This window comes from Pseudophryne corroboree, chromosome 6 (assembly GCF_028390025.1).
Source record: "Pseudophryne corroboree isolate aPseCor3 chromosome 6, aPseCor3.hap2, whole genome shotgun sequence".
In the NCBI taxonomy this organism is placed as follows: Eukaryota; Metazoa; Chordata; class Amphibia; order Anura; family Myobatrachidae; genus Pseudophryne; species Pseudophryne corroboree.
The window spans coordinates 136,655,910-136,727,998 of record NC_086449.1 but is presented as its reverse complement, the minus strand read 5'-3'; the positions used below and the strand labels follow the sequence as shown (position 1 = coordinate 136,727,998).

Genomic DNA, 72,089 nt, shown 5'->3' with positions numbered 1-72,089 from the left:
TACTTGGGGGCAAACTACAGGGGGGCTAAACTACTGGGGGCATAACTACAGGGGTTAAACTACTGGGGGCACTACTACTTGTGGGTATTACTACTGGGGGCTAAACTAAAAGGGGGCATAACTATAGGGGCTGAACTACAAGGGGGCAAACTACAGGGGGTCATTACGACTGGGGGCATTACTACTGGGTGCTAAACTACAAGTGGGCAAACTACTGGGGCTAAACTACATGGGGCATTACTAATGGCAAACTACATGAGGGCTAAATTACAGGGGCAAAACTACTGGGGTCATAACTGCAGGGGAATTACCACTGGGGGCATAACTACTGGGGCTAAACTACATGGGGCTAAAAGACTGGGGGCATTACTACAGGCAACATTACTACTGGGGGCAATACTACACAGGGGCATTACCATTAAGGGCATTACTACTGGGGGCACTACTAATGAGGGCATTGTAAAGGGGGCACTTCATAAGGGCATCACTCCTGGGGACATAAGGGGCACTGCTATTGCGGGCATTGCATAAGGGGCACCACTACTATGGGCTCTATATAAGGGGCACTACCACTGTGGGCACTACCAGTACAGTGGACATTACATAAGGAGCACTACTACTGTGGGCATTGTATAAGGGGCGCTACTGCTATGGGCATTATGTGTATTACGGGGTGCTGCTACTGTGGGTATTATTACTATTGTGGGATCATGCCCCATTTTTTAGATCACGCCCCTTTTCTGCAGCGCGCGCAATAACCCTATTACATGGGCACCTTGGGGAGGGGCGGTGAGTTCCACCACCTCTCTAGGACCACTTTAAGCACTGGTGCACGTTATGGAAAATGTCCTCAAACTGTTATTTTGATGGTATTACATTATAACATGACCCAACAACTTATATAGTGCCAGCAAACTACACTGTGCTTCCCAAATGGGAAAAAAAACAGTAATAAATGTAGATGTGGTAATAACATACAGAGCGGTCAGAAGGCCCTGCACGCAGTTTACAAGCGATAGGGTGATGGCTCAGCCCTAAGCTCCACCGTTTCCAAACAGATATCAGGAACTCAGTTGCTTCCTCAGTCTAAATTATTCTCCCATTTTTACCCAAGTTTTTTTTTCTCCTACCGATGGGGATGCCTGGCAGCCTTGGGCCAATCATCATCATCATCATCATCATATCAATCTGAACCGCCATACAGTGTTATGCCAGAGCCACCTGCCGTAGCAGCAGCTAGATCAAACATCTTGCTCCTTCGCTACTATCACTGTTATCCAGCATCTGACTTGTTTATAAAGTGGATGTCTAGCATTCCGCATAATTCATCCTATCTCCATCCAAGACCAAAGATCCATGAACGTCACATTGCATTTTAATTTCTCTTCATTATTGGCTCTTTTTTTTATATCTTCAGACTTACTTCACTTGGATCTTCCCTTCTCCCCCATTGACCCACTTTTTCTGAAGTGCAACCCTTTTCCAAGCGGAACACCACTCCAACACCCAGGCCTGGCTTTCCCACAAGGCAACCTAGGCACATGCCTAGGGCACAGCGGGTCCTAGGGTGCACATGGCGAGGCCCCACTAAATCCTGATCGTCCATGATCCATTACAAAGGCTAGCTTCTATTTATATGTTTTACAGAGGCGCAGTAATGGGGCTCAGACCAGTATTGATATCACCAATACTGGCACTGAGTTCCATTACTGTGCCTTACGTTCCCAGAGGAGCACTGCGCAACCACCGCATGACATCATGACACAGTGAGGTAACGCAGCTGGATGACATCAGGTAAATAAACTCTGCTCACATATGCCATTTTGAGAGTTTCAAGGACGGGCGTACCTAACGTATGGTCACTGACCTCTTGACCCGCATTGCCTGTGAGCTCAGTGTCTGGCTCCCCCAGAATGAGCATGAGGGGCTTTTACAAACTTCTCTCTTTGTGTCTGCTTTCCCACATTACCCCATAAGCTGTCAAACTGAATTACTCATGTTATTGAGATCTCTACCAATGTGCTGTAATGTGTTGGTTATCTCTGTTTGTATAATGTGATCCAAATCTATATAACATGATGAGTATCCTTCTATGATTAATTTTCATTAGGAACCACATTGACGTAAAATAATGGCCATCTTTGCTTCTATATTGCCAGTGGCAGTGCTGTTTTTAGGGCCGGGCCAGCCATGGTCTTAACGGCTGACCTTGAGAAAGAACCCTGTGAGGGCCGGAACGCGTGGGTGCCGGGCAGGTTTATCCGATGATCAGCAGGTTTGAATGGACATATCCAGGAAGCTGGGAGCTGCAGCTGGGGACTTTCCATTTGACACATGCTTATAAGAACTGTCCGTTGCCAGTTCTTCCAACTAACTGGTGATTATCCACTCTGTTGATTCAACAGGATACCTGCTCAGACGGGTGCCTGGTGAATCTATCCATATGATGTGTTCATGTGCTTTTAAGAACTGTTTAACACCAGTTCTAACATTTTATTGGTAATTGTGCACTTTTTATAAACCACAGAAAACTTTTGATTGACTATGTATAACTATTTACTTTCTTTATTTGTATGCGCTGGTGCAACTCGCCTTTTATCCTTTTTGGTGCAATTCTGTTTTGGTGGAGAGTAAGGAAAAACCCCACTTTGGAAGTGTCAGTATTATCAGCTGCGCACAGTGATTTGCCCGCGGCTTCTGTGTTCAGTATTCCGTGCAATCTGGATGGCCACATAGAATGCTGTTAAAATGTCCTTCCAAAATGGCCACCGCCTGAGAGAGAACAGTTTTGATGAATACTAGAGTTGGCAGGGACATTTAGACAGAGCCTGGAGAGAGGAGACAGCAGGCAAAGGCACAGAAGCGCCAGGAATGTGGCAGCGGCGGGGGCAGCAGTGGAGGGAGCACCCGGAGTCACAGCAGAGGGAGCACAGGAAGCGGGGACGGCATGGTACCAAAGGACTGGTGTATAGCGGATGTAGTCCCAATATTTTAAAAGGGTATTAAACTTCATCCTAGTAACTATAGACCGGTTAGTCTGACATCAATAGTGGGGAAACTATTGGAGAGTATATTAAGGGACAGCATACAGGACTACTTGAAGAACACCCATGCTATTAATAAGAAGAACCTGCATGGTTTTGTGAGAAATAGGTCATGCCAAACTAATTTGATTAGCTTTTATGAGATAGTAAGCGACAATCTAGACCAGGGCAATGCAATAGATGTGGTTTATCTGGATTTTGCAAAAGCTTTCAACACAGTACCTCACAGGAGACTGATTTTCAAATTAAGGGAGCTCAGAATAGGAGACAATGGTGGTCATTCCAAGTTGATGGCAGCCAGCAACTTTTAGCTGCTGCTGCGATCAATAGTCCATGCCTATGGGGGAGTGTATTTTAGCTTAGCAGGGCTGCGTTCGCTTGTGCAGCCCTGCTAAGCTAAAAAAATTCAAGCAGAAGTAGACTAGGACTGGACATACCCTGTGCGATGGATCCAGCGATGATGGGCCCGGCTTTGACGTCACACCTCCACTCTCCGTTGTCCTGGACACGCTTGCGTTTTATTCACCACTCCCCGAAAATGGTCTCCAACGGTCCGGATCCCCCCAGCCACGCCTCCTTCCTGTCAATCTTCTTAGCAGTCGCCTCTGCGAACGCTTCAGTCTGTAGCCGCACCCATTTGCACCGCAGCGAAAAACCGCTGCGTGTGAACGGGTCGGAATGACCCCCAATATTTGTACATGGGTGAGTAATTGGCTTGATAACAGGGAACAGTAAGTGGTGATTAATGGGATGTTTTCCACCTGGGCTAAAGTAAGTTCTGTGCTGGGGCCACTATTGTTTAATATATTTAGGAGTAGGACTAGAAAGCACGGTGTCAATTTTTGCAGATGATACTAAAATATGTAGGGTAATCAAGTCAGATGTGGATGTGGAGTCTCTTCAGAGTGATTTATGTAAACTGTAAGTTTGGGCAATGAAATGGTGTATGAGGTTTAATGTGGAAGAATGTAATGTTATGCCCTTTGGGACTAAGAATAAACAGGCAATTTACCAGGTTCTCATTGATAGTAGATTTAGCAGCAAAACACAATGTCAAAGTGCAGCAACAAAGGCAAATAAGGTGTTAGCATGCATTAAAAGGGGAATTGAGACAAGGGATGAGAGCGTAATCCTGCCACTGTACAGACCATTGGTACGGCCGCATCTTGAGTATTATGTACAGTTCTGGGCACTACACTAGAAAAGAGACATTAGAACTTAAAAAAGGTTCAGAGGCGAGCTGCCAAATTGATGAAGGGGTTGGAGACACTGGACTATGAGGAGAGGCTTTCTAGGTTAGATATGTTTACACTAGAAATGAGATGACTAAGAGGAGATATGATTACTATTTATAAATATAAAAAGGGGCAATATGCGGAGCTATCATGTGAGTTGTTTACTCATACCCCTTTCACATCGCACAAATAACCCGGTATCGACACGGCATATTGCCGTGTCGAAATGGGTCAGTGTGCGATGTGAAAGCACTTTGGCCGAATTAGCGGGTCGCCTGACTCGGTAATTCAACACGGTAAAAAAGAAGGGTTATTACCGGGTTGAATACCGGGTCAGGCGCAGTGTGAATGGGAGCCGTTTCGATGCGACATGGCTCCCATTCACAGCATAAAGAGAGGCGGCGCAGGAGATGAGCTAATCTCCCAGCGCCGCCTTCACCCCCACCCCAGCTGCTGCTGCGCCCCCCACCACCCCGCTGCTATGGCAACCAACCCGGTATATTGCCGGGTCGGAAAGCCACCAATGCAGAGCAAATGCCGGATCCCACCCGGTAAGGACACGTTTCTCTTACCGGGTGGGATCCGGCATTTGCGATCTGAAAGCGGTATAAGAGACCTCTACATAAAACGCGTGGACACCCACTAAGGCTTGAGTAGAGGAAATTTCGGACTTAACGCAGGAAGGGATTCTTCACTGTAAGAGCAATACGAATATGGAATACACTGCCAGAGAAGGTTGTAATGGCGGATTCAGTCAATGCGTTTAAAAATGGGTTAGACAAATTTCTAACGGAAAAAGATATACAAAGATATAGGGGTATATTCAATTGAAGTCGGATCCGTTCTGACATTCATTTGTCGGAATGGATCTGACAAGGGCTATTCAATGCCATCTCAATTCGACTTTTAAAAAAGTCGAATTGAGATGCGGGAGCTGAGCTGTAGCGCTGCTCTCCCCCGCCTGCCCGCGGCTCTCCCCCGTCTCCTCCTCTCGGCTCCCTCATCTCAATCCGACTGTTTTAAAGTCGGATTGAGGTGGTCGAAAAGGGGGCCAAAACCTGTCAGTTTTGGCCCCGTTTTTCGACAGAAGCATGCGGATCGGCAGCTATTCCGCCGATCCACGTGCTTTTCGACAAGTCAAATTCCTTGACTTGTCGAATAATTTGGGGTTATATTGAATAGGTCGGAACCTCTTCCGACCTAAAAAAGTCGAAAACTGCCGTCTTTTCGACAGACGGCAGCTTTCGACTTCAATTGAATATACCCCATAGCCTTTAACCTAAATAGATTAGGGAATGCAATATAATTCAGGTTGAACTCACCGACTATGTTACTATGTTACCTGGAGCAGGCCTGGCTAGCAGAAGCAGCATGAATCAACCACTAACAACGAGCAGGACCAGGTACAGTGCACATTTTAAGGGGCATTGGCCCTCATTCCGAGTTGATAGCACCAACCAACTTTTTGCTGCTGGTGCGATCAACTAATCTCCGCCTATGGGGGAGTGTATTTTAGCATAGCAGGGCTGCGAACGCTTGTGCAGCCCTGCTATACTAAAAAAGTTTCACACAAAACAAGACCAGGGTCAGACCTACTTACCCTGTGCAACGGATCCAGCAATGATGGTCACGGCTTTGACGTCAGACATCCGACCTCCGTTCGCCTGGACACGCCTGCGTTTTTCTTACCACTCCCTGAAAATGGCTTCAAACGGTCAGTTGACGCCCCGGCACGCCTTCCTGCTGTCAATCTTCTTGCGGTTGCTTCTGTGACCGCTTTCTTCGCTGTCAGCGTCATTGCCCGGCGACGGATGTCGCTGGGCAACGACGCGCAATGCGCACACCTCGCATGCGCATTCCAGACCCGATTGCACCGCTGCAAAAAAGTGCAGCGTGCGATCAGGTCGGAATGAGGACCAAAGTGATTATTGCTAAGTGAGGCATAGTGCATGGGGCACAACTGTGTGGGGCATTCTTTGGTGCAAGGGACAATACTGTGTGGGACATAACAAGGGGCATTACTGTGTGGGGCATACTTTGGTGCAAGGGGCATTACTGTGTGGGGCATAACAAGGGACAATACTGTGTGGGTCATACTTTGGTGCAAGGGGCATTACTGTGTGGGGCTCAATATGGCAGATTTTTTTTTTTTCTGTGGTGGCCAAGGTCTGTTGGTGTGGGATCAAAAACTGGGGTGTAAAGTAGTATTCTCGTGTGAGGCCACTCCCATTTTATAGAAACCACACCCATTTTTATGAGGTCACACCCACTTTTGGGGGCATGAAACATAGTATTTTTTTATACCTATGGTGGTGGTGGGGGGGGGGGGGGACAACACATTTTTTTAACTGTTCTCGCTGGTAGCCAAATTGGCTAGAAACAGCCCTTGCAAGTGGCACCACTACTGGTGTAATGTGAAGGAATACACAGCCAATATAATATGATGTGCTCCCCTCACAGTGTAACGTGATGGGCACCTTAACTGGTATTATATGAAGGTCATCACAGTAGCTGGTATAATATATAGGGTATTCAAGGTTTTTTTTTCCTGTCAGGAGACAGTGTTTTTTTCCCACTATTGGGGGCCAATGTGGTGTGTGTTTTTTTTCCTGTCTGGGGCCAATGTGATTTATTTATTCCTGCGGGAGCCATCGTGTACCTGTCAGGGACCAAAGTTTCTTTTTCATATTGAAGGCCACTGTGTTTTATTTTTTTCCTATTGATTTTTTGATCGTATTGTTTTTTGTAATATAAGGCAATCCTATCCACTCCCAACGTACCACAGAAAACAAATCCTATAATGTTTTTTTTTTTTTTTGGGGGGGGGGGGGGGGTGTTAAAGGAGGGGAGCAAACCGGTATCTTGCCTAGGGCCCCATGAGGTCTAAATCTGGCTCTGCCCCCACCGTGCATGGTAATGACTTGTGAACATCTACATTTTAAACTTTATAGACAACACTATGGTTTCCAGTACATGCTAACTTGTGGTACAAATCTACCTGATTATGTATGCATTTCATCTCTTCCATAAACAAAGGGGGTCATTCCGACCCGATCGCTCGCATGGCAGTCGTCACTGCCTAGCGATCGCCTCTGAGACAGAGGTGGTCGCTGGGCGGGACGGGGCTGAACGGCGGCGTTAAGCCACCGTTTAGTAGGCGCGGTCCGGCCAACACAGGCGTGGCCTGACCGTTGGGGGGGCGTAGCTATGCTAAATTTAGCACAGCTACGATCAACTCGGAATGACCCCCAAAGTCTTAAAAAACATGAACGCTAAATAAAAGTTGTTTCCTCATAAATTTATATTTTATTTTATTTTGCATGTAGAAATGTTAAACTATAAAACTATGGGGGTCATTCCGAACCGAGGTCGGATATGCGCAGGCGCCGCAGTGCGCCGGCGCATGCTGGGTGGCCGAAGGCCGTTGTATTGTAGCGATCGCCTCTGCCTGATTGACAGGCAGAGGTGGTCGCTGGGCAAGAGGGGGCATTAAGCCGCCGTTTAGGGGGGCGGGCCGCGGCGGCTGCGTGACGTCACACGCAGCCGCTGCGACCTGGGCAGTGAGGAGGTTCTCCCAGCCAGCCGCAGGAGCTGTGCTGGCCGGGAGTTACTCCTCAAATGCAAAAGCACTGACACTGACATGTGGGGCGGACTAGCCCTGTGCTGGGCGTCCCCCCACATGTCTGAGTGCCTGATCGTAGCTGTGCTACATTTAGCACAGCTACGATCAACTCGGAATGACCCCCTATGTCTCTACTTTCCATTGCAAACAGTAGCAGCAAACATTACAAAGCAGCATATAGTGGAATAGATACCAAAGGATGTCATATGGTATAACAAAGCCATATACACCGGAGTTTCCTATGCTGGTATACAACACTACTGTATATAACAGTGTTATATAAGAGAATAGAGTGCTCCTATCATTGCTGTAACAGTCAGTGGCAGAGTTAATTCTAGCATTATAATTAGCAGTGGAATGTGTAGGACTGACGTGGCTCACAGAGGAAGTATTCCCACCATCTCCCTCCTGCAGCGACACATCTGAGTTGTATTATTGTGTCCAGCAGCTATCCAACATCCTTCACAAGCCCTGCATACCTCACGCAAACTTTCTACAATCACCTAACATACAGCATCCTACACGTATCTCTTACCCAAATTCCTGTACCTACCTCTCACCATGCACCCCTCACCCAGCATTCTAAGACTGATCTTGAGACAGACATAAAGTGGCACTGTTTGGGTGAAGCCGGAAGCCAGATTTATTCTAATGTGAGATTCCATAGGGCTAATGCCAGGATCTGTTCGGCTTCAAGAAGAAGCCATTCCGCCTAACGCTTTATGTCCACAGCCGCAATTATCATCATTAATATTGGATTAAACGTGCACCAGCCTATTCACTGTTAGCATCACACTCCCATAAGACAGAACAGCTCTGTGCAATGTCATTGTCGCCACCTAGTTCCCACCAACTCTACCCAAAGCACAACATAGCTCATTATCTTCCGCCCTCCTAGTGTCACTACCTTTCCTCTAGTCTCCCCACAGATGGCAAATTCACACTCTACCTTGTTTTCCAAGCCCTCAACGTAGGTATAATCCTTCATACTTGCTTCATCCTCAGCTTCACTACACACATCCAGTCCCTATTTGGGGGCCTCCTCTCCTTCGCAACAATGACATCATATACCTCTTTCTCTCTCAGGACATCACCAAAAAACCCTCATTATCTCCCGTCTTGACTACTGCAAGAATGGACTATCTGGCCTTCTCCTCATTCGTTTTTCCTTTTACAATATGTACTAATGCGCTCCAAGCTTGACTCTCCTCTCTCGCCTCTTACAATCCAATGCCCACTCTGCAAATCTCTACATTGACCCCCATAGCTTACAGAATTCAATTCAAGCTACTCACACCTACCTCCAAAGCCCGCCGCAACTCCTCCAATTCATTCATCTATGATGTCATCCCAAGATACACTCCCTCTTGCCCTTTACTATCTGGATACACTACCTCTTGCCCTCTACTACTCCCTGGAAACACATCTCACCCCTTCCTCCTATTCTGCTCTCCACTGCTCCCCACTTATGGAATGACCATCCCCAAACTCTCCCACAACCTTGTTCTCTGAAACCCACCTTTTTCCCTATAGGTAATCCTGCCCCCACATAGCACTACTCCCTCTGCTTGTTCTTCCAGGTCCTGTACAATGTCCATTCCAAAACAATGTTTCCTCTGTGCACACTTAAGCACCTGGCGTTCCCTTACTGTGAGTTGGCAGGCCCACTGCTTCATATCCAAACTGCTGTTGCTCCTAGACTTTTCCAATCAATAATAATACCACTTACAGATAACCGGGGCAGCTCTTACATGGCAGAAACTCGATGAACTGACTTTATGGAAAAGTTACCTCCTATGAAAGAGCCACACTGAAAGTTACTGAGCTCCTCAGTATAACTCATTCTACTGCTAATGTATCACTATGGAGATTGCATTGCTTGCCTTATGCTTCATTTTATGCACCTGCTGGAATGGGTGTGGCTAAGATGACCAAACACACTCATTATAAGGGGAGTTCACATACTTTTGGCCATGGAGTGTACAGCGCTGATGGCAAGACACAGTGGCGAATGGAAGAAGGAACGTGTGGGGGTGGGTGATTTTAATGTACGTGTGTGTGGGTGATGGAATTCACCCACACAGTTTTCTGAGAGAACAGTTATCACACATACAACCTGCAGGCAGAACAGCTAATATTTCACATGCAGCCAGCAGACAGTTAGCATCAGACATACAGTCTTCGGAGAGAGCAGGAATTATCACACTTAGAGGTATATTCAATAAAAGTCGGATCCATTCCGACATGCAGTTGTCGGAAAGGATCCGACAACCCCTATTCCATGGACGGCCGCTGCTGTCAGCGGCAGCGGATGTGCTGACAGCAGCGGCCAGGAGTGCAGATGGCGGCGGGCGTGAGCAGGACGGCGGCGGGGGTAAGCTTGGCCGCGGTGGGAGCAGAGATCGATGGCCGGCGGGGGAAGCTAGCTGTGGGGGGACATGTCTGCGGCGGCGGGGGAAGGCGCTGCAGGGAGAGAGGTCTCCACGCAGCGCCTCCCCCTGCCGCCGCAGACATGTCCCCCCGCAGCCAGCTCCCCCCAACGGCCGACGATCTCTGCTCCCCCCGTGGCCCGCAGCACCGCTTGTCTCCTCACCTCAATCTGACTTGTTTTCAGGTCAGATTGAGTTTGTCGGAAAGGGGGCCAAAACCTGTCGGATTTGGCCCCATTTCCGACAGAAGCACGCAGATCGGCGGCTATTCCGCCGATCCACGTGTTTTCCGACTTGTCGGAATAAATCAGCCCCTATTGAATAGGTTGGAACCCCTTCCGACCTATTTCTGTTGGAAGGTGCCGTCTTTCAGACAAGACGGCAGCTTCCGACAGTTATTGAATACAGCCCATAGAGTAGGCACAGAGAAGAGCTAGCATCTCTCTCCTTTCCCTATGCCCCAAATCTCCTTGAATGGGTTGTGTACAACTTCTGCACTTACTTCTCCTCCATTCCCTCCTAGATCCTTTTAATTCAGCTTTCCGTATCATTCCACAGAGACTGCCAACACCAAGGTCACCGATGACCTCCTTATGGACAAATCCAAAGGCCATTTTGGCATTCTTGTACTTGTTGACCTCACTGCATCATTCCTCAATCTCCCTATGTCAGATTTTCAGGAACTTGTTTGGTTTGGAGAAATCTAGAGTCTAGTTCTGATGTCTGCTTTGCGTGCAGGAACTAGGCGGGCGAAGGTAATTCCTCCTCATAGAACACTGGAACTGGGAATGATGGCTGAGGGATACCTTGAACTTGATTCAGCTAGGTGAAATTATTACTTCAGAAGATTAAAGAATTGTCATGATACTAAGCACACGGCCAAGGCAGACTAGATCTGAAGCACAAGACAATAGTGATAAATGGAGGCCAATACTGGAACAACAAGATAATAGATCTAAACTGATCTGGAGTTACTTGGCACAATGAATTTGGACTTGGACTGGAGTAGGGTAACACACTGGATCTGGGCTTGAATGGAATATCTTGGTACAAGGGATCTGGGTTTGACTGGAATAGTTGGCACTATGGATCCGGGCATGAACTGGAATGGCTTGGCACAATGGGTACGGACTGGACTGGAATAGCTTGGCACTATGGATCCGGGCTAGAACCAGAATGGCTCGGCATAATAGATCCAGGCTTGAACCAGAATGACTTGGCACTATGAATAGTTTGGTACAATGGATCAGGGCTTGAACCGGAATGGCTTGGCACTATGAATAGCTTGGTACAACGGATCAGGGATGGAACCAGAATGGCTTGGCACTATGAATAGCTTGATACAATGGATCCAGGCTTGAACCGAATGGCTTGGCACTATGAATGGCTTGGTACAATGTATATCGGCTGGATTGGAATAGCCTGGCACAATGGATCCGGGCTTGAACCGGAATGGCTTGGCACTATGAATAGCTTGGTACATGGCACTATGGCTTGGCAGTATGAATAGCTTGGCTTGGCACTATGAATAGCTTGGCACAATGGATCCGGGCTTGAACCGGAATGGCTTGGCACTATGAATAGCTTGGTACTATGTATACGGACTGGATCAGAATAACTTGGCACAATGGATACGGCTTGAACCGGAATGGCTTGGCACAATGGATCCAGAATTCCTTGATATGCACAGCTGCAGTAGTGCGCTGACAATGATATGCAGATACACAGGGAGACCTGGTAACTGGAGTCACTGGACCCTGAAGACAAACATTGCACTGATGCCTTCTGAGCTTCAGAAGGTGCCTTTTATCCCCCTTGCTAGCGGCTCATTGGTGGACGTGGTCAGCTGGTCTGAGGCTGGCGCCCAATTGGTCCGTCCACGGTCAACTGACCGGGACCAAGATGGTAACATGCAGTGAATGGGGCTGGCGGGAGATGCCACGTGCCACACAGGAGTGCTTGTGATGACGTTAATACCCAGAGCCCAGCACCCATGACCAGCGAGCTGTTAAGTGCTTGGAACGCTGAATCCTGACAGTCTCACACATACAGAATACACAGCTAGCATCACACATACAACCTGCAGAGAGTAGCTAACATCACACAGATACAGCATCCAAACAGAGCAGTTATTGTTAGCATCACACATAAATTCGCAGCTATTCATTCCTGTGGACGTACGCTTGCGTACGCACACATGCGTTCTAGTCACGGTCATACTAGTCGCATCAGTTATGCCGCGATACATACACATCACGCGAAGATGAGCATGGCTACATCTGTATATCTGAAGGCTTTGGGCAATATGTAATAGCCTGCGAGATGCAGGCTATACAGGAATTTCTGCGAGTCTGCCAGTATTTTTAAAGCACCAATCATTTACAAGGCAAAACCAGGTCGGTTTTGCCTTGTAAATGATTGCCGCTTTAAAAATACCATGCTCATCTTCATGCGTTGCATATCGCGGCATAGCTGGCGCAACTAGTGTGACTGTGACTAGGTCGCATGTGTGCGAACGCAAGCGCCGTCCATATGAAGTAATGGAGGGATCACTGGCTGTGAACAGTCGTAGCCTGGCGCACCATGCAGCAAGCTGCGATGCCGCATCACAGCAAAGCTGAACATGGCTACATCTGTAGCAGCTATTATTGCACTTAACAGCTAGTATACACTCTCTGGCCAGATTAATTGTATCTTTCCCTTTAATTTAGAAGCAACAAACAATTCATAAAAGAGTCAAACTTGTTATTACAAAAGCTATAAAATCAATTTACATTACAAACACAAAAAAAAAAAAACATAAAAAATTAAAATAAAATAAAAAAACACCAAATGCATATCTTTCCTCTCTGTGACAGGTTTCTCACTTCATAAACAGGGTTAAAAATGCTGATTTAAAAGGGTCATAGCAGAAACGGATGAACAAATGCATTGTTACATAAGTAAGCTTGCGCTGAGCAGATTATTGCTGGGTAAGCATGCTTGCTGACACAGTGGCTAAACAAAAAAATATGGAGAATAGATGAGCACAATGCTGTCATTATGACTTCCTGAGCTAATCATGAGAATTCACAGAAGCAGCAGAATGCAATAAAACACTGGGATTGGGATGTGCTAACATTATGCAGATGTGTGAGGCATGCAAACATGGAACAATTGACAAGAAACATTTGTATCTTTGGTAAAACACAGCAACCAATCAGATGACTTATTTGTAATATCAGCCAAACAACTTGACACAATCGTTTTAATAAATCTCCTTTGCTCTCTAGTCCGAAACATACAGTACATGGAAAATATGTAGAGGGAAGACATTGGCGCTGCTATAGGGTTCCATGTCCCCTTCTCATATGCTGTGTGTGCAATGCTACAAAGAGATACGTAAAGAAAAGTCCTAGTGTGATTGAGGCCTAATAATAAGCAGAAAGTTATTGGTGGTATTTATTTATTAAACACTCAATTCTAAGTAATTATTTTGGTGAGTGATGCGCAGGGGTTAGTACAGGGTGTAGGGGGAAGTGTGCTACTACATAAATGATGGTGGGTGTTACTACAGGGGTGAGAAAGTTTTACTTATAATTACCTACTTTTGCACCTCCAATGGGTAAGTGATCCTGGTGCGGTAATGTAAGGTTACGGAGCATTATGGGGTAGGTCCAGGGTGACAGGATTTGCCTCATCTGGGAACATCCACCACTGAGCAATGGCATTAATTGCTTCCTCCTGAAGCAGGGGTGATGATGACAAAGGTGTCACAATGGCCCTACCCACTTCCCATAAAAGAGAAGTGGGATGAGGAACGGAGGACTATTGTCCTAAGGGGCTATAAGTAATCCCCACAATTCCAGAGTCTCCCTGATATTCTGGGAGAGTAGGAAGACAAAGCCAGTTAGAGGGGGTGGGCATGGCTCTTTAATAAGGAGCAGATGTACTAAGCCCTGACAGTCAATCAGCTCATAACTGTCATTTTTCAAACACAGCCTGTATCATGACAGTTGGGAGCTGATTGGTACTTTATCTCTCTCCACTTTATCTCTCTCCAAGGCTAATTACACCTGCCCCTTTAAAATGTAATGCCCATGCCCAGCTCTGTCCCCAGGGTAGGGCATAGCTGCGAAGCTGTTCAATTTTTCCTGTAGTGCAGTCTAAACATTTAGGTTTAGGCGAGTTAGGTTTTATTGCAGCCCTTCCAGATAAGAACTCTCTCACATTGCCGCCCTCAGACCAAACCAGGTTGTGTCCCCCTGATCAAAGCAAATCAAGCATCTACTACAGGAGTGTGCGTTCTATGTGGCAGCAGATTTGATTGGTCAAGGCTCTTGTCCAATCACTGCTATATAGAAAACATACATTGATCTGGACTGAAATCTGTTAGTGAGGCTACAGCAGCAGTGAGGTAGTGGACGTGGTAAACCCACCATAAAACTACAAGGGCGGAGGTGAGATGGCTAATTTGTGCCAAAGATGAAATCCCTTTAGTAAAAATGAAAGTCTGTTGAGTGCCTACTACAGGCACATAAACTTTTCTTCCATTAATACAGCTGCACGTATTACATTCCCCCACTCGAGTTCAAATGATGATACCAAAACTACAACAAAGTGCTTTTTGGTATTTGATAAATGCAAAGTGAAACATTCCGGTATGATGGAACAATTCCCCAGCTGTACTTCAATAATAGGAGTCAGCGTAAGTTCAAATTCACAAAAAAGTACCTTCCAACACTATTTACCCACCCTCTAAAGGTGACAATTATTAAAAACAGCGACACAAATGAATATAAGTATTTTATTGAAAAAGCCACAAAACAAAACAAAAATGAAAGCCCTATATTTTTTGACCATGTCACATATGTACGGTTTCTTCTATAAATATGGGATTGCCCTTACTCTTACAGACGCTCTTTGCATTGCACTTGTAGAATTTGTTGCTGGTGCAACTTTAGATATCTTTAACAATGTGGGGGAGATTTATCTGAGCTTGGAGAGATATAAAATAGATAAAGTACCAACCAATAAGCTCTTGTCAGCGGAGGAGGGGGCCCGTGTGCAGACTCCATATTGGCCCCCTCCTCTCTACGGTGCGGTAGAATCTGGCATCGCAGCGCTGACTCGGGACTCCAGAAAGGTAAATAATTAAACATGGGTGCAGTGTGTGCGATGTGGCCCCTGGACCCAAGGACCCATGTGCACTGCACACACTGCACCCATTATAGAAACGTCATTTAAAAAAAAAAAACCTGTACAATGACAGCTAGGAGCTGATTGGTTGGTACTTTATCCCTCTCCAAGCTTGGTAAATCTTCCCCTGCGCATTTTTTGAGACAGCCATAAGAAATGTTTCAGTATGTGCCATGTTATACTCCTATTTTTCTCCAATTCATTTCCAGTGGTAGTAATTAAACTTTCCTGGGATGAATTAAAGGGAGGCATCAAGCAAATATACTTTCCGTGAAAAGCGAAGATCTAATTAAACACTGAAATTGATTAGCTAATGTATGGACACATCAATTTTGATTACATTTAATTCCTTTACGCACAATCTAGTGCAGTACCATCTGTTAGCCTGCAGATGTCACTGTTGTAATTGTCGTCCATAGAATGCACTTGGCTGACCGGTAAATGTCTCCTTAAACAAACTGAGAAAGCAGTGACTCTTGCAGGTTACAAAATAAAAAATATTAAACTAATTGGTTGACAACTCTGTAATGACAGTGATTAGCGTTATGTCATATATTTTTTGTAAAACAGTCATGGCCACTTTAAATAGCTGATGTGAAAAAGCTGAAAGCTGCTTGTTTGAGTTACAGTTCTTCAGCACAGCCTAGGTAAATTGATTTGGAAAGTCAGTGGGAAAACTGGAAGCAGAAGTTTGTGTCCTGGGGAAATGGGTCCTGTTGCGAGGTATGGGATTACTGAATACAGTAGTTCATTTATTGCAGAGTGCTTGAAGCCCGGATATTACTAAACGATGAAATATGAAACTCTGCAATCTTGTTCTGTAATCACTGCTTCTGAATTACTAATAATTTTGTTTTATTAAAACAGAGACAGCATCTCAATAGCGTCTGGTGAAGCCTTTGCCTACTAACAAATACAAAGACCCTTTGTTTGTTCCTGAGGACTTTACCTTCCAGGACCCAAATCAGTTCTGTATATCAGTATTGTGGCCACTGTTCATTAATTCTGTATTTATTTCTATTACTTTTCTGTCGTCTACAAATATTATTGCTAAACCAATCAGGCTTGTCCAATTTTGGAAAATGCCCCCTTTATGTCTTTCCCCCATATGGGGCTCACTCTCTTGAATGAGGCCTGAAAAATTTGCCTAATATGGTGACTCCCCATCTAAATGCAACACGCGGAGTGTATAACTTATAATGGAGTTGGGGGTTAATTCTGTGAGCAATTCATTAAGGGGGAGATGTATAAAAACTTGGAGAGAGATAAAGTACCAGACAATCAGCTCCTAACTGCCATGTTACAGGTTATGTGGTACTTTATCTTCGTCCAAGGCTTAGTACATAGACCTCTTTGTAGCACTCCAAGGTTTGATACATCAAGTTTATGAGATTGCAAAAAAAAAAAAAATTCCCTGAATAATATGGTGATGATTTCTAGACGTAACCCATTGGGAAAGAACCCCAGATGTAGTCAGTAGCACTCTCACTGGTCACTGTATTTTACACATTATGACAGTGATGTAAACATTTTATTGTATTTGGTCCTGTGAGCAACCTGCAGTAGTGATCTGTGAATCCATCATGTAATTGGTTACAAAACCGCTTCCTGCATGAACGCTGCATGGGTCATTTCTCGCTGTAGATCTAGTTGTCCCTAAACTTTGGCCTATATGTAGTCACTAAAGAGCCAGAAATTATGGCAGCTGTGGGCAGTATTCATCAGATTGTTTGGAACGTCTTAAAATCCAGCCAGGTGATGACAAGGATCTACCAGCATGCCTCGTCACAGGCCAACTGTGCACACTGTACGGGTAGGATCCTGTGCACACTGGACGGGTAGGATCCTGTGCACACTGGACGGGTAGGATCCTGTGCACACTGGACGGGTAGGATCCTGTGCACACTGGACGGGTAGGATCCTGTGCACACTGGACGGGTAAGATCCTGTGCACACTGGACGGGTAAGATCCTGTGCACACTGGACGGGTAAGATCCTGTGCACAATGGACGGGTAGGATCCTGTGTACACTGGACGGGTAGGATCCTGTGCACATTGTACGGGTAGGATCCTGTGCACATTGTACGGGTAGGATCCTGTGCACATTGGACGGGTAGGATCCTATGTACTGGACGGGTAGGATCCTATGTACTGGAAGAGTTTTCGGTACATTGCATATTTTCACCAGGTCAAAGATCTGCACCACTGATTGTGGAGTCCTGCTGGGACTTGTACTTCCACAACAGCTGAGAACCACTGGTATCCTATCTCTGTTCTGAATGGTAGAGGACAGGGTCACCTGTGAAATTAGCCCTATCCGCTGTGCCGCATCGGCTTGTATGTACCTCACAAGTCTGCAGTCACTCCATATGTCATAAATAATAGGCAGTATGCTGACTGAGTGATGGAATGTTCATGTCTGCTGCATAGAAGCATTGACGGATAGGAAAAGGCATATTATATATGTTCACATTGCAGAAGAAAAAAAATTATAGAGTATTAAGTTGTAATTTAAACTTATGTTTAGATGATTATGTGAAGTTATATAGCAATTAGCAGTATGCCTGGCATTAAGTACATCTATATAACCAGACTAATGTACATGAATGAGTGAAAGCTGGCGCTAAGGAAAATAGTAGATTTGTAAATGAATGAATGACTATGCGCTATGTAGTTGTTGATGGATAACTCAATGAATGATCTAAAATGACACTGGATGAATGGCATTGTAGCTGGATTTCTAGGAGAAATCAGAATTCTGCTTTGTACAAGTGAATTACGTGGTTATTTTGTAGCATTTTTGTCCAGCTTTTCTGCAGTCCCAGAGTCCCTCAGTGGATGCCTCCCTCACCAGCGGCTGAGTGATGTAGAGATAGGCTGAAGTTAATGTTCCCCTGGACCCCACCTCACTGCTCTAATGCGCTTGAGAGTCCCAGCTTCAGCTGTAGCGACAGGCTGGGATGGGACAGGCCTCGCTTTGTCCATAGTAGGGAAACACCGTCACATGAATGCTGAGTGAGGTTTGGGACATTTGTTCTTTTTCACTTTGCGCATGAAACGGTTAAACTCCCGATTGGATTTATCCCACTTGTGAAGTGCTGTGAGGATGTGCTGGTTCTTCACTTTGCGCCCCAGGACCAGGAATTGTCCGCTCAGCTGCTCCAGCTGCGGACATGGACAATTAGCTCCGTTCTTCAGGTAGAGAACTAGGTCTCCCCATTCTTTCTTCTGGATAGGACCCTTCTTTAGTGCTTTCTTCTTACGTAGGGTCATCTTGCGGTCTCCGCCATCCTTCTTTACCTCCCGGACAGAAACCTTCAGTGCTACAACAGGGAGAATTTCAGATACACACAGGTTATTATTATGGTATATTTAGGTATATTTGTACAACAGTCTAAACCATTTTTGTATTTTCTTAAACCAGATCAGCTCTAGTTAATCAGAAAATTATACTGTAGTTGCTCGCTGTAATGTGCCATATTTGTCTGTATAACATCACTGACTAATCAATAAACTACACTGTATGTTCCGATATAGAATTTCTCTTAAACTCCTTGTTTAGATATCACACTTTAAAATCAGAGCAAAACATTTACATTCTTTTACACTTTTCTGATATTATTATGAAACCCTTTAGCCAACAAGATCTGTAGTTTTGGTGGTAGTTCATTCTGACACACCTCCATGAGAGAGCATTTCCAACTGATGTTGGGGAGCTTGCCAGACGGGCATGATGTTCCATGTGTGGTGGAGGTAACCCAATATTATAGGTTTTTATCATGTGGATCACAACCTCATCTTTCAGATAACGCTCTAATGTGCCTACTTACTCCACCAAATGAATTGCCCATTGGCCTTCATGTAGCTCTTCTGTTTCTACCCTTATCAGCAAAGTGTGGTCAGTTTTGAATCTATATCAGTATAATACTTAACAAATATCATAAACTTTGTAACTCTTTGGTACCCTTGGATAGACCACGTTGCCTCATCTCGATAAATCTACCTCAATATGTCAGGTTCGTCGCCCCTTACCCCCATCACCTCCACTCCATTACTGGCTTCTCCGCCTCTCCTCTCCTACCCTTTTTTTTTTTTTGCAAAACTCTTATTGCCAATCACGTTTCTGATTACTGATCACTGTCAGATATTCTTGGTGGTAGCAAATAATTTGGGGCTTTGTTACTGCCTCAATGGTTTTGCCCTAATGTTTTTCTTTTATAGGGGTCTATTCATGAAGCAGTGAAAAGTGTGGAGAAGTTGCCCATGGCAACCAATCAGCTGCTCCATACAAGTTTACATTATACAAATGATAAATGTTACTTCAATGCTGATTGGTTGCCATGGGCAACTTCTCCACTGGCTCACTTCTCCACACTTTTCACTGCTTCATGAATAGAAATCTCTGTGATGTGCTGCCCTCATCCCCCTTTCCTTTTTCTCCCGGAGGCGACAAGTATGCCTAATTGCACCTAGGAAGGTCAAGTCCGTCATTTACTTTGATTGCCAAAGTTGATGTTGATGCTACTGATATGATGTGCATATGATAAAATGTATATGTGGTGATGCATACCCTCCAACGTTTTACACTCAAAAACCGGTACAAATTAGGGAAAGGGGCATGGCCACTGGTAAAGGAGGCGTGGCCACGGCCCCTTTCCAATACTTTCAATGGAAATTTAGTGAGTCAAAAATCGGTACATAGCCCTTTTTGGCCGGTACAGACCATAAGAAAACGGTACTGTACCGGCCAAAAAGGTACAGTTGGAGGGTATGGGTGATGATAAAATTCACACTCCCTGAATCAAATGTTTTCACATGACCAGAAGACTGTACAGTAAAGCACTGTGGACTATGCTGGCGCTTTATAACCTACAATACCTGTTACATAAATATGGATGATTGATGGGAAGCAATGAGGTTTGAGTAGAAAGATAATGTGGCTGTTTGCTGCGGCTTCCACAGTGCTGCATTCCTGGTCAATATTGTAGCTGGGCTGGTGCTGCTGAGGTAAGGGCCCACAACACTACAGCTGAGGAGCATCCACAAATGATGGGGTCTGCTAGCTATTTTGAAGGAAAATCACAAAGTATCTCAGCAGTATCAATCCGGCCTGCAAACAGCTGGGACAGCAAAGAGCCAGGTGCTAGATGTTCTCACGCTGTTTGACTGAGGCTTAAAGGGACATAGCCCAGCCACATGAAGCAGGGACAAAACAGCCACCTTGCTGCTTTTGTGAGTGGAACTAATCCCTATTAAGGGGGGTATTTTTCAAAGGTTGGAGATAGACAAAGTAACAGCTCCTAACTGCCATGTTGCTGGCTGTGTTTGAAAAATGTCAGCTAGGACTTAGGAGCTGATTGGTTGGTACTTTCTCTCTCTCTCTGCGTCATCACTCTCCAAGCTTTGACTTATATACTCATAAATCAGAAGTTCCCAAACGCAATCTTCAAGACACCCTAACAGCCCAGGTTTATGTATATCCATGGCTCCGCACAGATGGTTAAATCAAACTGACTGAGGTACTAATTAAGTCACCTGTAGCCAAGCATGGATATACTTAAAACCTGGACCGTTAGGGAGCCTTGAGGACCACGTTTGGGAACCTCTGCCATAAATTTTAATTCTATGGTGTAAAAAAGTTTGTAAAAATCAATCCCCGCACCTCAACCTGAACTACCCGGGACACTGTCCCTATGTGATCACAGAACTTTTGAAGCTCTGATTAAACCTGGGCTCCAAACTCAAAAACAGAGTGCAGGGCAGGAAATAGTGAAATGCTATCTTGGAGCCCACCTCATTTACTATACCTGTGCTGTCATATTAATTAGGTTGTAAAGGCGTCCCAGATCGCCGGAGGTGTGGGGTGCCGGACGATCTTGGACGTTTAATTAAAGAGGCAATCACTTACAAGGCAGAACCATGTCTTGAAAGTGATTGCTCCTTTAAAAATAAATTAAAAAAAAGTCAGAGATCGGCTGGTATCCCGCACCTCCAGCAATCTCGGATGTCATTACATCCTTCCCATCACATTAAAACAGTCTAGAAAAGCTAGTGATGGTGGGCCTGAAATTACGCTCCACTGAGTCTTACTCGTCTTCCTTTTTTTTTATTTAGATTAGAGACATCCAGAGAACTGTGACAAGTTGAGAATTGCTTTTTAAGAAGATATCTTTGTTCCTACATTTAACTATGGTAGCCTCTTACACTCATTAACATGTAATGTTATTAGGTAAAGATTTTAGGTTCTGTATGATAACAGGAACAGGAGAATGCCTTAAGTCAATAGACACAGCTACTCACTGTTCTAATAAGGGTTACACCCACATGCTGTGGATTAAGATTAATTTCCTAAAGACTCTGGGTTTTCTTACCGAATTCACTGGCGCACATGTGTTCATAGAGAGAGTCGGCTTTTATCTCGCTGTCACACTGTGGGCACACCTCCGTTCCTGGTTAATACAGAAAGATATACAAGACATCAGGGACTTTCAGGTTTTAATTAACTACATCAGGGCTAACCAACTCGCAGACACAGATACGTACATTCTGATGACATAACAAATACAAACAAACTGCATTAGAACTTCATACATATATACAAGGAATTGTACAAATAGTCAATGCTGGGAGCAAATAAACACTTAGATTGAATCCAACCCTGAAATTTGTATTTACAGCATCTATTCATTGCATGTATCTATGCCATCAACCTAGACTGCAAAACACAATTAAGATTATATGCAGTATAACAAAAAGTCTCTGACCTGTAAATCATGGAATAGATGACATGTGGTGAGAGTATGAGCAACACCAAAGATAACCCTTCCAGTATACATTCCTTCCTAACATTCATGCCATACAGTACCTCGCTCTGTGTGACTACAGATAGATATCTCACCATATGACCAAAGCCTATAACTAAGTATATAACAGTACCAATAGCTTCTTCTACTACTCCACAGAATGGCCCTAATAATTCCTCCTATTGACATCCCAAATAACTCCTAATACTCCATGAAACACCATTAATTCATATAGCACTCCCAATAATTCTACTTCTCGTTGTGACCCTCCCAATATATCCACTCATTACTTCATTTAACACTCCCCTAGACTCCTCCCATTATTCATATAACGCTCCAAATAATTCTTCCCATTACTCAGTATAACAGTACCAATAATTCCTGCCATTGCTCCATTCAACACTCCTAGTATTATCTCCCATTGCATAATATTATAATTATAAAAATTACAATCAGCCTTCTCTCATTACACCATAAATATCTCAATAACTCCTCCTATTACTCCATATATCTCTTCCTAATACATCCTCCTATCACTCCATATATCTTCTCCCAATAACTCCTATTATTCCATAAATAATATCTCAATCACTTCTCCTATGACTCTATAAATCATCTCCCAATATCTCCTATTACACCACATATTATCTTCCAGTAACTCCTCCTATTACTCCATATATCTCTTCCTAATACATCCTCCTATCACTCCATATAGCATTTCCCAATAATTCCTATTATTCCATAAATAATATCTCAATAACTCCTCCTATTACTCCATAAATCATCTCCCAATATCTCCTATTACACCACATATATTACCTCCCAATAACTTCTATTACTCCATATATTGTCCTGATCCCTTCATCTATTACTCCATTTATCACTTCCCAATAACTCCAATTACACTAGATATCCCCTCCCAATAACTTCTGTTACTCCATATCTCACCTCCCGATACCGTCTCTTATTGCTCCATATATCACTTCCCAATAACTCCTATTACTCCATTTATCACCTTGCAGTAACTCCTAATAATCATATATCACATATCACTTCCAAATGTCCTAATAACTTCTGTTACACAATATGCAGATCCTCCAACATGACCCCTGCCATTGGGTACAAAATGGTTTGCTCTTTCTCCTCAATTTATTAATTTAATCACCTGTGTTGAATTAGTAAATTGATAAGAAAGATGTTTCAACACAGGTGAGTGCAGTCATAAATTGAGAGGGATGTCCAGAAGAATAGCATTTTGTACCTGATGGAAGGTGTCAAGTTGGTGGGTATGTATATATCACCTCCCATTAACTCCAAGTTTGGTGTGGTCAGTGCCGTTGCTCAAGACGTGATGCACTGGGAGTGACGCTGCTGTTCCAGTCCGCCCCACTATGCTAAGCACCCCCCCGCTATATTGGAGTTAGTATATTCTCCCTGTGCTTGCGTGGGTTTCCTCCGGGTACTCCGGCTTCTCCCAAACTCCCAAAAAATACTGGTAGGTTAATTGGATCTTGACAAAAATTAACCCTAGTCTGCCCTAAGTGTGTGTGTGTACATACTGTATAGGGCAGAATAACTGGGCCAAGTGGTTCTTATCTGCCGTCACATTCTATGTTTCAACCCACCATGCTTAATAAGTCACATTACCATGTGCCTGTCACTGTGATTAATATGCGAGTAGCGGGATTGACTGTCCCCGGCTCCACAGCCCTGTGTCGGCACTGGCTAGTGACATGCTGAGATGAACAAATTAATGAAACATGATCTATATTTTTGTATAGTATATATAGTAAAGCCATATCTCTGTTACCATCTGGGAGATAAGGGGGGGAGTGCTCTTTCTTGCCCAGGGCCATAGAATGTCCAGATGTGGCTCTGATTACCCCATATATCACTTCCCAATAACTACTAATACCCCATATATCACCTCCTGTTACTTCATACACCACCCAATATCTCCTATTGCTGCATATACTGTATCATCTTTCAGTAACTCCTATTTCTCCATATATGCCATAACTATGGCTCCTCCCGTTATGCTGCATAACTACATCTGTCCATCACAGCTGTACTTGATAGCTGCCAATCTCCATGTGTCAGAACTGAGGCTCACCTCTTGGAGTTTCTGGTGTAAGGAGCGACACTCACACGTCTGGTGACACATTTAGCTGAGCGGGTCTCTGTGACCTCTCTATCAGACTCTGATGTGTAAATGGATTGCAGTCTCGCTTCCTGCTCCATCTGACATATCTCTGCACAGCTGTGCTTCCCATGGGAACACCGAATGTGACCGCTGGCCCACCCAGTCATCCCTTTTATTATTCATAATTAGGTAAGACTGCAGGAGTCAGGCATTCTCCTATGGCACCCATTAGCTAAAGCCGGAGTAGTTACCCTTCTGTCTAACTGATTAGGATTGATTGCAAGCCTTTGGGACAAAGTAGATATCTTTATTGGTCACTCTGATTAGAGGCAGGTCTGGACGGCCCCTTGGTCTAATGGTCCAGTCTAGGTGGAAAAGTAGTAGGCCAAAAATATTTATGAAAGCCTTGTAAAGAATAAATGTCAATCAGTCAATCGCTGCCATGATGGAAGACAGCAATTAACAGACAATACACTTTTCTAAGCAACCCCGGGGCAGCTGCAACTTTATAGCATTGGCCTTTGTGACTGACAACTGCCCTTCCCTGGAGGCTCTAATCATTAAAGCATCAGCTGTCAGGGGTACAATTAGCCCCCTGCTATCCTGGTCAGTTATCCCCTGCTGATCAAGATCCCTCATGCCTGGTACATGTATATATATATATATATACATATATATATATATAAAACTAGATTATATATATGTATAGATCTAGATTATATATATATATATATATATATATATATATATATATTGGTGTTCTGTCTTCCCCACATCTATTGCAATGTGCTGCCCTTACCAGGTGTGGGTTGTAGCGTAGACTTATTTATACATCAGATTGACTACCCTATATTACCGCCCAGCTCCTGTTCCTCTTCTGTGCACCTTCTCTTCCTGCTGCTCTTATAGGGGGGTCATTCCGAGATGATCGTAGCTGTGCTAAATTTAGCACAGCTACGATCATTCACACTGACATGCGGGGGGACGCCCGCCACGCATGTCAGTGCCAGCCCCCCCCCCCCCCACAGAAGTGCAAAGGCATCGCATAGCGGCGATGCCTTTGCACTTCAAGAGTAGCTCCCGACCAGCGCAGCTTTAGCGTGCTGGCCGGAAGCTACTCATCGCTCCCTGGCCCGCAGCGGCTGCGTGTGATGTCACGCAGCCGCTGCGGCCCGCCCCCCGTTCGGTCCGGCTATGCCTGCGTTGGCCGGACAGGTCCCACGAAATGGCGGCCAAATGCCACCGTTCCGCCCAGCAACCGCCTCTGCCTGTCAATCAGGCAGAGCCGATCGCAGCCATGCTACGGCCTTTGGCCGCCTGGCATGCGCCGGCGCACTATGGCACCGGCGCATGCGCAGTAGAGACCCATTTGCTCGGCTGCGACAAAAAGCAGCGAGCGAATGGGTCAGAATGACCCCCATAAGCGCACAGACAATGGGGCAGATTGTGAAACACAAGGCAACCAATACATTGGGGGCAGTAGCGGATCTTGCCACGGGCAAGCAGGACTTTTGCCCGGGGCGCCGCCTTCCGGAGGGCGCTGGCGCCTTCCGGAGGGCGCCGCACCATGGCAAGATCCGCCACTGCTGTGCCCTCCGCTGCCTGCTGTGTCCCCCGTCTGTGCCTCCTGTGAAGGGAACTAGACGCGTAGCGTCTAGTTTCCCTTCGTGGAGAGTACCTTTGCTGAACGGTGCGCGATGACGTCATCGCGCACCGCTCAGCATTCAAGCGGCGCTACTAATGTACAGGGGGCGTAACTGACCACACCCCCTGTATTAAGCCACGCCCCCGTTTCCTGCCCGGGGCGCAGAGTGGGCTTGAACCGGCCCTGATTGGGGGAGATTCAAATGTTTGAAAAGTCAGTTGGGAATCTGTTTTTCCTATCTAATAGACAGGAAAAAACAGACACCTAACCGACTTTTCAAACATTTGAATCTCCCCCATTTACTTATCATATTGCACGTTATGACATTAAAACACCGGTGTAATTTGTTGATATAGTTTATGGCACATGTTCTTGTACCGTTCTAGCACTCGTTTTATGAAATGCTCCCTTTTTTCATACTAACAAAACTTATAGTACAAATACAAGTATACGTTTCACATGTAGGCCCTCATTCCGAGTTGTTCGCTCGGTATTTTTCATCGCATCGCAGTGAAAATCCGCTTAGTACGCATGCGCAATGTTCGCACTGCGACTGCGCCAAGTAACTTTACTATGAAGAAAGTATTTTTACTCACGGCTTTTTCTTCGCTCCGGCGATCGTAATGTGATTGACAGGAAATGGGTGTTACTGGGCGGAAACACGGCGTTTCAGGGGCGTGTGGCTGAAAACGCTACCGTTTCCGGAAAAAACGCAGGAGTGGCCGGAGAAACGGTGGGAGTGCCTGGGCGAACGCTGGGTGTGTTTGTGACGTCAACCAGGAACGACAAGCACTGAACTGATCGCACAGGCAGAGTAAGTCTGGAGCTACTCTGAAACTGCTAAGTAGTTAGTAATCGCAATATTGCGAATACATCGGTCGCAATTTTAAGAAGCTAAGATTCACTCCCAGTAGGCGGCGGCTTAGCGTGTGTAACTCTGCTAAATTCGCCTTGCGACCGATCAACTCGGAATGAGGGCCGTAAGACAAAAAGTAACACAAAACAAGAACAGATTGCAACTGTGTAAATTAAACTTGGCAGAATAACACTTTAGTAATATGGCATCAGCTACAGTATTACAAGTGGGGTTGGCAGAGAAAGAGCAGACATGATACGTAAGGTTGGATGGACACTAGTCATGAGAGAATACATTCCAGAGGGACAGGGTCTCTGTAGTCAAAAGGAGTAATGGAACACAGATATATACAATGCACTGCATTCCAAACTGTATAACAACCAATTCTGATTTATGTAGGGGTTAGGGAAACTCGCCAGCTGAAGTGCTGCAGGAACATCTGTAAGTCACTGTCAGCTGACCGCCGGTCCTGGAAGATACTGCAAGAGCTACCAGCCTGCTGAACCAGGTCACCACTAGACCACCAGGAACATTATATAGACCTTCTAATCATTTTGACATTTCATCAGTGACGACAAGCTTAATGTAGTTGTGGTCATCCATGTTGACAAGGTGAATGTCTACAAAATATGACGAACACTGTGCAAGTGGCAACTCCACTTTACAGGCCATTCCCAACATATACTTAAAACGCAGTTCAGCCCAAGCGCTCTAATTTTAACATGGGCCCCTGCTGGTAAAACTTTGCAGACAGCGCCCAGCCACACACTTATAGCTTTTCTTAATTTTAAAGTCACAGTACATGTATCTTCCTACACTGGGAAACACAATATGGGAGTGTCAGTGGAACTGTCCCCTGGAGGAAACTGGCTATGATGCAGGCCCTGAAGTGACACAGTGAGGGGGGCTAAGGGCCTAATTCTGAGCCACACAGATCTCTGTCCACGGACACGAATGGTGAGATCTTGCACACAGACCAGGGTTGTTTCTAGACAATTTGGCTCCCAGTGCGAGAATTAAAAATTCACCCTCCCATTGACATTCAAAAATGTGCGCCCCCCCCCCATAGATATAAAAAAAAACATATTCAATTTGGCTCCCAGTGCGAGATTTAAAAAATGCACCCCCCCCCCCACATAGATATAAAATAACACATATTTGTGCGCGCCTCCCAACAAGGCCTCACTAAAATGGGCATAGTCTCTCTAAAATGTCTGTGGCCTCGCAGGAAAAAGACTACTTTACACCCCAGTTTTTGACCCTGCACCAACAGACCTTGGCCACCACAGGGGAAAAAAATGAATTCCACCATATTACGCCCCACACAGTAATGCTCCTTGCACCACATTATGTCCCCTGCACCATATTATGCCACACACCACAATGCCCACACACCATTATGCACTACAGTAAAGCTTCTAATTACTTTTAAATTACCTGCTCGTTGCCAAGGGTATCATGGGCTGGGTGTCATTCTCTTTGCCAGGGGTTTCATGCGCTGGGTGTCATGTTCGTTGCCAGAGGTTTCATGCACTGGGTGTCATGCTCTTTGCCAGGGGTTTCATGGGCTAGGTGTCTTGCTCATTGCCATGGGTATCATGGGCTGTAATCCATGCTCGTTGCCAGGGGTTTCATGCTCTGGGACGGGTGTCATGCTCATTGCCAGGGGTGTGTAATGCTCGTTGCCAGGGGTAATGCTAGTTGCCAGGGGTGTGTACATCTAGCCACAGCCCGCCAGCTTTCCCTCCTCCCTGTACTTGTATAGTACTTCGCTCGAGGGGTGGAGTTTTGCAAAATGATGCCTTGCGTCCTGACTTCACGATACAAATGCGTCATTCCCCGAAACTTCATCCCCCGAGCGGAGTACTATGACAGGGAGGAGGGGGAGCAGTCTAGGGACAGTGGAAAGTACCATGGCAGGCGCCCCGTGCAGTCGCACGGCTCGTCTGCCACTAGAAACGGCATTGACACAGACCATGAGCATATGCAAATTTATCTCTGTACTAGTCAGAGTTGGATGAAACTTGGATGGATCTGTCTTTAAGGTCAGGTACTGGGTAGAGATGAGCGGGTTCGGTTTCTCTGAATCCGAACCCGCACGAACTTCATGTTTTTTTTCACGGGTCCGAGCGACTCGGATCTTCCCGCCTTGCTCGGTTAACCCGAGCGCGCCCGAACGTCATCATGACGCTGTCGGATTCTCGCGAGACTCGGATTCTATATAAGGAGCCGCGCGTCGCCGCCATTTTCACACGTGCATTGAGATTGATAGGGAGAGGACGTGGCTGGCGTCCTCTCCATTTAGATTAGAAGAGAGAGAGAGAGAGATTGACCTGATTTACTGGAGCTTAGGAGTACTGTAGAACTGTAGAGAGTGCAGAGTTTACTAGTGACTGACCACAGTGACCACCAGACAGTGCAGTTTTATTTAATATATCCGTTCTCTGCCTGAAAAAAACGATACACAGTGACTCAGTCACATACCATATCTGTGTGCACTGCTCAGCCCAGTGTGCTGCATCATCTATGTATATATCTGACTGTGCTCAGCTCACACATCTTATAATTGTGGGGGAGACTGGGGAGCACTGCAGTGCCAGTTATAGGTTATAGCAGGAGCCAGGAGTACATATTATTATTAAAATTAAACAGTGCACACTTTTGCTGCAGGAGTGCCACTGCCAGTGTGACTGACCAGTGACCTGACCACACTGACCACCAGTATAGTTAGTAGTATAGTATACTATATTGTGATTGCCTGAAAAAGTTAAACACTCGTATCTGACTGTGCTCAGCTCACACATCTTATAATTGTGGGGGAGACTGGGGAGCACAGCTCCTGCCAGTTATAGGTTATAGCAGGAGCCAGGAGTACATATTATTATTAAAATTAAACAGTGCACACTTTTGCTGCAGGAGTGCCACTGCCAGTGTGACTGACCAGTGACCACCTGACCACACTGACCACCAGTATAGTTAGTAGTATAGTATACTATATTGTGATTGCCTGAAAAAGTTAAACACTCGTCGTGTGACTTCACTTGTGTGGTGTTTTTTTTTTTATTCTATAAAAAACTCATTCTGCTGACAGACAGTGTCCAGCAGGTCCGTCATTATATAATATATACCTGTCCGGCTGCAGTAGTGATATATATATATTTTTTATATCATTATTTATCATCCAGTCGCAGCAGACACAGTACGGTAGTTCACGGCTGTAGCTACCTCTGTGTCGGCACTCGGCAGTCCGTCCATAATTGTATACCACCTACCCGTGTTTTTTTTTCTTTCTTCTTTATACATACATACTACTACTACATCTCTTTATCAACCAGTCTATATTAGCAGCAGACACAGTACAGTACGGTAGTCCACGGCTGTAGCTACCTCTGTGTCGGCACTCGGCAGTCCGTCCATAATTGTATACCACCTACCCGTGGTTTTTTTTTCTTTCTTCTTTATACATACATACTACTACTACTACTACATCTCTTTATCAACCAGTCTATATTAGCAGCAGACACAGTACAGTACGGTAGTCCACGGCTGTAGCTACCTCTGTGTCGGCACTGGGCAGTCCGTCCATAATTGTATACCACCTACCCGTGGTTTTTTTTTCTTTCTTCTTTATACATACATACTACTACTACATCTCTTTATCAACCAGTCTATATTAGCAGCAGACACAGTACAGTACGGTAGTCCACGGCTGTAGCTACCTCTGTGTCGGCACTGGGCAGTCCGTCCATAATTGTATACCACCTACCCGTGGTTTTTTTTTCTTTCTTCTTTATACATACATACTACTACTACTACATCTCTTTATCAACCAGTCTATATTAGCAGCAGACACAGTACAGTACGGTAGTCCACGGCTGTAGCTACCTCTGTGTCGGCACTGGGCAGTCCGTCCATAATTGTATACCACCTACCCGTGGTTTTTTGTTCTTTCTTCTTTATACATACATACTACTACTACATCTCTTTATCAACCAGTCTATATTAGCAGCAGACACAGTACAGTACGGTAGTCCACGGCTGTAGCTACCTCTGTGTCGGCACTCGGCAGTCCGTCCATAATTGTATACCACCTACCCGTGGTTTTTTTTTCTTTCTTCTTTATACATACATACTACTACTACATCTCTTTATCAACCAGTCTATATTAGCAGCAGACACAGTACAGTACGGTAGTCCACGGCTGTAGCTACCTCTGTGTCGGCACTGGGCAGTCCGTCCATAATTGTATACCACCTACCCGTGGTTTTTTTTTTTCTTCTTTATACATACATACTACTACTACATCTCTTTATCAACCAGTCTATATTAGCAGCAGACACAGTACAGTACGGTAGTCCACGGCTGTAGCTACCTCTGTGTCGGCACTCGGCAGTCCGTCCATAATTGTATACCACCTACCCGTGGTTTTTTTTTCTTTCTTCTTTATACATACATACTACTACTACTACATCTCTTTATCAACCAGTCTATATTAGCAGCAGACACAGTACAGTACGGTAGTCCACGGCTGTAGCTACCTCTGTGTCGGCACTGGGCAGTCCGTCCATAATTGTATACCACCTACCCGTGGTTTTTTTTTTCTTTCTTCTTTATACATACATACTACTACTACATCTCTTTATCAACCAGTCTATATTAGCAGCAGACACAGTACAGTACGGTAGTCCACGGCTGTAGCTACCTCTGTGTCGGCACTGGGCAGTCCGTCCATAATTGTATACCACCTACCCGTGGTTTTTTTTTCTTTCTTCTTTATACATACATACTACTACTACTACATCTCTTTATCAACCAGTCTATATTAGCAGCAGACACAGTACAGTACGGTAGTCCACGGCTGTAGCTACCTCTGTGTCGGCACTGGGCAGTCCGTCCATAATTGTATACCACCTACCCGTGGTTTTTTGTTCTTTCTTCTTTATACATACATACTACTACTACATCTCTTTATCAACCAGTCTATATTAGCAGCAGACACAGTACAGTACGGTAGTCCACGGCTGTAGCTACCTCTGTGTCGGCACTCGGCAGTCCGTCCATAATTGTATACCACCTACCCGTGGTTTTTTTTTCTTTCTTCTTTATACATACATACTACTACTACATCTCTTTATCAACCAGTCTATATTAGCAGCAGACACAGTACAGTACGGTAGTCCACGGCTGTAGCTACCTCTGTGTCGGCACTGGGCAGTCCGTCCATAATTGTATACCACCTACCCGTGGTTTTTTTTTTTCTTCTTTATACATACATACTACTACTACATCTCTTTATCAACCAGTCTATATTAGCAGCAGACACAGTACAGTACGGTAGTCCACGGCTGTAGCTACCTCTGTGTCGGCACTCGGCAGTCCGTCCATAATTGTATACCACCTACCCGTGGTTTTTTTTTCTTTCTTCTTTATACATACATACTACTACTACATCTCTTTATCAACCAGTGTATATTAGCAGCAGACACAGTACAGTACGGTAGTCCACGGCTGTAGCTACCTCTGTGTCGGCACTCGGCAGTCCATCCATAATTGTATACTAGTATCCATCCATCTCCATTGATTACCTGAGGTGCCTTTTAGTTGTGCCTATTAAAATATGGAGAACAAAAATGTTGAGGTTCCAAAATTAGGGAAAGATCAAGATCCACTTCCACCTCGTGCTGAAGCTGCTGCCACTAGTCATGGCCGAGACGATGAAATGCCAGCAACGTCGTCTGCCAAGGCCGATGCCCAATGTCATAGTACAGAGCATGTCAAATCCAAAACACCAAATATCAGTAAAAAAAGGACTCCAAAACCTAAAATAAAATTGTCGGAGGAGAAGCGTAAACTTGCCAATATGCCATTTACCACACGGAGTGGCAAGGAACGGCTGAGGCCCTGGCCTATGTTCATGGCTAGTGGTTCAGCTTCACATGAGGATGGAGGCACTCAGCCTCTCGCTAGAAAAATGAAAAGACTCAAGCTGGCAAAAGCAGTAGCACCGCAAAGAACTGTGCGTTCTTCGAAATCCCAAATCCACAAGGAGAGTCCAATTGTGTCGGTTGCGATGCCTGACCTTCCCAACACTGGACGTGAAGAGCATGCGCCTTCCACCATTTGCACGCCCCCTGCAAGTGCTGGAAGGAGCACCCGCAGTCCAGTTCCTGATAGTCAGATTGAAGATGTCAGTGTTGAAGTACACCAGGATGAGGAGGATATGGGTGTTGCTGGCGCTGGGGAGGAAATTGACCAGGAGGATTCTGATGGTGAGGTGGTTTGTTTAAGTCAGGCACCCGGGGAGACACCTGTTGTCCGTGGGAGGAATAGGGCCGTTGACATGCCTGGTGAAAATACCCAAAAAATCAGCTCTTCGGTGTGGAAGTATTTCACCAGAAATGCGGACAACAGGTGTCAAGCCGTGTGTTCCCTTTGTCAAGCTGTAATAAGTAGGTGTAAGGACGTTAACCACCTCGGAACATCCTCCCTTATACGTCACCTGCAGCGCATTCATAATAAGTCAGTGACAAGTTCAAAAACCTGGGCCGACAGCGGAAGCAGTCCACTGACCAGTAAATCCCTTCCTCTTGTAACCAAGCTCACGCAAACCACCCCACCAACTCCCTCAGTGTCAATTTCCTCCTTCCCCAGGAATGCCAATAGTCCTGCAGGCCATGTCACTGGCAATTCTGACGAGTCCTCTCCTGCCTGGGATTCCTCCGATGCATCCTTGCGTGTAACGCCTACTGCTGCTGGCGCTGCTGTTGTTGCTGCTGGGAGTCGATGGTCATCCCAGAGGGGAAGTCGTAAGCCCACTTGTACTACTTCCAGTAAGCAATTGACTGTCCAACAGTCCTTTGCGAGGAAGATGAAATATCACAGCAGTCATCCTGTTGCAAAGCGGATAACTGAGTCCTTGACAACTATGTTGGTGTTAGACGTGCGTCCGGTATCCGCCGTTAGTTCACAGGGAACTAGACAATTTATTGAGGCAGTGTGCCCCCGTTACCAAATACCATCTAGGTTCCACTTCTGTAGGCAGGCGATACCGAGAATGTACACGGACGTCAGAAAAAGACTCACCAGTGTCCTAAAAAATGCAGTTGTACCCAATGTCCACAAGTGGAGCAGGGCAGGGTCAGGACTATATGACTGTGACAGCCCACTGGGTAGATGTATGGACTCCCGCCGCAAGAACAGCAGCGGCGGCACCAGTAGCAGCATCTCGCAAACGCCAACTCTTTCCTAGGCAGGCTACGCTTTGTATCACCGCTTTCCAGAATACGCACACAGCTGAAAACCTCTTACGGCAACTGAGGAAGATCATCGCAGAATGGCTTACCCCAATTGGACTCTCCTGTGGATTTGTGGCATCGGACAACGCCAGCAATATTGTGTGTGCATTAAATATGGGCAAATTCCAGCACGTCCCATGTTTTGCACATACCTTGAATTTGGTGGTGCAGAATTTTTTAAAAAACGACAGGGGCGTGCAAGAGATGCTGTCGGTGGCCAGAAGAATTGCGGGACACTTTCGGCGTACAGGCACCACGTACAGAAGACTGGAGCACCACCAAAAACTACTGAACCTGCCCTGCCATCATCTGAAGCAAGAAGTGGTAACGAGGTGGAATTCAACCCTCTATATGCTTCAGAGGTTGGAGGAGCAGCAAAAGGCCATTCAAGCCTATACAATTGAGCACGATATAGGAGGTGGAATGCACCTGTCTCAAGTGCAGTGGAGAATGATTTCAACGTTGTGCAAGGTTCTGATGCCCTTTGAACTTGCCACACGTGAAGTCAGTTCAGACACTGCCAGCCTGAGTCAGGTCATTCCCCTCATCAGGCTTTTGCAGAAGAAGCTGGAGGCATTGAAGAAGGAGCTAAAAGGGAGCGATTCCGCTAGGCATGTGGGACTTGTGGATGCAGCCCTTAATTCGCTTAACAAGGATTCACGGGTGGTCAATCTGTTGAAATCAGAGCACTACATTTTGGCCACCGTGCTCGATCCTAGATTTAAAACCTACCTTGGATCTCTCTTTCCGGCAGACACAAGTCTGCTGGGGTGCAAAGACCTGCTGGTGACAAAATTGTCAAGTCAAGCGGAACGCGACCTGTCAACATCTCCTCCTTCACATTCTCCCGCAACTGGGGGTGCGAGGAAAAGGCTCAGAATTCCGAGCCCACCCGCTGGCGGTGATGCAGGGCAGTCTGGAGCGACTGCTGATGCTGACATCTGGTCCGGACTGAAGGACCTGACAACGATTACGGACATGTCGTCTACTGTCACTGCATATGATTCTCTCAACATTGAAAGAATGGTGGAGGATTATATGAGTGACCGCATCCAAGTAGGCACGTCACACAGTCCGTACTTATACTGGCAGGAAAAAGAGGCAATTTGGAGGCCCTTGCACAAACTGGCTTTATTCTACCTAAGTTGCCCTCCCACAAGTGTGTACTCCGAAAGAGTGTTTAGTGCCGCCGCTCACCTTGTCAGCAATCGGCGTACGAGGTTACATCCAGAAAATGTGGAGAAGATGATGTTCATTAAAATGAATTATAATCAATTCCTCCGCGGAGACATTGACCAGCAGCAATTGCCTCCACAAAGTACACAGGGAGCTGAGATGGTGGATTCCAGTGGGGACGAATTGATAATCTGTGAGGAGGGGGATGTACACGGTGATATATCGGAGGATGATGATGAGGTGGACATCTTGCCTCTGTAGAGCCAGTTTGTGCAAGGAGAGATTAATTGCTTCTTTTTTGGTGGGGGTCCAAACCAACCCGTCATATCAGTCACAGTCGTGTGGCAGACCCTGTCACTGAAATGATGGGTTGGTTAAAGTGTGCATGTCCTGTTTATACAACATAAGGGTGGGTGGGAGGGCCCAAGGACAATTCCATCTTGCACCTCTTTTTTCTTTTATTTTTCTTTGCGTCATGTGCTGTTTGGGGAGGGTTTTTTGGAAGGGACATCCTGCGTGACACTGCAGTGCCACTCCTAGATGGGCCCGGTGTTTGTGTCGGCCACTAGGGTCGCTAATCTTACTCACACAGCTACCTCATTGCGCCTCTTTTTTTCTTTGCGTCATGTGCTGTTTGGGGAGGGTTTTTTGGAAGGGACATCCTGCGTGACACTGCAGTGCCACTCCTAGATGGGCCAGGTGTTTGTGTCGGGCACTTGGGTCGCTGAGCTTAGTCACACAGCTACCTCATTGCACCTCTTTTTTTCTTTGCGTCATGTGCTGTTTGGGGAGTGTTTTTTGGAAGGGCCATCCTGCGTGACACTGCAGTGCCACTCCTAGATGGGCCAGGTGTTTGTGTCGGCCACTAGGGTCGCTTAGCTTAGTCATCCAGCGACCTCGGTGCAAATTTTAGGACTAAAAATAATATTGTGAGGTGTGAGGTATTCAGAATAGACTGAAAATGAGTGGAAATTATGGTTTTTGAGGTTAATAATAATATGGGATCAAAATGACCCCCAAATTCTATGATTTAAGCTGTTTTTTAGGGTTTTTTGAAAAAAACACCCGAATCCAAAACACACCGAATCCGACAAAAAAAATTCGGTGAGGTTTTGCCAAAACGCGGTCGAACCCAAAACACGGCCGCGGAACCGAACCCAAAACCAAAACACAAAACCCGAAAAATTTCAGGCGCTCATCTCTAGTACTGGGAGGGGAGTGTTGTGAGAGTGGCTGGTGACAGGATGGTTGCAGCGGCTTGTGTAATATCAATAGACGTTGTGCGGCTTTCCGTTGGCATACGCAAAGCCCCTGCATAAGCCCTACAGTAAATCAGGCTTCCATGGCTGCCCACAACTACAGACACTTTTATGTGTGAATAAGAATCAGCCCCATGGTAAGGCGATCTAGGCCCACGGATGCAAGACCTAGGCGTTTTGCCCTATGCAACTGGTGTGCAGAGCCGGCCTTAGGCATAGGCAAACTAGGCAAATGCCTAGGGCATTTGGTATGCTTAGGGGCACCAGTAGCTTCTGCTGATTAAAATGATATGCGGCATGCCTATATTCTGTGTGTGACTGCGGCTGTATCTGCATACGAAATGCTACGTTGCGTGTATTCCTGGAAATCACTGTAATGTAGCATTTTGTATATGCAGATACAGCCGCAGTCGCACACAGTATATAGGCATACTGCATATCATTTTAATCAGCAGAAGCTGCTTGTGCATCCTAGCCACATAGCAATGCAAATTTTCATAAACAAAATGCGCCCGACGCTAGCAGAGCTGCCAGCTGACTCACGCCAAGCATCTCTTGCAGAACTAGCGGCGGTGCTAGGGGGCACCAGCCAAAATCTTGCCTAGGGCATCATATTGGTTAGGGCCGGCTCTGCTGGTGTGTGTTGCAAATAAGGTCAAATATGGGTTAATTATATGGAGATAAATAATATAAAAAATACAGCCTGCCAATCATCAGCTACACCACATACACACACGGGCAGATCTACTATGAAACTAATAAAGCTTGAGCTTCAGGGCCCCTAATCCTGTAGGGGCCCATTTTCACCTCTTGTTGTTATGTACTGTATGGTATATAGCTTGTCACCAATAACTCCCCTTTTCCACTTAAGCACGGGTCGCAGCCGTGTCGCCTGACGCGGCTGCGACCCGTGCTACAGCCCCCTTTCAGCAGCGCTCACAAACCCGGCATACTGCCGACGCGGCAGGGGCGGCACTGGGAGATCACATGATCTCCCAGCGCCGCCCTCCCTATACACTGTGAACGGGAGCCGTGTCGCCTCGACACGGCTCCCGTTCACACTAGACAGCTAGCCGGGTTGAACACGTGTTCAACCCCGCTAGCTACCAGGGTAGGATTCCCGGATCACTTGATCCGGGAATTTGCCGGGGGACCCGTTTCCACTAGGGAAAAAATAAGAATTTACTTACCGATAATTCTATTTCTCGGAGTCCGTAGTGGATGCTGGGGTTCCTGAAAGGACCATGGGGAATAGCGGCTCCGCAGGAGACAGGGCACAAAAAGTAAAGCTTTCCGATCAGGTGGTGTGCACTGGCTCCTCCCCCTATGACCCTCCTCCAAGCCTCAGTTAGGTACTGTGCCCGGACGAGCGTACACAATAAGGGAGGAATTTTGAATCCCGGGTAAGACTCATACCAGCCACACCAATCACACCGTACAACTTGTGATCAAACCCAGTTAACAGTATGATAACAGAGGAGCCTCTGAAAGATGGCTTCCTAAACAATAACCCGAATTAGTTAACAATAACTATGTACAATTATTGCAGATAATCCGCACTTGGGATGGGCGCCCAGCATCCACTACGGACTCCGAGAAATAGAATTATCGGTAAGTAAATTCTTATTTTCTCTATCGTCCTAGTGGATGCTGGGGTTCCTGAAAGGACCATGGGGATTATACCAAAGCTCCCAAACGGGCGGGAGAGTGCGGATGACTCTGCAGCACCGAATGAGAGAACTCCAGGTCCTCCTTAGCCAGAGTATCAAATTTGTAAAATTTTACAAACGTGTTCTCCCCTGACCACGTAGCTGCTCGGCAAAGTTGTAATGCCGAGACCCCTCGGGCAGCCGCCCAAGATGAGCCCACCTTCCTTGTGGAGTGGGCCTTTACAGATTTAGGCTGTGGCAGGCCTGCCACAGAATGTGCAAGTTGGATTGTGCTACAGATCCAACGAGCAATCGTCTGCTTAGACGCAGGAGCACCCATCTTGTTGGGTGCATACAATATAAACAACGAGTCAGATTTTCTGACTCCAGCTGTCCTTGCAATATATATTTTTAATGCTCTGACAACGTCCAGTAACTTGGAGTCCTCCAAGTCACTTGTAGCCGCAGGCACTACAATAGGCTGGTTCAGATGAAATGCTGACACCACCTTAGGGAGAAAATGCGGACGAGTCCGCAGTTCTGCCCTGTCCGAATGGAAAATCAGATATGGACTTTTGTAAGATAAAGCTGCCAGTTCTGACACTCTCCTGGCCGAAGCCAGGGCTAGTAACATGGTCACTTTCCATGTGAGATATTTTAAATCCACCTTTTTTAGTGGTTCAAACCAATGAGATTTTAGAAATTCCAAAACCACATTGAGATCCCACGGTGCCACTGGAGGCACCACAGGAGGCTGTATATGCAGCACTCCCTTAACAAAAGTCTGGACTTCAGGAACTGAAGCCAATTCTTTTTGAAAGAAAATCGACAGGGCCGAAATTTGAACCTTAATAGATCCCAATTTGAGACCCATAGACAATCCTGATTGCAGGAAATGTAGGAATCGACCCAGTTGAAATTCCTCCGTCGGAGCACTCCGATCCTCGCACCACGCAACATATCTTCGCCAAATGCGGTGATAGTGTTGCACGGTTACTTCCTTCCTTGCTTTAATCAAAGTAGGAATGACTTCTTCCGGCATGCCTTTTTCCTTTAGGATCCGGCGTTCAACCGCCATGCCGTCAAACGCAGCCGCGGTAAGTCTTGAAACAGACAGGGACCCTGCTGAAGCAAGTCCCTCCTTAGAGGTAGAGGCCACGGATCTTCCGTGATCATCTCTTGAAGTTCCGGGTACCAAGTCCTTCTTGGCCAATCCGGAACCACTAGTATCGTTCTTACGCCTCTTTGCCGTATAATTCTCAATACTTTTGGTATGAGAGGCAGAGGAGGAAACACATACACCGACTGGTACACCCAAGGCGTTACCAGCGCGTCCACAGCTATTGCCTGCGGATCTCTTGACCTGGCGCAATACCTGTCCAGTTTTTTGTTGAGGCGAGACGCCATCATGTCCACCATTGGTCTTTCCCAACGGGTTACCAGCATGTGGAAGACTTCCGGATGAAGTCCCCACTCTCCCGGGTGAAGGTCGTGTCTGCTGAGGAAGTCTGCTTCCCAGTTGTCCACTCCCGGGATGAACACTGCTGACAGTGCTATCACATGATTCTCTGCCCAGCGAAGAATCCTTGCAGCTTCTGCCATAGCACTCCTGCTTCTTGTGCCGCCCTGTCTGTTTACATGGGCGACTGCCGTGATGTTGTCCGACTGGATCAACACCGGTTTTCCTTGAAGCAGAGGTTCTGCCTGGCTTAGAGCATTGTAGATTGCTCTTAGTTCCAGAATGTTTATGTGAAGAGACGTTTCCAGGCTCGTCCACACTCCCTGGAAGTTTCTTCCTTGTGTGACTGCTCCCCAGCCTCTCAGGCTGGCGTCCGTGGTCACCAGGATCCAATCCTGTATGCCGAATCTGCGGCCCTCCAATAGATGAGCACTCTGCAACCACCACAGAAGAGATACCCTTGTCCTTGGAGACAGGGTTATCCGCTGGTGCATCTGAAGATGCGACCCTGACCATTTGTCCAACAGATCCCTCTGGAAAATTCGTGCATGGAATCTGCCGAATGGAATTGCTTCGTAAGAAGCCACCATTTTTCCCAGGACTCTTGTGCATTGATGTACAGACACCTTTCCTGGTTTTAGGAGGTTCCTGACAAGCTCGGATAACTCCTTGGCTTTTTCCTCCGGGAGAAAAACCTTTTTCTGAACCGTGTCCAGAATCATCCCTAGGAACAGCAGACGAGTTGTCGGCATTAACTGGGATTTTGGAATATTCAGAATCCAGCCGTGCTGTTTTTAGCACTTCTTGAGACAGTGCTAATCCCATCTCTAGCTGTTCTCTGGACCTTGCCCTTATTAGGAGATCGTCCAAGTATGGGATAATTAATACGCCTTTTCTTCGAAGAAGAATCATCATCTCGGCCATTACCTTTGTAAAGACCCGAGGTGCCGTGGACAATCCGAACGGCAGCGTCTGAAACTGATAGTGACAGTTTTGTACAACAAACCTGAGGTACCCCTGGTGTGAGGGGTAAATTGGAACGTGGAGGTACGCATCCTTGATGTCCAAGGACACCATAAAGTCCCCTTCTTCCAGGTTCGCTATCACTGCTCTGAGTGACCCCATTTTGAACTTGAACTTCTTTATGTACAGGTTCAAGGACTTCAGATTTAGAATAGGTCTTACCGAGCCGTCCGGCTTCGGTACCACAAATAGAGTGGAATAATACCCCTTTCCCTGTTGTAGAAGAGGTACCTTGACTATCACCTGCTGAGAGTACAGCTTGTGAATGGCTTCCAAAACCGTCTCCCTTTCGGAGGGGGACGTTGGTAAGGCAGACTTCAGGAAACGGCGAGGCGGATCTGTCTCTAGTTCCAACCTGTACCCCTGAGATATTATCTGCAGGATCCAGGGATCTACCTGCGAGTGAGCCCACTGCGCGCTGAAATTCTTGAGACGACCGCCCACCGCCCCCGAGTCCGCTTGAGAAGCCCCAGCGTCATGCTGAGGCTTTTGTAGAAGCGGGGGAGGGCTTCTGTTCCTGGGAAGGAGCTGCCTGTTGGTGTCTCTTCCCCCTTCCTCTGCCTCGTGGCAGATATGAATATCCCTTTGCTCTCTTGTTTTTAAAGGAACGAAAGGGCTGCGGTTGAAAAGTCGGTGTCTTTTTCTGTTGGGGAGTAGCTTGAGGTAAAAAGGTGGATTTCCCGGCTGTAGCCGTGGCCACCAAATCTGATAGACCGACTCCAAATAACTCCTCCCCTTTATACGGCAAAACTTCCATATGCCGTTTTGAGTCCGCATCGCCTGACCACTGTCGCGTCCATAAACTTCTTCTGGCCGAAATGGACATAGCACTTACCCGTGATGCCAGTGTGCAGATATCCCTCTGTGCATCACGCATATAAAGAAATGCATCCTTTATTTGCTCTAAAGACAGTAAAACATTGTCCCTATCCAGGGTATCAATATTTTCAATCAGGGACTCTGACCAAGCTACTCCAGCACTGCACATCCAGGCTGTCGCTATAGCTGGTCGTAGTATAACACCTGTATGTGTGTATATACTTTTTTGGATATTTTCCATCCTCCTATCTGCTGGATCTTTAAGTGCGGCCGTCTCAGGAGAGGGTAACGCCACTTGTTTAGATAAGCGTGTGAGCGCCTTGTCCACCCTAGGAGGTGTTTCCCAGCGCGCCCTAACCTCTGGCGGGAAAGGGTATAAAGCCAATAACTTCTTTGAAATTAGCATCTTTTTATCGGGGGCAACCCACGCTTCATCACATACATCATTTAGTTCTTCTGATTCAGGAAAAACTATAGGTAGTTTTTTCACACCCCACATAATACCCTATTTAGTGGTACCTGTAGTATCAGCTAAATGTAACGCCTCCTTCATTGCCAAAATCATATAACGTGTGGCCCTACTGGAAAATACGGTTGATTCGTCACCGTCGCCACTGGAATCAGTGCCTGTGTCTGGGTCTGTGTCGACCGACTGAGGCAAAGGGCGTTTTACAGCCCCTGACGGTGTTTGAGGCGCCTGGACAGGCACTAACTGATTGTCCGGCCGTCTCATGTCGTCAAACGACTGCTTTAGCGTGTTGACACTATCCCGTAATTCCATAAATAAAGGCATCCATTCTGGTGTCGACCCCCTAGGAGGTGACATCCCCATATTTGGCAATTGCTCCGCCTCCACACCAATATCGTCCTCATACATGTCGACACACACGTACCGACACACAGCAGACACACAGGGAATGCTCTTAACGAAGACAGGACCCCACTAGCCCTTTGGGGAGACAGAGGGAGAGTTTGCCAGCACACACCAAAAGCGCTATATATGACAGGGATAGCCTTATAATAAGTGCTCCCTGTATAGCTGCTTTTATAATATAATTTTTTCCACTATTTTGCCCCCCCTCTCTTGTTTTACCCTGTTTCTGTAGTGCAGTGCAGGGGAGAGACCTGGGAGCCGTCCTGACCAGCGGAGCTGTGTAAGGAAAATGGCGCTGTGTGCTGAGGAGATAGGCCCCGCCCCTTTTTCGGCGGGCTCGTCTCCCGCTCTTTAGTGTATTCTGGCAGGGGTTAAATATCTCCATATAGCCCCCGGAGGCTATATGTGAGGTATTTTTTAGCCAAATAGGTTTTCATTTGCCTCCCAGGGCGCTCCCCTCCCAGCGCCCTGCACCCTCAGTGACTGCCGTGTGAAGTGTGCTGAGAGGAAAATGGCGCACAGCTGCAGTGCTGTGCGCTACCTTTAGAAGACTGAGGAGTCTTCTGCCGCCGATTCTGGACCTCTTCATGTTTCAGCATCTGCAAGGGGGCCGGCGGCGAGGCTCCGGTGACCATCCAGGCTGTACCTGTGATCGTCCCTCTGGAGCTGATGTCCAGTAGCCAAGAAGCCAATCCATCCTGCACGCAGGTGAGTTCACTTCTTCTCCCCTAAGTCCCTCGTTGCAGTGATCCTGTTGCCAGCAGGACTCACTGTAAAATAAAAAACCTAAGCTAAACTTTCTCTAAGCAGCTCTTTAGGAGAGCCACCTAGATTGCACCCTTCTCGGCCGGGCACAAAAATCTAACTGAGGCTTGGAGGAGGGTCATAGGGGGAGGAGCCAGTGCACACCACCTGATCGGAAAGCTTTACTTTTTGTGCCCTGTCTCCTGCGGAGCCGCTATTCCCCATGGTCCTTTCAGGAACCCCAGCATCCACTAGGACGATAGAGAAACACGGGTAAATGCGCACCCCCGCACATTTACCCGTGTTTTAAGGAGCTAGTGGAAAAGGGGTATTACACCATAACAACCAGGCTTCTAGTTCAGCACAGCTACTATTACAGCTTGGATGCGCGTCACTTAGTACTGCGGGAGCTGCTGGGAATTGTACTCCAGATGTGATTTACGTTCTGAATAGCTTAAGACGTATGTCCGTATTAAACTACAATTCCCGATAGCCAGCAGAACGTCTCTGTGGTACATTCCCAGGAATGGCGGAGCCTGAGAGGGCCTAGGAAGGCGGCTGGGAGCAAAGACAGGTGTGTGCTGCCAGGTGTTTATTGAAGAGATGGAGCAAGAGAGAGTGCTGTGAGGTGATCATTGAAAGGGGGGTGTCTGTGAGGTGATTACTAAAGGGGGTGATTATTGAAGTTAGGTGATTATTGAAGGGGGAGTGCTGTCGATGTAGACATTAAAGGGTCCGGGGGAAGGGGGGAGGGGGGGGGAGTGTAACCAGACCTCTCTCACCGTACCAAATACCCGAACTGCCCCAGCAGACAAAGCCCGGTGGGAGGGGTTCACTGTATGACCCGTCTTAATGGACCCCCATGTCGGCTCCTGCGAACGCCTATGAGTGCACTCTGTATCTCTATGTATACAGGTATGCTTGTACAAACTGTTTCTTTACCTTTATCTTCTATATTGAATCATGAGACAATCTGAAAGTTTCAGCAATTGCATATACTGTAGCAAACGACATGTAACAGACACCTTATGAAGTTGTAATTTGCTTTTTATTGTACATGCACTCATATACTGTACATTCAGTATATTTTGTCGACATTTGTCATGTCGACATGCATTTCAGTGGCACACGCAGGGGTGTTTCTGAGTACCCAGAAACCCCTTTGACAGACCTTTTTTTTTTTTTTACATTGGAGCAGCAGCCTGGAACTTAAGCCCCGCACCCTACTGTTGGTCCCGATAATGATAATCACACTGCAAGGGGCCTAATGACGCAACGCACCCGGCTCCTGCCTGCTCCATTACTGATACCCCTTTCACATCGCACTAAAAACCCGGTATCGACACGGCATATTGCCGTGTCAAAACGGGTCAGTGTGCGATGTGAAAGGTCCTTTGCAGAATTAGCGGGTCGCCTGACCCGGTAATTCAACCCGGTAAAAAAGAAGGGTTATTACTTATTACCGGGTTGAATACCGGGTCAGGTGCAGTGTGAATGGGAGCCGTTCCGATGCGACACGGCTCCCATTCACAGCATAGGGAGAGGCGGCGCAGGAGATGAGCTCATCTCCCAGCGCCGCCTCCACCCCCGCCCCTGCTGTTGCTGCGCCCCCCGCTGCTATGGCAACCGACCCGGTATATTGCCGGGTCGGAAAGCCAGCAGAGGAGCGCAAATGCCGGATCCCACCCGGTAAGGACACGTTTCTCTTACCGGGTAGGATCCGGCATTTGCGATCTGAATGCAGCATGACTGACTGGGCTGGCTGCTGTGCTGCATCTGACCTTACCGATAGGTTAAGAGAGAGAGAGAGTGTTTGTGTGTATCACTTCCCCTGGCTTCCCCAGAGACACTATCAGTATCTCCTAATTATGCTTGCGTAGCACCTGGGCACACATATGGCTGCAGCTCTCAGCCCTGTCACAAGTGTATGACGATGCTACTCTCCACCACCATCACTAGTGCCCCTGATGCCTGGGTGTCTGCTGCTCCTGAGCGCGGTCTCAGTGCCCCTGCTGCCCACCTATCTCAGCCACCTGCCTGCAGGCATCTGCTGCTGCTGAACTCGCTCTCCCTGTCCCAGCTGGTTGGGTGTCTCAGTCTCCTGCCTGCAGGCAGCTGCTGCTACTGAACACGTTCTCCCTACTACCTGAGTGTCTCAGTCTCTTGCTCTATCCCCCATGTACTGGAGGAGGGGGTAACTGTCACTGGGTGTCCTTTATTTGGCTGTCATGTGTTGGCACCAGGTGTTAAACGGGCCCATACTTGCCTACCTGACCCTCTCCATGAGGGAGAAAATGCTCTGTTCCTGGACTTTCCTGGTAATGTATGATTGTCATCCCCTGTGGTGAAACACCTTTCTTATTAATTAACTAGCTCACCACAGGTGATGGCAATCATACATTACCAGGAAAGTCCAGGAACAGAGCATTTTCTCCCTCATGGAGAGGGTCAGGTAGGCAAGTATGGAAACCCCTCCCTAATTCTATTATGTGTATTTTGTATATCAGGACTTAGATATCCATCTGGGTGCCAGTGGGGAGTTCCATGCTATACAGGTAGAACCCCCCCCCCCTTTTCCTCTTTAATATATTAGGGTGCGCAAGTCTCTGGGAAAATGGTGCAGCACCCATTTTTTCAGTGGTTTTCCTACTGTGCATGTGTGAGTCACCGGAAAAATGTCTGCTGTGCCATTTTCCTGGTGGCTTCTGCAGCGCTGCTGCTGCCAACGCGGGACTCCGAAGGGTAAGTATTGAAAAAAATGGGTGCACAGGCCCTGGGGACCGGTGTGCACCACATACACTGCACCCATTACAGATACGCCACTGGTCTAAGGGCCAGGAGTGGGAGTGTGGTGACTATAGTGATAAATATCCGCACAAATGAATCATGAATGAACAGCAGCTAAAATTCACATACTTAAATCGGGATGCAGTCATGTGACCGCAGTCATGTGACAGCCGGTCAGGATCCTGGCGGTCAGGATACCGACCCCGGAATCCCGACCACTACAAATGCTGGCAGTCGGAATGCTGACTAGCAGGGACGATTCGAACATAGAGTGAAAATAGAACCTGTGGCGAGCACAGCGATCCCAACTGCCGGTCACCGACCCCAACCCCTTCAATCATAGGGAACTGCGCCTACTGCTAGACATGAGAGCATCACGATGGACGAACAAGAAATGTACGTTGAGGATCTGAGCAAATGAAACAGGCCGTTCAGTATTCCGGGAGAAATATTCCTGAACATAAGCATCCAAGGTGCAAACAGGGAGTGCTGGGAGCAAAAGAGACTGGGTGGGCCACTCAGCTGTTATCTGCATTAAATATATTTGGTGTTTCAAAGTACAGTAGAGAAGGTCATCAGTCCTAGAGAGGTTAGTGATAAAATCCCCCCCTACTTAATGATTCCACTCAGTATTTAGTGCAGCCAGTGAGGATCCAGCCTTTGATGTGGTAAAGACCTCTCCTCACTTCTGCACTAACACTTCCCTGCCCTGCCCATTTAAATGTAAATGTTTATCCTGCTGGGCCTATGGAGATAAGAAGTGTTTGCACAGTGACAAGGAAGGCTGTGCACAGACCCTTGGTCCCTTGCTGCTGCTTGCTGCATAGTTCTGTAAGGGCCTCATAGAGCTTTGTAATCCCATTAAGCAAATGGCAGCAGCACTATCTCCAGCCTTCATCTCTACTAGTGCACTTCTGTACTTCCTAGGTTCACTCCACACCCAGACCCAAACTGTCTAATAGGCCACTTTTCTCTCTAAATAAGTATTTCTTTATTGGATAGATGTTGCTTTTAGCATCTGGTAACAAGGCCAGTGTGTGCGCTGCATTGACGTACCACAAAATAATGTGTCAACAAATTGGTCTATGTAACCTTTATTTCAGTCTGACAAAATGCCGAGCAGGAATACAGTCTTTTCGGTCTAGGTCTTGTACCGCACACATAAAGATACATGTACAGAAGGAGAGGTAATCACTTGTCACACAACCAGAGAGCTCGGCACAGATTACCGTTCTAATCGTAGTCCACGTGGATCGTTAAGTATGAAAAAGTAAAAAAAAAAGAAAAACTCCTGTCGACCTTTTGACCTGTCGACGTAGCACATGTCGACTTATAAACCCTGTCGGCCTAGTGACTGTTGACCTATAGTGGTCGACCTAAACTTTGTCGAATAGACAGTGTCGATCTTCAGATCGGATCTCAACTTGCACATGGGGATCCCTACAACAAGGGGCCGGGTTGGGGGTTGGAGTGGACATACAGAAGTGGCCAAAGTATAGTAAGGATGTGTTTTGGGCTTGCTGTCATGAACTGTGGCCAAGATGGCAAGTAAAAAAGCTGCATATGCGCCTGTTTGCAAGGACTGGACTTTGTGTACTTGAACCTGGTGCAAGTTGTGAGATGATGATGATGACAGCTGAAGGCCGAGTCTGATTTGTCAAATGCGTCTAACATCCATTAATGCAAATGCTGCAACTATTGTCTACAAGCAAGATTACAGTTTACGGAACACTCGTTTTACAACTATAAAGTGTGTTTCCTAGTATCTGTTGTACTCACAGTGAAGCCACACCTCCTATCGTGTTCCTGGCACATCTACTCCTGTTACTTGCATCTGGAGGGAGCCGCATTAGCTACCTATGCAGAGATGGTCGCATTTCATGTCGGCAGCCAGTGCAGAATAGGGTGCAAAATGCTACTATTTCCCTGGATGCATTTGGCGTTGCATTCAACTCTGAAAGAGGTTCATAGTGACAGCAGCCACCACATTTTCCATCAGGAATGATTAAAATTTGGCCGGACGTCAACTCTTCTGCCCATTGTTAGTGGTGTGAAGCATCGTACACACCGATTCCTTGGGCCAGTTTGGTCACAAACTTACCAATTGGATGGTCAACTTAAAGCAAGTCAATCACACTGCAAAATTCAGCAAGAGGGGAAATAAATCCGAGTAATTAAGTCATGGAAATGTACAAGAATACAGGGGTATAGCTCCCCATATATATCAGGGGAATACCATTGATCATGGGTCTTCAACCTGTGGTCCTCCAGCTGCTGTGGAACTACACATCCCAGCATGTCCTGTCACGGTTTTGCTATTAAGGCATGGTAAAACTGAGGCAGGGTATGCTGGGATGTATAGTTCCACAGCAGCTGGAGGGACGCAGGTTGAAGACCTATGCCATAGATACAGTAGTAGCATAATGAAGCCTGTTTAGTAAACATTGCGGAGGTACATGTACCGCTGTAATATTTGTTCTGCTATCACCATATAAGGACGGTGATAACCAAGGAAACATAATGAAAAAAATACTTTATTATTTACATGTTTCAGTGGTGAATGCTTTTTAAAATAAAATATTTCAGATTTATTGTTAACAATCTTTATTTTTCTTTGCCAAATGGAACTGAAAGCCTACATCTAGCTTGGTCATGCACACGACTATACCAGCAAAGCAGTAAAGGGGGGTACTCACGGAGCGATCGCTGCTTAAAATCTAAGCAATCTGACTAGATTGCTTAGATTTTAAACCTGATCGCTCCGTGTGTACCCCCTACAGCGATAGCGATGCGCAGCCCCGCGCATCGCTATCGCTGGTGCTAGATTGGCCTGCCGTGCAGGCCAATCTAGCGGGTCACTCATTTCACCTGCTGGGTGAAGTGAGCGGACCCCCCGTCTCCCCCCGCACACTCAGCACAGATCGCGCTGTGCTGAGCGGCGGGAGAGATGTGTGCTGAGCGGTTCGCTCAGCACACATCTCTCCCGTATGGGCCAGTGAGTACTGGCCTTCAGTTAACCCTTAACAATCCAGGACCATCACGGTGGCAGCTGCTACATATATTTCATTGATAAATTGCAGTGATAAATTGCCCCTCAGGGCCCAGACATGAATAGAGGATCAGATAAGGCAAACGACACCATATATCACAGGTGGAGGACAGACTAGGGAGGAGAATCACAACCTTCACCTTAAAGCTAAGTACACACTTGTACAATCATACTTTTATGCAATTTTTTAAAAAATTATACTTATGATCGGAGTGTCAATTTGTGCGTACACACCTCTACAATCTAACTTATGATCCTCGAAAATCATATTATATCTTAAATATCTGCAGAAAAGATTATGACTCTGTGCATACCTGCCTACTCTCTCACAAGTTTGGGGAGACTCAGGATTTTTCAGGCAGTACCCTGCACCCAGAGCCGGCCCTAACCAATATGATGCTCTAGGCAAGATTTTGGCTGGTGCCCCCTTGCACAGACGCTACTGTAGTTCCACCTCTGACCCTGTACCCCTTTCCCAGCACCATCACCCCTCACCCATCGCAGTATTCATTTTGGTGCTCCTACCCCCTATATTTTAAATAGAAACAGTGTGCACATTCAGTGCGCAGCCCAAAACGGTGCGTGTTCTTGCTGGGAAGGGGCATGGCCACACTATAATACCCCCAGTTGAAATTACGCCACACAGTACTGCAACTTTATTCACATCATATCATGCAATAGTGTCTCTTATTAACGTTACATCACATAGTAGTACCACGTTACTCCTCACAGTAGTGCCCCTTATTCACATTACACCACACCATATTGCTCTTTATTCACATTAGACCACACAGTAGTGCCCTTTCTATACGTTATGCCACAAAGTACTGTAGTACACCTTATACACATAATGGCGCACATTAGTAATGCATTTCTTATGCAGATAGAGCCACAGTCACACACACAGAATATAGGCATGCTGCATATTATTTTAATCAGCAGAAGCTGCTTGATCCCCTAGACATGCTAAATGCCCTAGGCATTTGTCTAGTTTGCCCATGCCCAGGGCTGGCTGTGCCTGCACCTACAGAAGAGTGCCGAATCTCCCGCATCCCACCCTCTTCCTAGTGAAGCGGGAGGGATGAGGAGATTACACCTGGGATTTGCGGCTCCGTATAGAGGGGGTGGGGCTAAATGGCACACATTTGCATCATTTAGCCCTGCGTCCTCCCCACAGGCCCATGAATCCCAGGTGTAATCTCCTCAGCCTCACTATTTCAATGCTATATTACACATGTAAACAACATCATGTGCTGATGCTGGTACTTTTACCAAGAGCGCGTAGCAAGCCACACTAGATGTAATTATACACGCCTGCAAGGCTGTGCTGCTGCTGGAGGAGCACTGGCAGAAACATCACACCCAGTTGCCAGTGAGTACACACGGGATACATATGAAAGGCGGCTGTCACTATACCTACAGAGGCATCCTGGCGGCGAGACAGCGAGTTCCCTTGCAGGCTCGTGGCGCTCGCCACACATCAGGCGCAGTCGCTCGCTTCGCTCGCCACACGTTCTATTCCCATTCAGTTGGTGGCATGGACCCACCAATCGTGTGGGAATGGCGGACGGGTGTCGGGATTCCAGGTGTCAGTAAAATGCCGGCTGTCGGGATTCCGGCGTCGGTATCTGAACGCCTGGATCCCAACAGCCGGTATATTGACAGCATCCCGTACACACATTCTGTCTGACACTGTACCATCGCATTTCATGAATATTAGGATGTCCATTAAACCTGATCTTCAAATGTTATCAGTTTACTTCCCATAAAACATGATCGGAGGTGTGCACACTATTAAGATATCTCATAAACAGGTCGGGAATTGCAAGACCTGTCCGATGACTGTATGTGCCTAGATTTAGGAGAGTAAGGTGTCAACAAAATGAAGGAGAAATAAATGAAGGATGCAAGTGCCGTACCAGCAGTGCGCCCTGTGCCCTGCCCCCCTAAACCTGTGATGTTATGACATGACACCAAGGGGGTGGGGGCGCCGGCTATGGCAAGTAGAGCATCGTCTGGAGCATCCTAAGGACGTTCCGGGCAGCTCCAGAGGCTGTAGGGTGCCTGCCCAGAGTGTCATATGGACATTTCAGGCAACTCTGCAGTAGCACTAATGGCTGCAGGGTTTCATTCCAGGCACCTTGCTAGCCACAGGAAAGGGCCGTAGGGCCACAACGGTGCCGCCCCTTGTGCCCTGTCTGACGGCAATTGGATTTTATTTAATTAGTGCATGTTAGAGTATGAAAGCAAATATCAGGTAGGTTGGTACAGGTAACTAATACTCAGTGGCACAGAGAGGGGGAGAGGGTACTGTTACCCGGGCCCAGGTCCCCCCTTCTTACCTGGCAGCAGCAGCTTTTCTCCTCAGCCCAGCATATGCTGCTGCGTGCTGGACTGCAGTGTGGCCAAGGAGGCAATTATTTCTGTATTTTTATCGAAGGGTGCATGACCATGCCGCCTGTGATTAGGCCACACCCCATGAAAGGTACCTCGGCCCAGCCAGGGCCAGGCTCTCTACTGCCCTGCTCATACTTGCCTACTCTCCCATAACCTTAGGGAGACTCTTGATTTTTTGGGTAATCCCCCACACCCCCAGAAAAATGGGCACCCCTCCCATATCCTGCCCACTTCCTAGTGAAATGGGAAGAATGAGGAGAAAAATATCGGTCCGTTTGGAAGGGACAGGGCTTAATAATGTGATTCTGTGTTAATAGAATAATTTATCCCCACCCCTATTCAAATATGAGCGATTTGTGTCATTTTCCTACAAGGGGGCGGGCTTAATGATGAGACTAGTGTGGCCCCACCCCCATCACAGCCCGCCTGTTTCTCCTCTCTGGGCTTCTTCCAGAAGGGAAACTTGAAAGGTCAGTAATGGGCCCTACACATTTGTCGATCTGCCGCCGAGCTGCCCGACGGCGGATACGGACGACGGGCGACCCGGCGGCGGGGGGCAGTGACGGGGGGAATGAAGTTTCTTCACTCCCCCCGTCACCCGGCTCCATAGCAGTGCAGGCAAATATGGACGATCTCGTCCATATTGGCCTGCATGCACAAGCGTCGGGGCACCAGCGATGAACGAACGCGGGGCCGCGCATCGTTCATCGCTGGTGCCTCCACACTGAAAGATATGAATGGTATCACATTCTTTAATGAACGAGATCATTCATATCTTTCAGTATTATCGCCCAGTGTGTAGGGCCCATAAGTATGAGGTTACTGCAGATAAGCACTCTCTTAGTAGATAATGTCCAATGAGATAAGAGCAGTGTAGTAAGAAATCACCAGCATTAGCACATAGGATTTCCACACGTCAGTAAATTAAAAAATACAATTCTGATGCCTCACTATTACTCTCTCAGCTGTTCCATTTTCATTTATTATAGTAAGGGGCCAGTACACATTTTAGTTGTCAGTAAATGCATATATCTGTGTCAGTAAAACTTTATTGGGTCAGTAAGAAGTCATTACATTTAAGTATTAATACTCTTGGATATGAATAATACCTCTTTCAGACCGCCAGATTGTAACTCGGGTTATTTCACATGAGCGCGCAGTAAACCAGGTTTCCGTGTGGTCTAAAAGGGCCCACGGGAAATATCCCGGGTCGCGTGACCCAGTATTTCAACCCTGGTTGCGACCAGGGTTGAATACAGTTTCAACCCGGGTCGCTGTGCGGTGTGAGCGGGTTGCCGGGACAGTGTAACCTGTTTTCCGTTCACACTGTATGGACGAGCGGCGCTTGGAGATCATCTGATCTCCAATCGCTGCCTCCGCTTACATCACCGTTGACATCACCGATCCGGCAATATGTCGGGCTGGAGATGCCAATGTGAAAGCGGACTGAGTAAGTCGCACCCGATACGGCTCCCGGGTGCGACCCGCGATAAGGTCTGAAAGGGGTATAAATCTAACGAATAGACTGTCCTTTAATACCCAGGGACAATTCTTTATGCAAAGAATGAGATAGAAATAGCATTCATAGCTGTAAAGTCACAAAGCATAAAGACAGACACAATAAAGTGATGTATATAAGCCCACACAGGATTAAATAGAAAGATTGTAAGCTTGCGAGCAGGGCCTTCCTACCTCTAGGTCTGTCTGTTTTTGCCCTGTTTGTTCTATTACTGTTGTTCTAATTGTAAAGTGCAACGGAATATGGGGGGTCATTCCGAGTTGTTCGCTCGCAAGCTGCTTTTAGCAGCTTTGCACACGCTAAGCCGCCGCCTACTGGGAGTGAATCTTAGCTTATCAAAATTGCGAACGAAAGATTAGCAGAATTGCGAATAGACACTTCTTAGCAGTTTCTGAGTAGCTCCAGACTTACTCGGCATCTGCGATCAGTTCAGTCAGTTTCGTTCCTGGTTTGACGTCACAAACACACCCAGCGTTCGCCCAGACACTCCTCCGTTTCTCCAGCCACTCCCGCGTTTTTCCCAGAAACGGTAGCGTTTTTTCGCACACACCCATAAAACGGCCAGTTTCCGCCCAGAAACACCCACTTTCTGTCAATCACACTCCGATCCCCAGAACGAAGAAAAATCAACGTAATGCAGTGAGTAAAATACCTAACTGCATAGCAAATTTACTTGGCGCAGTCGCACTGCGGACATTGCGCATGCGCATTAGCGACTAATCGCTCCGTTGCGAGAAAAAAATAACGAGCGAACAACTCGGAATGACCCCCATGATGCGCTATATAAGAAACTGTTAATAAATAAATAAGTGTGCAAATGCAATTCACACAGGGTGTTAGTATAAAGATGATACAAACGGGAATTTGAGCCTCACAGTAATTTAGCAAATGTTTCTACAACTTAAACGTAAAAAAATAAGATTTTACTTACCGATAAATCTATTTCTCGTAGTCCGTAGTGGATGCTGGGACTCCGTCAGGACCATGGGGATTAGCGGCTCCGCAGGAGACAGGGCACAAAAATAAAAGCTTTAGGACTAGGTGGTGTGCACTGGCTCCTCCCCCTATGACCCTCCTCCAAGCCTCAGTTAGGATACTGTGCCCGGACGAGCGTACACAATAAGGAAGGATTTTGAATCCCGGGTAAGACTCATACCAGCCACACCAATCACACCGTACAACTTGTGATCTGAACCCAGTTAACAGTATGACAAACGTAGGAGCCTCTGAACAGACGGCTCACAACAATAACAACCCGATTTTTTTGTAACAATAACTATGTACAAGTATTGCAGACAATCCGCACTTGGGATGGGCGCCCAGCATCCACTACGGACTACGAGAAATAGATTTATCGGTAAGTAAAATCTTATTTTCTCTGACGTCCTAGTGGATGCTGGGACTCCGTCAGGACCATGGGGATTATACCAAAGCTCCCAAACGGGCGGGAGAGTGCGGATGACTCTGCAGCACCGAATGAGAGAACTCCAGGTCCTCTTTAGCCAGGGTATCAAATTTGTAGAATTTTACAAACGTGTTCTCCCCCGACCACGTAGCTGCTCGGCAGAGTTGGAATGCCGAGACCCCTCGGGCAGCCGCCCAAGATGAGCCCACCTTCCTTGTGGAATGGGCCTTGATAGATTTAGGCTGTGGCAGGCCTGCCACAGAATGTGCAAGCTGAATTGTGCTACAAATCCAACGAGCAATCGTCTGCTTAGAAGCAGGAGCACCCAGCTTGTTGGGTGCATACAGTATAAACAGCGAGTCAGATTTTCTGACTCCAGCCGTCCTTGAAATATATATATTTTCAATGCCCTGACAACGTCCAGCAACTTGGAATCCTCCAAATCGCTAGTAGCCGCAGGCACCACAATAGGCTGGTTCAGGTGAAACGCTGAAACCACCTTAGGCAGAAACTGAGGACGCGTCCGCAGTTCTGCCCTGTCCGAATGGAAAATCAGATATGGGCTTTTATACGATAAAGCCGCCAATTCTGACACTCTCCTGGCTGAAGCCAGGGCCAGTAGCATGGTTACTTTCCATGTAAGATATTTCAAATCCACCGATTTGAGTGGCTCAAACCAATGGGATTTGAGAAAATCCAAAACTACATTAAGATCCCACGGAGCCACTGGGGGCACAACCGGGGGCTGTATATGTAGTACTCCTTTTACAAAAGTCTGGACTTCAGGAACTGAAGCCAATTCTTTCTGGAAGAAAATCGACAGGGCCGAAATTTGAACCTTAATGGACCCTAATTTGAGGCCCATAGACAATCCTGTTTGCAGGAAATGTAGGAATCGACCCAGTTGAAATTCCTCCGTCGGGGCCTTCCTGGCCTCACACCACGCAACATATTTTCTCCAAATGCGGTGATAATGTTGTGCAGTCACCTCCTTCCTGGCTTTTACCAGGGTAGGGATGACCTCTTCCGGAATGCCTTTTTCCCTTAGAATTCGGCGTTCAACCGCCATGCCGTCAAACGCAGCCGCGGTAAGTCTTGGAATAGACACGGTCCCTGCTGAAGCAGGTCCCGTCTTAGAGGTAGAGGCCACGGATCTTCCGTGAGCATCTCCTGAAGTTCCGGGTACCAAGTTCTTCTTGGCCAATCCGGAGCCACGAGTATCGTTCTTACTCCCCTTTGCCGTTCTGCTGAGGAAGTCCGCTTCCCAGTTGTCCACTCCCGGAATGAACACTGCTGACAGTGCTATCACATGATCTTCCGCCCAGCGAAGAATCCTTGCAGCTTCTGCCATTGCCCTCCTGCTTCTTGTGCCGCCCTGTCTGTTTACGTGGGCGACTGCCGTGATGTTGTCCGACTGGATCAACACCGGCTGACCCTGAAGCAGGGGTTTTGCCAGGCTTAGAGCATTGTAAATCGCTCTTAGCTCCAGTATATTTATGTGAAGAGACATCTCCAGGCTTGACCACACTCCCTGGAAGTTTCTTCCCTGTGTGACCGCTCCCCAGCCTCTCAGACTGGCATCCGTGGTCACCAGGACCCAGTCCTGTATGCCGAATCTGCGGCCCTCTAACAGATGAGCACTCTGCAACCACCACAGAAGAGACACCCTTGTCCGTGGAGACAAAGTTATCCGCTGATGCATCTGCAGATGCGATCCGGACCATTTGTCCAGCAGATCCCACTGAAAAGTTCGTGCGTGGAATCTGCCGAATGGAATCGCTTCGTAAGAAGCCACCATTTTTCCCGGGACTCTTGTGCATTGATGCACAGACACTTTTCCTGGTTTTAGGAGGTTCCTGACAAGTTCGGATAACTCCCTGGCTTTCTCCTCCGGAAGAAACACCTTTTTCTGAACCGTGTCCAGAATCATTCCCAGGAACAGCAGACGTGTCGTCGGGGTCAATTGAGATTTTGGAAAATTCAGAATCCACCCGTGCTGTTGCAGCACTACTTGGGTTAGTGCTACTACGTCCCCCAGCTGTTCTCTGGACCTTGCCCTTATCAGGAGATCGTCCAAGTAAGGGATAATTAATACGCCTTTTCTTCGCAGAAGAAACATCATTTCGGCCATTACCTTGGTAAAGACCCGAGGTGCCGTGGACAATCCAAACGGCAGCGTCTGAAACTGATAATGACAGTTTTGCACCACGAACCTGAGGTACCCTTGATGTGAAGGGCAAATTGGGACATGCAGGTAAGCATCCTTGATGTCCAGGGACACCATAAAGTCCCCTTCTTCCAGATTCGCTATCACTGCTCTGAGTGACTCCATCTTGAACTTGAATTTTTGTATGTACAGGTTCAAAGATTTCAGATTTAGAATAGGTCTTACCGAGCCGTCCGGCTTCGGTACCACAAATAGTGTGGAATAATACCCCTTTCCCTGTTGTAGGAGGGGTACCTTGACTATCACCTGCTGAGAATACAGCTTGTGAATGGCTTCCAATACCGTCGCCCTGTCTGAGGGAGACGTTGGCAGAGCAGACTTTAGGAACCGGCGAGGGGGAGACTTCTCGAATTCCAACCTGTAACCCTGAGATACTACCTGCAGGATCCAGGGGTCCACCTGTGAGTGAGCCCACTGTGCGCTGAAATTCTTGAGTCGACCCCCCACCGCCCCTGAGTCCGCTTGTAAAGCCCCAACGTCATGCTGAGGGCTTTGCAGAAGCCGGGGAGGGCTTCTGCTCCTGGGAGGGAGCTGCTTGGTGCACTCTCTTACCCTTTCCTTTGCCTCGGGGCAGATATGACTGTCCTTTTGCCCGCTTGTTCTTATAGGAACGAAAGGACTGCGGCTGAAAAGACGGTGTCTTTTTCTGTTGGGAGGGGACCTGAGGTAAAAAGGTGGATTTCCCGGCTGTTGCCGTGGCCACCAAATCCGATAGACCGACCCCAAATAATTCCTCCCCTTTATACGGCAATACTTCCATATGCCGTTTGGAATCCGCATCACCTGACCACTGTCGCGTCCATAAACTTCTTCTGGCAGATATGGACATCGCACTTACTCTCGATGCCAGAGTGCAAATATCCCTCTGAGCATCTCGCATATAAAGAAAAGCATCCTTTAATTGCTCTATAGTCAATAAAATACTGTCCCTATCCAGGGTATCAATATTTTCAGTCAGGGAATCCGACCAAACCACCCCAGCACTGCACATCCATGCAGAGGCGATGGCTGGTCGCAGTATAACACCAGTATGAGTGTATATACTTTTCAGGGTAGTTTCCAGCCTCCTATCAGCTGGATCCTTGAGGGCGGCCGTTTCAGGAGACGGTAACGCCACTTGTTTTGATAAGCGTGTGAGTGCCTTATCCACCCTAGGGGGTGTTCCCAGCGCGCCCTAACCTCTGGCGGGAAAGGATATAATGCCAATAACTTCTTTGAAATTAGCAGTTTTCTATCGGGGTTAACCCACGCTTCATCACACACTTCATTCAATTCCTCTGATTCAGGAAAAACTACAGGTAGTTTTTTCAGACCCCACATAATACCCCTTTTTGTGGTACTTGCAGTATCAGAGATATGCAAAGCCTCCTTCATTGCCGTGATCATATAACGTGTGGCCCTACTGGAAAATACGTTTGTTTCTTCACCGTCGACACTAGATTCGGTGTCCGTGTCTGGGTCTGTGTCGACCGACTGAGGTAAAGGGCGTTTTACAGCCCCTGACGGTGTCTGAGACGCCTGGACAGGTACTAACTGGTTTGCCGGCCGTCTCATGTCGTCAACTGATTTTTGTAACGTGCTGACATTATCACGTAATTCCATAAACAAAGCCATCCATTCCGGTGTCGACTCCCTAGGGCAGTGATTTTCAACCTTTTTCAAGTTGCGGCACACCAGCCAAGATCTTAAAATTGCCAAGGCACACCACCAGTAACACTCCCCCCCCCACAAAAAAAAAAAACACACAAAAAAACCCCACACATTGGCCCACACGGGGATAAAACACACACATTGGTCCCCGCAGTAATTGAACACATTGCCCCCCCCCCCCAGTAGTGCCACACATTTGCCCCAACAGTAATACCACACATTAGCTCCCACTGTAATAAAAGATTTATAGTAATGCCACACACCTGCCCCCATATTAATTATACACACCTGCCCCCATAGTAATTATACACACCTGCCCCCATAGTAATTATACACGCCTGCCCCCATAGTACTTATACACACCTGCCCCCATAATAATGACACACACCTGCCCCCCAGTAATGGCACACACGACACACCTGCCCCCTATAGTAATGCAACACACCTGCCCCCCCGCCCGTAATTCCACACATTGCCTGCCTGCCCCCACCCACGGTAATTACACCGATTAATATATATATATATATTTTGATATACAGAAACACAGTACCTGTACAAAGGGAACCTGAAATATTTCCCTCTCAGTGGGGAGAAGTGAAAGCAGGCAGCACAGAGCGAGGAGCAGCAGTGGGCGGGCAGACATGAATGTGACGGCCTGGGTAGCATAGCGCTGCACTTCCGTGAAAACAGACCTGCTCTCACGGAAGTGTAGCGCTGTGCTACCCGTGCTATGGATAGTAAGGGCGGCGGAAGTCATCTGGGGCCGGCAGCAGCGGCAGGTCTCTAATGGCTGTGGAGGGCAACCCTGGCTGGCGGCAGCTGCGGGTCCGTAGCGGCGGGTAGGGCACCGGCGGCGGGTCTCTAATGGCGGCGGAGGGCACCTCTGGCTGGTGGCAGCGGCGGCGGGTCTCTGGTGGGCGGCGGCGGGCATCACGGGCGGGCGATGGCGGCACACCCGGCAATCCCTCGCGGCACACTAGTGTGCCGCGGCACACCTGTTGAAAAACACTGCCCTAGGGGGTGACATCACCATTACCGGCAATTGCTCCGCCTCCACACCAACATCGTCCTCATACATGTCGACACACACGTACCAACACACAGCAGACACACAGGGAATGCTCTTATCGAAGACAGGACCCCACTAGCCCTTTGGGGAGACAGAGGGAGAGTTTGCCAGCACACACCCAAGCGCTATAAATATATAGGAACAACCCTACAGAAGTGTTGTTTCCTTTATAGCAGCTTAATATATCAATATCGCCAAAAAAGTGCCCCCCCTCTCTGTTTTTTTACCCTGTTTCTGTAGTGCAGTGCAGGGGAGAGTCCTGGGAGCCTTCCTCGCAGCGGAGCTGTGCAGGAAAATGGCGCTGTGTGCTGAGGAGATAGGCCCCGCCCCCTATTTCGGCGGGCTCTTCTCCCGGTGTTTGTGAGACCTGGCAGGGGTTAAATACATCCATATAGCCCCAGGGGCTATATGTGATGTATTTTTAGCCAGAACAAGGTATTATCATTGCTGCCCAGGGCGCCCCCCCCCCAGCGCCCTGCACCCTCAGTGACCGCTGGTGTGAAGTGTGCTGACAACAATGGCGCACAGCTGCAGTGCTGTGCGCTACCTCATGAAGACTGAAAAGTCTTCTGCCGCCGGTTTCTGGACCTCTTCACTTTTCGGCATCTGCAAGGGGGTCGGCGGCGCGGCTCCGGGACCGGACTCCATGGCTGGGCCTGTGTTCGATCCCTCTGGAGCTAATGGTGTCCAGTAGCCTAAGAAACCAATCCATCCTGCACGCAGGTGAGTTCACTTCTTCTCCCCTAAGTCCCTCGTTGCAGTGAGCCTGTTGCCAGCAGGACTCACTGAAAATAAAAAACCTAATAACTTTTTCTAAGCAGCTCTTTAGGAGATTGCACCCTGCTCGGACGGGCACAAAAACCTAACTGAGGCTTGGAGGAGGGTCATAGGGGGAGGAGCCAGTGCACACCACCTAGTCCTAAAGCTTTTATTTTTGTGCCCTGTCTCCTGCGGAGCCGCTAATCCCCATGGTCCTGATGGAGTCCCAGCATCCACTAGGACGTCAGAGAAAACAACCTAAAAAGGACCAATGCTTTCCCTTTATAATACATAATTACAGTATGAATTTCATAATGCACTGAATGATTTGCAGTAAGGCTGGCAAGTGCTCTGGCTTTAAAGTCTGAAACCTAGGGGGTAAAATTCAGACTGGAGTCTGAATAACTTTGTGGAGTGCGCATGCGCAGTGGCCGCACTGCGCATGCGCACCCCAGCAGACCAGTGAGATGCTATCAGCATCTCACTGGCTGCGATCGCCTCTGCCTGATTGATAGGCAGAGATGGATGCGGGGCGGGAGGGGGCACGCCGGTGCGGTGCGGTCCGGACAACGGAGGCGTATCCAGACCATTGGGGGGGCGAGCCACGGCGACTGCGCAGGTAGGGTGCTACTCGCCAGGGACAAAAGCATCGCCGCCGTGCAATGCTTTTGTACCTGTGCAGGGTAGGGGGGGTGGGCAGGGCCTGACATGCAGGGCGGACTATCCCTGTGCTGGGTGCCCACCCGTATGTCAGCGTAAATGATCGTAGATGTGCTGAATTTAGCACATCTACGATCAACTCTGAATTACCCCCCTAATTATAAGTGATCAGTTTTCTTAACTAGGCTCTAGAGATGGAACTGACGCAGGGGCGCCGGAGCTGAAATCAGAATAGATCAGGGTTCTGGAGCATTTATAATGGACATAATTGGCTGATTCTGAGAGGTGAGTAACTGGGCACACTGTGCTTCACTGCAGGTGGGGCAGATGTAAGAGGGGCGTGTCCAAGCTCAAATCTGTGTAAACATCAAGCTGTGCAGCATGTGTGGGCTACATGCAAAATCAGCCAGTATTTAGCCTGCATGCAAAACATTACATTTATGTACTCCCCTTGTATTGCAACATGGGCCTAATTCAGATCTGATTGCAGCAGCAAATTTGTTAGCTAATGGGCAAAACCATGTGCACTGCAGGGGGGGAGGTGGGAGGGATATAACGTGTAGAGAGAGTTAGATTTGGGTGGGGTGTGTTCAAACTGAAATCTAAATTGCAGTGTAAAAATAAAGCAGCCAGTATTTACCCTGCACGGAAACAAAATAATCCACCCAAATCTAACTTTCTCTACATGTTACATCTGCCCCACCTGCAGTGCACATGGTTTTGTCCATTAGCTAACAAATTTGCTGCTGCGATCAGGTCTGAATTAGGCCCATGGTTTGTTCAGGTGCAATCATGTTACTTTTTTGTTGTTGTTGTTTTACTCCAAACTCAGAATCACTCCCTAATCCTGTAACATAAATTCTATTTATTAGCCGCTCGGATGCTGGAGCCTGAGAGAAGTAGCTGTATCAGTAGTACAGGGCTGGAGATAATTGGGACGGCCAGAGACAGAGTTGCCAAACCTGGAGCACTGCCAACATTTCTCTGCCTATTAACAAGAGAGATCCTATCAGAGCTGCTTCCTTCATCACATATCTTCCCGATCAATTGGGAGGTAATTCCAAGTTGATCGCAGCAGGAAATTTTTTAGCAGTTGGGCAAAACCATGTGCACTGCAGGGGAGGCAGATATAACATGTGCAGAGAGAGATAGATTTGGGTGTGGTGAGTTTAATCTGCCATCTAAATTGCAGTGTAAAAATAAAGCAGCCAGTATTTACCCTGCACAGAAACAAAATAACCCACCCATATCTAACTCTCTCTGCACATGTTATATCTGCCCCCCCTGCAGTGCACATGGTTTTGCCCAACTGCTAAAAAATTTCCTGCTGCGATCAACTTGGAATTACCCCCTTGAGCACTAAATACATCCCTTCTTATTGCTGTTATAACATAAGCACCGTGAAGGTTTTCTGTTCCCTGTGTATTAATCAGGTGACTCTTTATAGTAGTTTTGTAGCAGGTTTACGCTTAATAAAGGCCATTACAGGCTATCAGGGGTTTCCACTGTAGTTAGCAACGGATGATTTCAAACAAACAAGTAGCATCTATAGAGCACCATGCTATATGCTGGTGCTATATAAATAAACACGTACATGTTTAGAATTAAACATTGCATATGTATTTTCTGTTTATATTTCAGTGTTACATCCTCATAAAGTTGCTTAGAATATAATCCAACGCTGGTGCTATAGTATAGACAGTGTTATAATAACGAAGGTAACATATAGCACAGGTAATAGTTTTTGTTTCACCTTTACATTGTGGTAAGAGTGACATGAAAGCGGGTGTTATAGAGAGGGAGTCTGTATAATTCTTGTTAACAATATGATATATACGGATATATACAGTGCATGGTACCCGGGCAGAATTATATACAATCTGAAGCTCATACAGCACAGTGTATATGGTGTCACAGTACAGTACAGACAGAACTACTATGTATCATTCCTGGAGGGATAGAAAGCGATGCACAGCCTCAGTGTATATGGTGTCACAATACAGTAAAGTCATACCTACAATGTAGCATTCATGGAGGGACAGAAAGAGATGCACAGCATCAGAGCATATGGTGTCACAGTACAGTAAAGACAGAACTATGTATTATTCATGGAGGGAGAAAATGAGATGTGCAGCATCAGTGTATATGGTATCACAGTACAGTAAAGACTATCCCTCCATGAATGTATCATTCATGGAGGGATAGAAAGTGAAGCACAGCCTCAGTGTATATGGTGTCACAGTACAGTAAAGTCAGAGCTACAATGTAGCATTCATGAAGGGACAGAAAGAGATGCACAGCATCAGTGCATATGGTGTCACAGTACAGTAAAGACAGAACTATAATGTATCATCCATGGAGGGAGAGAAAGAAATTCACAGCATCAGTGTATATGGTGTCACAGTACAGAATTAGCGGATAGAGGGGAATATAGAGGGGAAAGTAGTGAATGTAAAACAAACTGGTCACCAGCACACTACCAATAGGTCACAACATTTGCAGGGCAGGGATACTCACTCCGTGGGCGAGGGGCCTGGGTGGCATTTGGCGAGGCAATGCAGACGTCCTCTCTTGGGTACTGCTCACAACGAAGCATGTCTGGCCAGGGAAAACCAAAGTACTGCATGACTGGCTCACATGCATCTCTGACCTCCTCACATAACCACCTGCATGGGTAGAGGGGCTGTTCCAGACACACCGGGGCAAACAGAGAGCACAAGAAGATTTGTGTGCCTGGGTGGCAGTTCTTGCTCAGCAGGGGTACCCAACTGCTGGCCTGGTACTTTACCTCCACCATTGTCTCATGGTCCAGTAGGTTGGGAAGTACCATCTTGTTGTAGCCCACACCATGGCACAGTGCGAGATCCTGGGGAATGTCCACACACTGCGGCGTCCGAGAATAAAACCTTCCACTCTGGTAATTCCGAACCATCTCCGGCTGGAAGCCTACATAGTCATATTCACTGGGCTGAGCCTCTCGTGAGAGGAGCCCAGGTGTGAAGCAGAGCAGCAGCAGGGGCCAAATGCCACCCCTGGGTGACATTGCTCCCTAAACTCCACACTTTCCTTGTTAGCTATAAATAAAAGAAAAATGGAATATGTAAGTGGAAAATCCCAATATCAGTATACTGCTGTGTTAAAACAATCAGCTTGTGCTCCCTGTAAGAAGTTTATGGCGCTGACAGTGTAATGGTGCAGTACACACGGCTTGGAAGCTGCCTGCTGTATGTGCCCAGTTTGATACTGGAGAGCAGCTAGCAGAATGTGTTAGCCAGGAAAGAATCAGGGAGATCCAATGGAAAGGGTGCAGTCCCTCCTCCACTCCTCCCTTCCTCCTCCTTGTGTCACTCTATTCTATTCCTCTCATATTAGTGATGTCCTGCCTCACACTGTGCACTCTCTCTCCTCTGCCCACTGGCAGTCTCTCTCACTGCACCCATCCTCCCCAACCTTTTCCCTGTCACTTACTCTCCTGCCTTCCCCAGCTCCCTGGCTACCATATCCTCAAGTACTAAATTCATTTATAATGGTCACTCTCAGTCACAGCATAGCAGCCAGGAATACACACACTAACCGCTCACCTGCATCACCACTCAGGGCCGATCTGTTTACAGGCGACGGTCAATGAGAGCAGAACTTTGGAAAAGTTGTGTAGTATTATGAGTACAACTAAATCATTTTAGTCATTTCTAAGGTGTTTTATAAAAGGAGCGTGCACAATGGTATACTGTATATTGGTGGTCATTCCGAGTTGTTCGCTCGGTACATTTCTTCGCATCGCAGCGATTTTCCGCTTATTGCGCATGCGCAATGTTCGCACTGCGACTGCGCCAAGTAAATTTGCTATGCAGTTAGGAATTTTACTCACGGCATTACGAGGTTTTTTCTTCGTTCTGGTGATCGTACTGTGATTGACAGGAAATGGGTGTTTCTGGGCGGAAACTGGCCGTTTTATGGGAGTGTGTGAAAAAACGCTACCGTTTCTGGGAAAAAAGCGGAAGTGGCTGGAGAAACGGAGGAGTGTCTGGGCGAACGCTGGGTGTGTTTGTGACATCAAACCAGGAACGACAAGCACTGAACTGATCGCACTGGCAGAGTAAGTCTCGAGCTACTCAGAAACTGCACAGAGAAGTCTTTTCGCAATATTGCGAATCTTTCGTTCGCAATTTTGATAAGTTAAGATTCACTCCCAGTAGGCGGCGGCTTAGCGTGTGCAAAGCTGCTAAAAGCAGCTTGCGAGCGAACAACTCGGAATGAGGGCCATTGTTCATTGCACAGGGCCTGGTTAATGGTTTTGGTCGCCCTAGGCCAATACCCTCATATTACCCTACAGTAATTGTTGATACATATCATATTTTTATTTAAATGCTTTATTCATTGCCTTCAGTTATATAGAAATCTAGATGATTAGCAGGAAATGATAAAATAAAGTGTAGTTGTCATACTCACTGCATACCCTCCAACATTTTACACATAAAGAGGCAGATGCATAAAGCCTGGAGAAGTGATAAGTGGAAGGTGATAACGCACCAGCCAATCATTATGGGTTTAAAAAATGACAGTTAGGAGCTGATTGGCTGGTACGTTATCACCTTGCACTTATCACTGCTTTATCACTTCTCCAGACTTAATATATCTGCCCCAAAAATCGGCACAAATTTGAAAAGGGGGCGTGGCCATGAGAAAAGGGGGGGGGGGTTATGCCCCTTTTCCTATACTTTCAGTGGAAGTTTGGAGAGACCAAAATCGGTACAGACCATAAAAAAAAATGTATTGTACCTGCTAAAAAGGTACAGTTGGAACGTATGTCACTGTGTAACCACAGAAAGAGGCTGCCGGCAGCAAAACTGGGTTATTTATTACATAATCTGATATGCCCTCAAAAAGCATCATTCCTTTTAGCCGCATCTTGGGCCTGATTCAGATTTGTACTGTACAGCACAGCTGCAGGGAAGCATAGGGAAGCGGCTGCGCAATAGCGTACATATGATATGCAAATGCAACAGGAGGCTACTGTAGGAAATAGATGCCTCCTACATGCATCTGCTATCCAAGTGCCGTCCCCGAAGATGAAGCATCGGATCACCATTGCAACCATCGGCCGCGATGCTGGAAGCACTCGGACAGTCTGCGTAAGCCGAAGCTTACTCAGACTAGCCATCAGAACCAGTCAGCTGGGTCCAGGTCGCCGCCCTCAAATGCCCCAGCATCATGCTACGGCTAAGGGAGGACTGCGAGCGATATTGCAGGATCCTTTCTGTACATGTGCGGACCCCCAACAATCGGACTTGTACTGTACATAAACCATTGGGTTTGCGTACAAATCCAAATCAGCATACCTCCCAACTGACCCGATTTTCACGGGACAGTCCCGTTTTTTGGGGACTGTCCCGCTGTCCCACTCGCGGGCCGCAGTGTCCCGCGGTGGGGGGCAGTTGGGAGACTCTGTCTCTCGCTGCCCTGTTTAGCAGAGCAGCGGTGAATAGACGCTATGCACATGCGCACAGCGTCTATTCAGGGGAGACAGGAGGAGAGGGGGCATGCCAGCAGCTCACAGAGCGCTGGGCATGCCCCCTCAGTGACGAAAACGGAGGCGTGACCACGCCTCCTTTTCATAGGCCATGCCCCCTTTTCGGGAGCGCGCGCGGCTTTGCCGTGCGTGTGTCCCTCCTTAGAACACAAGAAAGTTGGGAGGTATGAAATCAGGCTCATTGTGGCAATAAGGAATATTTTCTATTGTGAAGTCGCCAGGACAAGGGCTCCGATAGAAGCCCGTCCTGGTAATCCGTGATACGTAAACTGATAGCTGACACTATCATATTACTTCCAGGCACAGATCTGGCTGTGAAACTGTGCATGCACAGTCATCTGGTCACACATGTGTAAGAGCAAAGTCTTGCTTCAGCCAGGCTTTCCCCATAGAGCGCAGCGAGCTAACGCCATCTAAAGGTGGTGCCAGCCGCTGCAGGCAAGTTCTGATAACTATGTGGGCAGCTATTATGAGCCCTGCTGATCTCCAAAGACTTCTGCCTAAAACATGTGGCACGTTATAAGGGGTTGGGTTTGGGTGACCGGCATTTGGGATCCCGCCGCTCACCATGCCGCCACCAGGATCCCGAGCTTTAGATTGCCAGCAGGGGGGCGAGGGAGCGCAGCGAAGTCCCTTGCGGGATTGCTGTGCTTGACACGCTGCGGGCTCGGTGGCTCGCTGCGTTTGCCTCAGGTTCTATTCCCACTCTATTGGTGTCGTGGACACCCACGAGTGGAAATAGTCGACTGTCGGGCTGTCAATCTTTCTGGATCCTGGCGTCGGTATAGTGACCGGCGATAACTACACCCCGTTATAAGGCCAGAATCAGTTTGATAAATAGACCCCCATGAAGCTCCCAATTAAACTGATTTTGGAAAAGAAAAAATGCATGGAGAGGGATTAAGTGGAGAGAGATAAAGTACCAGCCAATCAGCTCCTAACTGCCATGTTACGGGCTGTGATTGTAAAATGACAGGAGCTGATTGGTTGGTCTCTCTCTCTCTATTTTATCACTCTCCAAGGCTTAGTACAGGGGTGTCCAACCTTTCACCTTCCCTGGGCCACATTAGAAGATGAAAATTTGGTTTGGGCCGCACATAAAATAAAATAACAGTAACGATACCTGATCATCCAAAAAAACCATAGAAAACATAGTTACAGTGGCGGAACTACTGCCCCCGCAGTCCTCGCGGTGGCTTGGGGGCGAGGGGCTGCGGGCATAGGCGTGCGCAGGGGGGGTGCCTTGTGCGCACAGGCACCCCCTAATGTCTGTCACCCCCTTACACACACCTGCTGCTGCTACATTATCGGCGATCGCAGAGTGTGCTCATTTCTGTCCTCCCGCCCATTGCGCCCGCCACCCCCTCCGCTCAGTCTGGCTGTCATTCATTTGTATGGTGCAGCATCAGTGACATAATCCTACTCCCAGTTCCTCTAACCTGTGGGATGTGTTGTGATGATGTCATGCCGCGTGCATGCACGCTCATGCTCCCACCCACGCTCTCATGTGCCAACGCCACAGAATACAGCGTTCCTCTTGGAGGAGGACAAGTTCAAATTCAATATCAATATACATTTTGAGAGATTAGGATATAATCTATGGTAATAAAATATACAAATTTAACATATATTAAACAGATTTTATAGATAGATATATATCTGTGCATCAATTCTCTATATTATTTAGTTTGCATTGAGTGCCAATACGTGGTGGTAGACATGCCCATTAGGTGGTGTTAGACATGCCCAATAGGCTGCGCTAAACACGCTCTTCTAATCGTGCACCCCCTAATAAAATGTCATGCGCACGCCTATGGCTGCGGGGGCGCCACTGATTTAGAACAGATTGACATGCGGACGAGCGTCCGCATGTCAATCTGCGATCTCCTCTCCCTCCCTGCGGTGCCTGCTCCCGCGGCCCCCCCCCCCTATGTGCTGGAGGGACACGAGCGCATCGCGCGTCTCTCCTGTGTCCCTCCTGGCTCTCCCCCGGCCGGTCTAAGGAAGCAAGTGCCGTTCGTGAGCTCTGATTGGCTCACGAACGGCACTTCCTTTATTAGACCAGCAGGGGGAGAGCCAGGAGGGACACAGGAGAGACGCGCAATGCGCTCGTGTCCCTCCAACACATAGGGGGGGGCCGGGGGAGCAGGCACTGGGGCATATACCCGGCACTGGGGACATATACCTGGCACTGGGGGGGCAGATCTGGCACTGGGGACATATACCTGGCACTGGGGGGGCATATACCCGGCACTGAGGGCATGTACCTGGCACTGGGGGCATATACCTGGCACTGGGGGGGCATATACCCGGCACTGGGGGCATGTACCTGGCACTGGGGGCATATACCCGGCACTGGGGGGGCATATACCTGGCACTGGGGGGGCATATACCCGGCACTGGAGGCATATACCTGGCACTGGGGGGGGAAGCAGGCACTGGGGGGGGAAATATCTGGCACTGGGGACATGTACCTGGCACTGGGGGCATATACCCGGCACTGGGGGGGCATATACCCGGCACTGGGGGCATATACCTGGCACTGGGGGGGCATATACCCGGCACTGGGGGCATATACCTGGCACTGGGGGGGAAGCAGGCACTGGGGGGGGATATCTGGCACTGGGGGCATATACCTGGCACTGGGCACTGGGGGGGCATGTACCTGGCACTGGGGGCATATACATGGCACTGGGGGTATATACCTGGCACTGGGGGCATATACCTGGCACTGGGGGGGAATATCTGGCACTGTGGGAGAATATCTGGCACTGGGGGGGGCATATACCTGGCACTGGGGGCATATACCTGGCACTGGGGGGGCATATACCTGGCACTGGGGGAATATACCTGGCACTGGGGGGGCATATACCTGGCACTGGGGGCATATACCCGGGACTGGGGGGGCATATACCTGGCACTGGGGGGGGAAAGCAGGCACTGTGGGGGAATATCTGGCACTGGGTGCATATACCTGGCACTGTGGGGGAATATCTGGCACTGGGTGCATATACCTGGCACTGTGGGGGAATATCTGGCACTGGGAGCATATGTGGCACTGGGAGCACGGCCCTAGCAACAAGCACTACCCCCTAGCAACGAGCATGACACCCAGTGCATGAAACCCCTGGCAACGAGCATGACATCCTGGCACCGTGCATGGAACCAAGAGCATGAAACCCCTGGCAACGAGTAGGTAATTTAAAAGTAATTGGAAGCCTTACTGTAGAACTTAATGTGTAATGGGCATTACGGTGTGTGGCATAATGTATCACGGACATTGCAGTGTGTGTCATAATGTATCTGGCATTACGGTGTGTTGTATACTATGTCACGGGCATTGTGGTATGTGGTATAATGTCTCAGGATCATTGTGGTGTGTGTCATACTGTGTCACAGACATTGTATGTGCTATAATGTATCAGGGGCATTGCAGTGTGTAGCATAATGTATAACGGGCATTGCGATTCCTGTCATAATGTGTCACAGGCATTACGGTGTGTGGCATAATGTGTCGGGGGCATTACGGTGTGTGGCATAATGTGTCGGGGTCATTACGGTGTGTGGCATAATGTGTAGGGGGCATTACGGTGAGTGCATATTGTGTCATGTTTGTATTATTGTCAGTGATCGCAAAAACGCGCTATGGCGCGTATTTTACCCAGAAACAGCCACCCGGGACTCACATTTAGAAGATGAGCGGGTCCCACAGGACGCGCTCATCTGAATATGTGTTTGCATGTGTTAAGCCTGTCAGCGGAATGCAGGAGGTGACTGGCTGTTTTCTCGGCCAATCACCTCCTGTAGTCTCCATCCAATCACAGCCTGCAGCATCTTCCGCTTTGAATCCTGCTCCCCGCCAGCACATGAATATGTGCTGCAGGCAGGGCCGGACTGGGACTAAAAATAGGCCCTGGCATTTTTGAAGCACACAGGCCCACCTCTGTGACTCCTCCCCTTACTATTCCTGACTCCTCCCACTTATTAGTCTATGTTCTTACAATATAATTAATATTCTAACAACATACAGGCGTACATCATTCTCTATTAAAATATACACAACCAGTGGTTGAAGTGGAAATTTTTAAGTGGGGGTATGGAAATGTGAGGCTAGTAATTAAGCGCGCGCCGAAGGCGCGCGCGCTCCGGAAAAGGGGGCGTGGCCACTCAAAGGGGGCGTGGTAACTCAAAAGGGGGTGTGGTCTTCAGTGTAATTTACCACACCATACACCCCTTATACGCATTATGCACCACAATAGTAGGACCCCTTATACTATCTAGTACTGCTGCCCCTTTCACATTATACCACACAGTATAAGACAAAATTCACATTACAGCACCCGGTATGAGTCGAAATTTACATTATATGCCCCCGATAGTGCAGTGCCAGGTATACAAATGCCCCCACAGTGCCAGGTATACAAATTCCCCCACAGTGCCAGGTAAACAATTGCCCCCACAGTGCCAGGTAAACAATTGCCCCCACAGTGCCAGGTAAACAATTGCCCCCACAGTGCCAGGTACACAAATGCCCCCACAGTGCCAGATCCACAAATGCCCCCCACAGTGCCAGGTATACAAATGCCCCCACAGTGCCATGTATACAAATGCCCCCACAGTGCCAGGTATACAAATGCCCCCACAGTGCCAGGTATACAGATGCCCCCACAGTGCCAGGTATACAGATGCCCCCACAGTGCCAGGTATACAAATGCCCCCACAGTGCCAGGTAACCAATTGCCCCCACAGTGCCAGGTAAACAATTGCCCCCACAGTGCCAGGTACACAAATGCCTTCACAGTGCCAGATCCACAAATGCCCCCCACAGTGCCAGGTATACAAATGCCCCACAGTGCCAGCCAATTGCCCCCACAGTGCCAGGTATACAATTGCCCCACAGTGCCAGCCAATTGCCCCCACAGTGCCAGGTATACAATTGCCCCCACAGCAGCCAGTGCTGCAGCTGCTTACCGCTGCTGCACTGCTGCTGTTGCTGCTGCTCCTCCTCCTCCGGGCTGTGAGGGACGGGGGTGAGAACGCCGGGCGCCCGCCAGCACGGCTGTGTCTGGCGCGGCAGCGTATAGCGTTCAAACCAGCCGCCGGTTCGTGAGCCAATCAGAGCTCGCGGACCGGCGGCTTCTGATTGGCTGCCGGTCCGCGAGCTCTGATTGGCTCACGAACCGGCGGCTGCTTTGAAGTCCGCTATACGCGCCGCGCCAGACACAGCCGTGCTGGCGGGCGCCCGGCGTTCTCACCCCCGTCCCTCACAGCTCTCCAAGCCTGACAGCTGAGACGCGCTGCCGCCGGACTGAGAGGCAGCGCGTCTCAGTGACCGCTGGACCGGCCCACGTGGCCATCGGCCCTTCTGGCATCTGCCAGAAGTGCCAGATGGCAAGTCCGGCCCTGGCTGCAGGGCTGACAGACTGGCCCCGCTCATCCGGCTCCACTGCCGCTCTGCCGCCAGCACCCTCCTCTGCGACTGGGAGTACAGCTCCGGATCTGCCCGCCGCCACCCCCCCTACCCGGGACCCGCTCAACGCCCCACCGAGACCCGACAACTACCTTCCAGCAGGAGCCGGCCGGGCTGCACAGCTCCCGCTGTAGGTAAGCAGTAGACAGTGCTGCATCGCCCCGCTTCACCTGGAGTAGCTGGTGCAGATGCGGGATGTCCGGGGGCTGCAAGCTCCGTGTGTGCAATGTGAGGCCGCTCAGAGTGTCAGGGCCTCACTGACACCATTTTTCTGACAGCACAGTGCAGTGAGTGCACTGGCACAAGTAGCCAGC

At 47.7% G+C, this 72,089-nt stretch overlaps 1 protein-coding gene across 1 annotated transcript; it reads right to left on the bottom strand.

Annotated features, from left to right (window-relative positions):
- Positions 1-15,102: 15,102 nt before the first annotated feature.
- SFRP1 (secreted frizzled related protein 1) lies at positions 15,103-64,034 on the bottom strand. Its single transcript, XM_063931880.1, has 3 exons — positions 63,293-64,034; positions 21,880-21,957; positions 15,103-18,831 (listed from the first exon to the last, which is right to left on the bottom strand). The coding sequence occupies exons 1-3, from the start codon at positions 63,816-63,818 to the stop codon at positions 18,509-18,511; spliced, it is 927 nt and encodes a 308-aa protein (XP_063787950.1). The 5' UTR covers positions 63,819-64,034; the 3' UTR covers positions 15,103-18,508.
- Between the last annotated feature and the right edge of the window lie 8,055 nt (positions 64,035-72,089).

Excerpts from the sequence above, each read along its gene's own strand:
- SFRP1 (XM_063931880.1), bottom strand. The coding sequence starts at position 63,818 with ATGTCACCCAGGGGTGGCATTTGGCCCCTGCTGCTGCTCTGCTTCACA. Across the intron at positions 21,958-63,292 it reads CCAGGCCCCTCGCCCACGGA|GAACGGAGGTGTGCCCACAG; the intron begins GTGAGTATCCCT and ends TGTATTAACCAG. Across the intron at positions 18,832-21,879 it reads CATGTGCGCCAGTGAATTCG|CACTGAAGGTTTCTGTCCGG; the intron begins GTAAGAAAACCC and ends TCCCTGTTGTAG.